Source organism: Oncorhynchus clarkii, chromosome 16 (assembly GCF_045791955.1).
Source record: "Oncorhynchus clarkii lewisi isolate Uvic-CL-2024 chromosome 16, UVic_Ocla_1.0, whole genome shotgun sequence".
In the NCBI taxonomy this organism is placed as follows: Eukaryota; Metazoa; Chordata; class Actinopteri; order Salmoniformes; family Salmonidae; genus Oncorhynchus; species Oncorhynchus clarkii.
Window position 1 is genome coordinate 35,033,551 of NC_092162.1, and position 72,089 is coordinate 35,105,639.

The following is a 72,089-nucleotide window of genomic DNA, read 5'->3' on the forward strand; positions in this document are numbered from 1 at the left end:
AGTATCCATGCGCCCCTTTCATGGATTATTTAAAGGAAACCAAATTTAATATGGAGACGGATGCAATTCCTACAGCTTCCACACGATGTCGCCAAAAACGTCATTTTCATTGACAAAAATCCATTGAGACATTACGAATAGATCCTTGATTCCATCCAGCCTACCTCAATCGATTTTGGAAGATTGAAAAATGGACACTGTTTTCTTTTGTAGCTGCTATTGAATACAGATCGCCCAGTGATCAATTTGATCGCTTATTAACGTTTACAAATACCTAAAGTTGGGTTATAAAAGTAGGTTGAAGTTTTTTGTCAAAGAATGTAGGCAACTTATATCATTTTTAAACATGACGTTGCATGTTGGAAGAGAGCTTTTTTCGTGATGCAGACAGGCCATACAAATGGATATTTTGGGCATTCATGGACATATTTAATCGGGAAAAAGACCAATTTGTGATGTTTATGGGACATATAGGAGTGCCAACAAAGAATATCATTAAAGGTAATGAATGTTTTATATTTTATTTCTGCGTTTTGGGTAGCGCCGGCTACCGCAAAATCTGTTGTTTACGTGTCGTGCTGGTATTTTGGGGGGTGCATGCTATCAGATAATAGCTTCTCATGCTTTCGCCGAAAAGCAGTTTAAAAATCTGACTTGTTGGCTAGATTCACAACGAGTGTAGCTTTAATTCAATACCCTACATGTATATTTTAATGAACGTTTGAGTTTTAACGAGTACATTTAGCATTTAGCGTAGCGCATTTGCATTTCCAGGTGCCTACTTGAGACGCAGACGTCTCAAGTAGGAGCAAGAAGTTTAAATAGTACCCGCAAAACACCAGTCTCAACATCAACAGTGGAGAGTCGACTCCAGGATGCTGACCTTCTAGTCAGAGTTCCTCTGTCCAGTGTCTGTGTTATTTTGCCCATCTTAATCTTTTCTTTTTCTTGGCCAGTCTGAGATATGTATTTTTCTAGACGTTGAGACTGGTGTTTTGTGGGTACTCTTTAATGAAGCTGCCAGTTGAGGACTTGTGAGGCGTCTGATTCTCAAACTAGACACACTAATGTACTTATCCTCTTGCTCAGTTGTGCACCGGGGCCTCCCAACCCTCTTTCTATTCTGGTTAGAGCCAGTTTGCGCTGTTCTGTGAAGGGAGTTGCGATCTTCAGTTTCTTGGCAATTTCTCCCATGGAATAGCCTTAATTTCTCAGAACAAGAATAGACTGAGTTACAGAAGAAAGGTCTTTGTTTCTGGCTATTTTGAGCCTGTAATTGAACCCACAAATGCTGATTCTCCAGATACTCAACTTGTCTAAAGAAGGCCAGTTTTATTGCTTCTTTAATCGGGACAACAGTTTTCAGCTGTGCTAACAAAATTGCAAAAGGATTTTCTAATGATAAATGAGCCTTTTAAAATTATAAACTTGGATTAGCTAACACAAAGTGCCATTGTAACACAGGAGTGATGGTTGCTGATAATGGGCCTCTGTACGCCTATGTAGATATTCCATAAAAAAATCTGCCTTTTCCAGCTACAAGTCATTTACAACATTAACAATGTCTACACTGTCTATAAGAGTGTGCAAAGCTGTTATCAAGGCAAAGGGTGGCTACTTTGAAAAATCTAAAATCTAAAATATATTTTTATTTGTTTATCCTCTTTGGGGTACCCCCCCTTCTTCTCAATATCCGCCTAAAGACATACCCTAATCTAACTGCCTGTAGCTCAGGCCCAGAGGCAAGGATATGCATATTCTTGGTATCATTTGAAAGGAAACACTCTGAATTTTGTGGAAATGTGAATTGAATGTAGGAGAATATAACACAATAGATCTGGTAGAATAAAATACAAGGAAATAAACATACGTTTTCTGTTTTTTATTGTTGCTGCATCATCTTTCAGCCGAACATACAGATAGGATGCTGTGGATGATTTGAATGAAGAACATACGATGGCAACAATAGAAGAAAAGTTTTAGACAGGTAACTTCAAAAATAAGCGAGCTACATGACATTGAGCATGAAGTCACCCAGGTGTCCCACACAAATGTACCCAAATGTACCCAAGTGGCCGAATTGGTACAGTGATACATTTTGAAGGAAAGAACTATATACAAAATACATAAATGCTATTCTAACACACCCCCAAAAATTATATATATAAATGAAAAAATAAATAATAATAATAATAAACAAACAAATAACCAGGGTAACTATTTATACATTTTCCCTCAGACCCTCAGTCCTCTACACAATATTGTGCTGCTGGTGCCATGGCCCATAGCAGTCTCTTTCGGCTGTAAAGCAGAGGCTTACTGACCAGGTGGTGCAGGTGATGGGGCATTTCCTGTGACAAAGGGCACAACGACATCTCCCTACTATGCCCTTTTTGCCCTGAGGTGCTGCAGTGGACTTGCTGTAACTAGCAAGCTCCTGGTTGAGCAGCTCCCTGAAGGCTAGCTGTGAGATGGGGGCCTGTCCACAGCTCTTGGCAATTTCCTTCTGGAGGATGAAGGCATTCACCAAAGCAATGTCAATGAAATTATAGAAAAATGGTTTGTACCATTTCATGGTCTTATGTAGAACATTGTAATAGCCTATCAGCGCATCTGACAGGTCCACACCTCCCATGCTCTTGTTGTAGTCCTTCACAGCAGCTGGAATGGGGACATTCTTTTGTGGTCCATGCCCCGGCACCGTCCTTCACACGCCTGACGACGTGATCTCCACTGAAGGACTTGTGGATACTGGAGCACATGACCACCTCTCTGGTACCCATCCACTTCACAAAGAGCAGGCCATCTTCACGGATCCATCACATGGTACCCCGCTCAACCCACTTAGGCATGTCGTTCACCTTGGTCTTAGAAATCCCACCCTGTTGGTACGAATGGTGCCACAACCCCACACCTCCCGCTTCCTGAGCTCTGTAAACAGGGTAGGGCTTGTATAGAAGTTGTCCACAAACAGTTTGTAGCCCTTCCCCAGCAGTTGAAAATCCAATACCTCCATAACGGAATCATAACTCAGTCCATTACCAGTAGCAAAACAGTTTTTCCCCTCATAAACAAAAAAATTGGAAGTGTACACACAGAATCAGCCAAAACAAAAAGATTGTAACCCCATTTGGTTGGTTTGTTACGCATGTATTGTTTGAGGCTGATTCTGGCCTTTGAGGCTACCATTGATGGACAGGTTCTGGGCGGGCTGAAAATAAGTCTTGCAGGCATCAACGATGCTGGGGTAGAGAGGTTTTATTTTACAGAGCCTATCAAACCTTGGTGTGCCTCTCTTCTTGTCATTCTCCCCATCAACTTCTGGGTCACTGATGTGAAGCGCACGTGAGATAGTCAGAAACCTTTTACAAGACATGACAGTCATGGGGAAAGGCAGTTGATAGAGAGCTGACGTTTTCCAGTAGTCCCTTAGAGTTTTCAACTTCAACAGCCCCATGTAAATGACCATTGAAAAGTAGCAGAAAAGGTCTGACATGGAAATGGTCTTCCATGCCTCTTTCTTTCCTGCCTGCTTCTTAGCCCCGTACTTATTGGTGTTCGCCACCAGGGAATCAACAACTGACGAGGTGAAAAACAGTTGAAAACGTTGAAGGGGGCTGTACTTTGCAGTCATGTCTAGTTGAGGTCCTAGCTGCCTTTTGGGTCTAAAAACTGGTGGATTTGGTTCCACATCATCTTCTAACACAGAGTGCCAACGACCCTCTGGCCTTCTGTCTGCAGGTTTCTCTCTTCCCCACCTCCACTTCTTTGTCACTGACTTCACATCTCTAGATGGCCAGGTAGGTGTGGAGCCGGAGACAGCGGGGGTCCGGCTGGATGAACCAGCTTCAGAGGGAGATGGACACCTAGACTTTGGCGGCTCATAATCAGAATCACTGCCACTGTGAAAGATGAAAAAAATCAGTAACAATACTTTCACTTATGAGCCCTGTATTAACATGTAAAATAAAGAGATACAGTGCCTTGCGAAAGTATTCGGCCCCCTTGAACTTTGCGACCTTTTGCCACATTTCAGGCTTCAAACATAAATATAGAAAACTGTATTTTTTTGTGAAGAATCAACAACAAGTGGGACACAATCATGAAGTGGAACGACATTTATTGGATATTTCAAACTTTTTTAACAAATCAAAAACTGAAAAATTGGGCGTGCAAAATTATTCAGCCCCTTTACTTTCAGTGCAGCAAACTCTCTCCAGAAGTTCAGTGAGGATCTCTGAATGATCCAATGTTGACCTAAATGACTAATGATGATAAATACAATCCACCTGTGTGTAATCAAGTCTCCGTATAAATGCACCTGCACTGTGATAGTCTCAGAGGTCCGTTAAAAGCGCAGAGAGCATCATGAAGAACAAGGAACACACCAGGCAGGTCCGAGATACTGTTGTGAAGAAGTTTAAAGCCGGATTTGGATACAAAAAGATTTCCCAAGCTTTAAACATCCCAAGGAGCACTGTGCAAGCGATAATATTGAAATGGAAGGAGTATCAGACCACTGCAAATCTACCAAGACCTGGCCGTCCCTCTAAACTTTCAGCTCATACAAGGAGAAGACTGATCAGAGATGCAGCCAAGAGGCTCATGATCCCTCTGGATGAACTGCAGAGATTTACAGCTGAGGTGGGAGACTCTGTCCATAGGACAACAATCAGTCGGATATTGCACAAATCTGGCCTTTATGGAAGAGTGGCAAGAAGAAAGCCATTTCTTAAAGATATCCATAAAAAGTGTTGTTTAAAGTTTGCCACAAGCCACCTGGGAGACACACCAAACATGTGGAAGAAGGTGCTCTGGTCAGATGAAACCAAAATTGAACTTTTGGCAACAATGCAAAACGTTATGTTTGGCGTAAAAGCAACACAGCTCATCACAATGAACACACCATCCCCACTGTCAAACATGGTGGTGGCAGCATCATGTTTTGGGCCTGCTTTTCTTCAGCAGGGACAGGGAAGATGGTTAAAATTGATGGGAAGATGGATGGAGCCAAATACAGGACCATTCTGGAAGAAAACCTGATGGAGTCTGCAAAAGACCTGAGACTGGGACGGAGATTTGTCTTCCAACAAGACAATGATCCAAAACATAAAGCAAAATCTACAATGGAATGGTTCAAAAATAAACATATCCAGGTGTTAGAATGGCCAAGTCAAAGTCCAGACCTGAATCCAATCGAGAATCTGTGGAAAGAACTGAAAACTGCTGTTCACAAATGCTCTCCATCCAACCTCACTGAGCTCGAGCTGTTTTGCAAGGAGGAATGGGAAAAAAATTCAGTCTCTCGATGTGCAAAACTGATAGAGACATACCCCAAGCGACTTACAGCTGTAATCGCAGCAAAAGGTGGCGCTACAAAGTATTAACTTAAGGGGGCTGAATAATTTTGCACGCTCAATTTTTCAGTTTTTGAATTGTTAAAAAAGTTTGAAATATCCAATAAATGTCGTTCCACTTCCTGATTGTGTACCACTTGTTGTTGATTCTTCACGAAAAAATACAGTTTTATATCTTTATGTTTGAAGCCTGAAATGTGGCAAAAGGTCGCAAAGTTCAAGGGGGGCGAATACTTTCGCAAGGCACTGTATATACTGGTCCTATAAGAGCTCTTTGTCACTTCCCACGAGCCGGATTGTGACAAACACTTGATCTTACGTTTAATAAATGTATCGTATAGTGTGTGTGTGGCAGGCTTACAATGATGGCAAAAAACAACATTTGAGAGTGCGCTGACCCTGGTGCTAGAGGTGGTATGCAGCTGGAGGTTGAATGTTTGAAGGGGTATAAAAAGTTTGGTAACCAATCTACTAGAAAATCCTTTAAATTCTTGTCATATGAAGAGAAATTACAGATAAAACGTACCGATGCTCATTGGCCGTTGGACATAAACATTGAACAACAAGCTGGAAATGTCAAATTCAATAATGAGTGGTTTGGAAGGAATCAGTGGCTAACTGCAAGCATTGCAAAGCAATCACTACCCTGCTATTCAGTGGTCGGTGTGTGGTCTGGGTTTAAGGGTGTCTTTTCCAAGCTTAAAAGGATAAACATTGACATGCCATGGGCCAGAAAAGGATGAATACATTGGCCATGCTATCAATCCAGCATGACTTCTGCCATGTTCAAAACAACTGGAAACTCGGAACTGGTCAATTTCAGACTTTGGTAAGGCCAAGACAACTGGGAACTCGGAACTGGTCAATTTCAGACTTTGGTAAGGTCAAGACAACTGGGAACTCTGGAATAAAAAGAGCTCTGACTGGGGAAAATACGTTTTGAACGGTCTTCTAACTCCGAATTCCAAGTCGGGAACTCCGGCTTCTTTCTAGAGCTCTGGCCTGAAGCTCACTGATGTCATGATTTTACTTTTTCCGAGTTCCCAGTTGTCCTGAATGAACCATAAATCCAGAGAATGGCAGAATTTGATGACAACATTTTCCCACAAAAAGGATAGCTGCGCCACCTTCCTGTTGTGAGCACAGCACAACAAGGTGACTCCAAAAATGTCTTGTATGCTGCTGCATAAATTATGTAATATGCCAGGGAGATACAGTTGAAGTCGGAAGTTTACATACACCTTAGCCAAATACATTTAAACTCAGTTTTCACAATTCCTGACATTTAATGCTAGTAGAAATTTCCTGTCTTAGGTCAGTTAGGATCACCACTTTATTTTAAGAATGTGAAATGTCAGAATAATAGTAGAGAGAATTATTTATTTCAGGTTTTATTTCTTTCATCACATTCCCAGTGGGTCAGAAGTTTACATACACTCAATTAGTTTTTGGCAGCATTGCCTTTAAATTGTTTAACTTGGGTCAAACGTTTCAGGTAGCCTTCCACAAGCTTCCCACTGTAACGTGGGTGAATTTTGGCCCATTCCTCCTGACAAAGCTGGTGTAACTGAGTCAGATTTGTTTGCCTCCTTGCTCACACACACTTTTTAAGTTCTGCCAACAAATGTTTTATGGGATTGAGGTCAGGGCCACTCCAATACCTTGACTTTGGTGTCCTTAAGCCATTTTGCCACAACTTTGGAAGTATGCTTGGGGTCATTGTCCATTTGGAAGACCCATTTGCGACTAAGCTTAAACTTCCTGACTGATGTCTTGAGATGTTGCGTCAATATATCCACATAATTGTCCATCCTCATGATGCCATCTATTTTGTGAAGTGCACCAGTCCCTCATGCAGCAAAGCACACACACAACATGATGCTGCCACCCCCATGCCTCACGTTTGGGATGGTGTTCTTCGGCTTGCAAGCCTCCCCCTTTTCTTCCAAACATAACAATGGGCATTATGGCCAATCAGTACCTTCAGGTGTTTGGAAATTGTTCCCAAGGATGAACCAGACTTGTGGAGGTCTACAATGTTTTTTCTGATGTCTTGATTTCTTTAGATTTTCCCATGATGTCAAGCAAAGAGGCACTGAGTTTGAAGGTAGGCCTTGAAATACATCCACAGGTACACCTCCAATTGACTCAAATGATGTCAATTAGCCTCTCAGAGCATCTAAAGTCATGACATAATTTTCTAGAATTTTCCAAGCTGTTTAAAGGCACAGTCAACTTATTGTATATAAACTTCTGACCCACTGGATTTGTGATAGAGTGAATTATAAGGGAAATCTGTCTGTAAACAATTGTTGGAAAAATTACTTATGTCATGCACAAAGTAGATGTCCTAACTGACTTACCAAAACTATAGTTTAACAAGAAGTGTGTGAGTGGTTGAAAAGCGAGTTTTAATGACTCCAACCTAAGTGTATGTAAACCTCCCACTTCAACTGTATCTACACAACCTACTCCAAAGATTCAAAGTGCAATAAATAAAACATTTAAAAATCCATTTAAAAAAAGGAAGATGTCTTGATTGCATGTCTTCACACCCCAGAGGTTATTATTGGTGGAAACTATTACATCTGTGAATCATGAATAATATTCTGCCAACTTTGCACAACTCTTCGGGCAACATGTGGCCATTGTTTTTGCCAGAATTGCTCAAGCTTAGTAATTTTGGTCTGGAATCATTGATGTACAGTAACATTCTAATTGAAAGCTGAAATAAATAATTCTCTCTATTATTCTGACATTTCACATTCTTAAAATAAAGTGGTGATCCTAACTGACCTAAGACAGGGAATTTTTACTAGAATTAAATGTCAGGAATTGTGAAAAACTGAGTTTAAATGTATTTGGCTAAAGTGTATGTAAACCTCCGAATTCAAATGTATGTAGGATGAGATTACATGTTAAGGCATTGCACAGTCTTCACCTTTTAAGGGGCATGCAGTCTTTCACTAGCCACTCTACAAACACACCTCATAATTCTATTGAGGCAACAAGCGAACATGACACCAGGAAAGGAATGTTTCATACCTGCCATTGCACTTCCTGACAGGGATTCTCATTGTCTGTGGAATGTTGTTTCGGGAAAACACCTGTGTAACTTGGTTAGCACGATTTTCTTCCAGACGTGCTGACACACTTTCCCGAAAACAGGTTGGCACTGTGGAAAGGTGCACACCTGGTCCGTGCACACACACTCCATCTCCCCAAAATAATGTGTTGTAATTTTAGAGCTATTTATTTGAAAACTGGACACGTTACAAGGCAATTACCATGATAAGACCTGCAACCTTGGAATCTTCTGAGTTCTCGTGGTAACACAGAAGCACTACTGGCACTAGTTTTTCTGTGTTTTTCTTAAGGAGAAGAGGTTTGTCAGAGACAAACTGAACCGGTAGTGTATTTTCACATGGAAAAGTACTCAGCAGGATTAGGTAATGCTGATGGATAATTTATTAGAAGTTCTCTCTGGAAATAGTGCTCCACACAGTTAGGAGCTGAGTGGTGGATCGCTGTGCAGCACTCGCCAGTTCCTGGTGCGAAGTGTTATAAACCAATCACACGCTTGGCAATGTTAAAAAGAGAAAGAAGATTGATGTCGCGCAAAGACATTTATCAAACTTAGGCATCATTACCAAAAGCAGCGGCACATTACTTTAGCTACAGAAAGGTCTTAGAATCACTTGTGATTTTTAATTACAACTCTTCCCGTCGTTCTTCTTCATTGTAATTAATGGACTACACTTGTACTGTGATGGACATCCATTGCCAACTCCCCCAGACAACTTGTGGTGACAGTGAGCACAGTGTATAAATGATAACTTTACCAACATATTTAAGAAGTTGTAACAACCGAACAGACTTTTCTCATAGTCAAGTAAAAAGCGGATTCAGTGAATTCAATTTTACTCCCGAGTTTACCGCAGATCTGGGCCTAAGGCCATGTCAGTGGACAAACAAGGCAATAAGGGGTAGAGAGGGGTGTGTGGACGTGCCTCCTCTGTGGCATCTTCTCTGTAGATTGGCTGCCAGGAAACACCACGTGGAAAGCATTCATCATGCTAGCAAACAAGTTTAAATGGCCTGACTTACTGTAAGAGCTTCATATCACATACCAGCCCTTAGCTGTTGACACAAGCTTGCCAAGGCTCTTCAGATTAATCGGACCTTGATGCAACCCTCGACCCGTATTCATGAAATGTATCACAGTATGAGTGTTGATCTAGAATTATTTGGCTTCTAAATAATTATCAATAAGATGGGGACTTGATCCTAGATCAGCACTCCTAATCTGAGAGACTTTGTGAAAACAAGCCCTAGAGCGTAGGCCGTATTCGGCTGACGATCCATCTTGTGACCAAGACTGTCTGTCTCCCTCCATCCCTCCTTCCCTCTCTAAGTGCTTCCTGGAGCTAGGTGAGTGGCAGCTCAGTCTGAAGGGCTTCAACGATAGCACCACCCCCAAAGAGCTACAGTACTACAGCCACTTCACGAAGCACGACCGCAACTGATACAAGGTCAGTCACCTCCCTCATCTTTCACCTCTAACCCCTGTCACTCCCATCAGGCATTCATGTTGAGTCCTCCATTTACAGTGGTTCCAACTTAAACAGTTGTGCCACACCTTGCGGGCTGCATTCTTTGGCACGTCATTTAATTGGCCATTTTTTTTGCAATTTTTTCTGTTAATGCTAGTTATTGCTAGTTTGACCACCAGAGGGCATCTTTGAGAAGCATTTGATAGTCTTTCATATTGCAGGCAAGCAGGAGACCAAAGTTCAATCCCCCGACCGGGAGGAAGGGGTAGGCTGTCCTTGTAATAAGAATGGGTTTTTAACTGATTCCATATGTGTTATTTATTCTACAATGTAGAAAATAGTAAAAATATAGAAAATCCTGGAATAATTAGGTGTGTCCAAACTTTTGACTCATACTTGCTTATTTATTCTACTTGCTACTTGCTTAATTCATTTGATTAATATTATGGTGTTTCTATTCCATGAAAAATGAAAACCCCTCTGGGTAAATTCAGAAAGTTTCACTCTCAGAGCGCACACCAAACATAGGGTGGATTTGAGTGTTCTGGCCTTACAAGGGCAGTCATACACACAAGCTAACGTTGGCTAGCTTGCTAGCTACTTCCAGACACAAATGAGACCTCTCTGACCATTTTACTCTCCATAAATTCATTATTCTGCGCTCCGGTAGTGCTCTGAAATCGGAGTAGATAACCAGGTCTGTGAGAGCCAGAAATCTTGCTTGTTTGTAGGTGACCAATACTTATTTTCCACCATAATTTGCAAATAAATTCATTAAAAATCCTACAATGTGATTTTCTGGATTTTTTTTCTCATTTTGTCTGTCATAGTTGAAGTGTACCCATGATGAAAAGTACAGGCCTCTCTCATCTTCTTAAGTGGGAGAATGCACAATTGGTGGTTGACTAAATACTTTTTTGCCCCACTGTACATACCGCAGAATGATAAATCATGCAATTATTATTCTCAAGCTAACTAAAAATATTTAGCTACAAATTCCTGTTCTCGCCATTTTCAGTTGAATTCATCTAACTTTCTTTCTTGGCAACTCATAAGCAGGCCATGTAGTATTTGTTTCATAGTCGATATATAATCATATTTCCTGACAGTGTAACGGTTAGCTTTTTTTACAGAGTGATGAAAGAACACAATATGTCTGTCAGGGAATGTTATTCTGATATGTCAGATGAAGAGTTAGACCAGAAAGTAAGGGACATTAAGGCAAGGATTCCCCATGCGGGCTTTAGAATGGTCAAGGGAAGTCTGAGCAATGGGCAATCGTGTACAATGGCGAATAGTTAGGGAGTCTTTGCAGCGTGTAGATGGTGCAGGTATCATTGCCAGAATGATCCAGCTTTGTTGCATTGCTCGGCAAAAATACTCAGTTCCTGCACCCCTGTCTCTTGTCCACATTGATACAAATCATAAATTGATAAGGTACTAAGATGTATAATGTCTCCATCAAATCTAAGAAGTTATTGTATCTTTTTTAATCTTACTTATTCCTAGACACATTTTCAAATTGGAGATGTTCAACTGGTAATAGATAAATAATGAATCAGGTTAATAGGTTAAACATTTCACTTTTAATTCCAATGTGTTATTTTTCAAGATACAACATTGTCTCATTTGGTGGTATAGATGGATTTTCAAGGAAGGTGAGTATATTATTTTGTATACATATTGCATATGTCCCATCACCTGATGAACAACCACAGTACCAGTCTGGTGTTAATCTTTCTGTGCTCTATTGTCGCATCCTAAAAATGACATCTGCTGCTTTAGATTGAACGGTCATATCTCAGTTATTATTTTCATATCTACAAAAAATAAGCGATTTTCTTTCATTTCAGATGTATGTTCACTGTCCCAGGAACAGGCCGTGGAAGCTTTATTGCTGGCAAAAGTGTCCATAACCAGAGGTAATTAAACTGTTCTGTGTTCTTTTTATCTCTTCCTCTCTGCCTGTCTTGTACATGGAACCTGTCTCACATGCATTAATTAAACAACCCTTAAGATGTCAGCTGCTAATATTCAGATTTACACCACATAAACACTCAACCAATTTCACTGGACTGTCAAGCCCCTGTTGCTGCCAAATGTATTGTCACTGATACAGATGCGTTTCTTATAAGCGTTCCAGATTCAGCAGGTGGAGGACCTGCTTTCTCAGGGGGATAATCTGGTATCTGGAAACACTGACAATGGGGTCATTGTTGCTGACATCCCATGCTCCCTGTCTACTGGGAATCTTGCTGTGCTGCAACGTCAAGTGAACCCTACCACTGACTCCTCATCTTTTGGTCAGGACATATACATGCATGCTATTCGATTAGTTATGAGTATCCAGGCTTTTTAGGTGCAGTCCTGCCACACTATGTAGGATATTGTTTTAACCCCAGTGCCACTCATGATAATTGCCAACAGTTGTATTTTTTGGAGGAGGGTGAAGGATAGCAGATCCAGCTGTCAAAGTGAGAGAGTAGGCTAATCTGGATAGAGCAGGTACTTTTGCGTAGTCTACTTCTTGTGAGGTTTTCTGTCCTCAGATAAAGAGAGTTGTGACAGCCTGTCTGCAGATTAAGAGGTCCCAATGAAGAGCAGTGGTTCTCAGTCCTGGGGACTCAGAGGTGCACATTTTTGTTTTTGACTCAGCACTGCACAGCTGATTCAAATGATCAACTCATCATCAAGCTTCAAGTGGTATTCATGTATTCATTTGTGACGCTATCTTTGATATTATCCTGCTCTTGTCACATGCTACACGTATCTATCTATCCAATGTTAGCATTATGGGTTATAAGGGATATTATACAGGAAGTATTATTAAAGAGATGCTTTACATTGAAATACAGATAGAGATGTAATAGTCCCAGAGTTAATGATCCAAGGTCAGTTTACATTATACAGGAAATATTATTAAAGACATCCTTTACATTGAAATACAGATAGAGTTGTAATAGTCCCAGAGTTAATGATCCAAGGTCAGTTTATATTATACAGGAAGTATTACTAAAGAGATGCTTTACATTGAAATACAGATAGAGTTGTAATAGTCCCAGAGTTAATGATCCAAGGTCAGTTTATATTATACAGGAAGTATTACTAAAGAGATGCTTTACATTGAAATACAGATAGAGTTGTAATAGTCCCAGAGTTGATGATCCAAGGTCAGTTTATATTATACAGGAAGTATTATTAAAGACGTGCTTTACATTGAAATACAGATAGAGATGTAGTAGTCCCAGAGTTAATGATCCAAGGTCAGTTTATATTATACAGGAAGTATTATTAAAGAGATACTTTACATTGAAATACAGATAGAGATGTAGTAGTCTCAGAGTTGATGATCCAAGGTCAGTTTATATTATACAGGAAGTATTATTAAAGAGATACTTTACATTGAAATACAGATAGAGATGTAGTAGTATCAGAGTTAATGATCCAAGGTCAGTTTATATTATACAGGAAGTATTATTAAACAGTGAGGCCAGCAACAGCGAGCTGGACTGCACAGAGCACAGCCCAGCGCCCTTGTTGCGCCAGAAGAAGGCCAACAAGGCAAGGGCGGCAGCCATCTTGAACCCTTCTTCCTCCTCCATCCACAAACGCTAACCTGCCCTTTCAATCTTCACTATTGGGACCAATCCGAACTAATTTGACAGACCTGTGTGTAACTTGAAACGTTGCCTAAATCAGATGTTGATGTCAATGAGAGACAAGGAGAGAATTTGAGTTGAAGGACAAGTGAGGCTGGTGTGACAACTTCATATCACACCAAAAAAGAGGTGGCGAAAGAGTGACAGAAAAAACCTATTGTGCAAGCAGTAGATTAAGTTTTCCCTCTGCTTGTTGACAACAAATTGGTTGTTTGTTTGTGGTAAGATAATTCAGACAAATCTATTAATTTCAAATGGACCAACTTAGGTCTTCTGTCTATGAATTAATGCCTTACTGAATTCAAAGTACAATCAATCACAATTATTTCTCTCCTTCATTCTCCTTGTTGTTTGGCAAGCACAGGACCTCTCCAAGACGTTACTTCTCTATGTGGTTCCTGCTGTCCAGGGTTTCTTCCACTCCATCTCCCTCTCCAGGGGGAACACCTTCCAGGACACCCTCAGGTAAGTCTCCACAAGGGGCCAGGGCCAGTAGTCACAAAAAGTCTTAGAGTGGGAGTGCTGATCTAGGATCATTCTTCTCTTTTAGATCAAAATGAATAATATTATATGGATGGGGAAGACCTGAACCTAGATCAGCACTCCTACTCTTACTCTCCTACATTGATAGACCCTGAATTGAAATATGTTGAGAGGGAGCCCTCTGGTGGCAGAGAGAATAATTTGTGTTGCTTCATGGACTTGATGCCTTAGTGTCGATTTGCTTTGGTTTGAAATTCAGCTTTTCAGGGAAACTTTTTTGTTGTTGTGTGTGAACCTGTCAATAAATATGCAATGGACACAAGACTTCTTGATGCTTCTGTTTACTTTCTCCTGGGTGCTGACCCTCTGGTTTGACTATGGGTACTGGCCTGAAGTCAACAAGGCACTGGTGGAGGGCATCAAAACCATTCAGATGGACACCTGGATCTCACATGCTCATTTTCGATTTGCTTTTATTGTTATGTCCGTTGTGATAAAAGTACTTGAAACTGAATTCTTCCCATGGGCAAGGTTGGTCTTGGGCCATGAATCATCCATAACAGTTATTCAACAAAGTCTTATAGGACAGTAACAGAATAGGAAAGCCACATTGCATTTCCACGGGGGGATAACTATGTTATGTCTCCCTCTTGCCCCCTCGCCCATAGGTGATCCCCCAGCTGATTGCCCACATTGACAGTCCCCTCGCTCTTGTGGGCCGCCTCATCCACAAGCTGCTCACTGACATTATTCGGTAAGACCCCCAGGTAACGATTGACATACTGCTGCTGGAGCTAGGTTGCCTTGGTTGGATGCCTATTTCTGCTCTCTTTTCAACTTCATTAAATGATTGTGCCATGTTCTATCTCTCCCTCTTTTCTTCTGGTCTTTGAGCTATCCTTTGACCGTGGCCTCCAAGTCTACCACCAATGCCCCCCACAACGCTGCTAACAGGATCCTCGAGAACATGTGTGAGAACTGCAACACCCTGGTCCAGCAACCCACCATGGTATGTGATGCTAGTCAGTGCACAATACTCCACCTCACAGTACAGCTATATACAGTACCAGTCAAAAGTTTGGACACAGCTACTCATTCCAGGGTTTTTCATTATTTTTTACTATTTTCTACATTGTAAAATAATAGTGAAGACATCAAAACTATTAAATAACACATATGGAATCATGTAGTAACCAACGAAGTGTTAAACAAATCAAAATATATTTTAGATTTTATATTCTTCAAAGTAGCCACCCTTTGCCTTGATGACAGCTTTGCACACTCTTGGCTTTCTCTCAAACAGCTTCATGAGGAATGCTTTTCCAACAGTCCCACATATGCTGAGCATTTGTTGGCTGTTTTTCCTTCACTCTGCAGTCCAACTCATCCCAAACCATGTCAATTGGGTTGAGGTCGGTTAATTGTAGAGGCCAGGTCATCTGATGCAGCACTACATCACTCTCCTTCTTGGTCAAATAGACCTTACACAGCCTGGAGGTGTGTTTTGGGTCATTGTCCTGTTGAAAAACAAATGATAGTCCCACTAAGCGCAAACCCACATGTAGCTAACGCCCCACACTTTTCTGGTCTGGTATGTTCATTCTCAACTCATCCCTTATACACTCGGGTAAAAAGGCGCTGTTTCCGTCATGCTGATACACCCTCTGAGCTCCCTCAGGCATGGCTACTTACTGGTGCAAAGCATCATCAAAAACGATGATCTCGTTAGAAAACTAAAATTACATTCCTACCTTAACAAAAATAGTTTCATCTAATTTCATATCACATAGACGTATTGGATGGGAACTTGACAGATGACAGGAGGAACCTTCCTAAGTTATAGTATCTGATTTATACAGTTTTTAATCACAAAATGAAAAGCAATACGACATTAGTTTTATACCTCATTGAGCATTTCCCACATTCGGATGTTAGAAATATTGTTCCAAAGTTCGCTTTTTGGACGTTAAAGTTGTGGGCTGGCAAAAGTCTTCTGGGGATATTGACATTCCGATTTCAATACTAGAGAGCCAGAGAGTCCTCTGCTGCATAAAATATTCCACCAGTGTGTGGAGGAGTCAAAGAGAGGCACCCACCTCCCCTCTTCAGTGGGTAAGAGAGGGACTGGTAATTTGTCAACCAGTGCCAAGCTGATCTGAGCCACTGGATTCTCAAGTGTAGTCATGACACTCCCATACATCTACATTTCAGCCAAAAAACATTCAAACAAAAATGACCCAGCTACCATTTGAATCCGCTCTCTTTTGTGATCCACAGCTAACACTAACTGAAACAAACGATCCAGGACCTGAACGGACTCTGCTGGACAATCAGGCGGTGAAACAAGATGGCCATTTTGTGCCACGAACAACCTTTTGACTGTATCCGACTAAATGTATCTTTCTGTTCCGCATTTGATGTCCACTGCAAAATCACTGGATGGACATTGGCCACACAATACAAACCAGGAACCACATGCCTGAATCCATGAGTCTTTGGCTAACATTCTTAGTAGTTTCTATGGTACTTTTGTTTGTTTAGAGAAGTTAAGAAGCTAAGTGGCATGCCTTTGTAAGTTGGAGCTTCTACTGTATAGCTTTCTCTTTCCTCAACCAAGGGTTGTGGAGGATATTAGTATGTGGAAGTACTATCTTTCCTTGTTGTTGGCTCAAATGTTGCCTCAATGTTGACATTAAGTCATCACTCTGTGTTCCTTTCCCATCTGTTGGAGATGACACTGTGTAGCCTGAGGCCCTGAACAAAAAGGCTATCCGGATTGTCAACAGAGTACAAGACAAACTGACTGGTAAGTCTTTCACTACACATGTAGTTATAAATGCTATCATATGCTATCATACACTAGGACACGCTAGTACAGGGGAATTCAACTCTTACCCTACAAGGTTCGGAGCCTGCTGGTTTTCTGTTCTACCTGGTCATTAATTGCATAAACTTGGTGTCCCAGATCTAAATGGGCTACTGATTAGAGGGGTACAATAAAAAAGTTACACAAGCTTCCCCCATCAAGTTGGGTGAATTTTGGCCCATTTCTCCTGACAGAGCTGGTGTAACTGAGGCAGGTTTGTAGGCCTCCTTGCTCGTACACACTTTTTCAGTTCTGCCCACACATTTTCTATGGGATTGAGGGGCTTTGTGATGGCCACTCCAATACCTTGACAATGTTGTCCTTAAGCCATTTTGCCACAACTTTGGGAGTATGCTTGGGGTCATTGTCCATTTAGGAGACTCATTTGCAACCAAGCTTTAACTTTTAACTTTAACTGATGTCTTGGGATGTTATATCCACATAATTGTCGAGCCCCATGATGCCATCTATTTTGTGAAGTGCAACAGTCCCTCCTGCAGCAAAGCACCCACACAACATAATGCTACCACCCCCGTGCTTCACGGTTGGGATGGTGTTCTTCGGCTTGCAAGCCTCCCCCTTTTTCCTCCTAACATTATGGCCAAACCATTCTATTTTTGTTTCATCAGACCAGAGTACATTTCTCCAAAATATTACGATCTTTGTCCCCATGTGCAGTTGCAAACCAGTCTGGCTTTTTTATGGCGGTTTTGGAGCAGTGGCTTTTTCCTTGCTGAGCGGCCTTTCTTCACAAGGTCCTTTGCTGTTTTTCTCGGATTGATATGCACTTTTCACACCAAAGTACGTTCCTCTCTAGGTGACAGAAAGCGTCTCCTTCCTGAGCGGTATGACGGCTGCGTGGTCCCATGGTGTTTATACTTGCATACTATTGTTTGTACAGATGAACGTGGTACCTTCAGGCGTTTGGAAATTGTTCTTAAGGATGAACCAAACTTGTGGAGGTCTACAATTTCTTTTCTGAGGTCTTGGCTAATTTCTTTTGATTTTCCCATGATGTCAAGCAAACAGACACTGAGTTGGAAGGTAGGCCTTGAAATACATCCACAGATACACCTCCAATTGTGTCAAATGATGTCAATTAGCAGAAGCTTCTAAAGCCATGATATCATTTTCTGTAATTTTCCAAGCTGTTTAAAGGCACAGTCAACTTAGTGTATGTAAACTTCTGACCCACTGGAATTGTGACACAGTGCATTATATAATTATAATTGAAATAATCTGTCTGTAAACAATTGTTGGAAAAATTGTCCTAACCGACTTGCCAAAACTATAGTTCGTTAACAAGTAATTTGTGGAGTGGTTTAAAACTGTTTTTACTGACTCCAACCTAAGTGTATGTAAACTTCTGACTTCAACTGTATATCCCAACCAAAAGCCATGGATTTCAGGCAACATCTGCACTAAGCTAAAGGCTAGAGCTGCTGCTTTCAAGGAGCAGGACACTAATTCAGACGCTAATAAGAAATCGCACTACGACCAATTCCACTACGGTCAATAAAGGACTAAGATCGAGTCCTATTACACAGGCTCTGACACACGTTAGATGTGGACTTGTGGGCTTGCAAACTATTACAGTGGGAAACTCACCTGACTGCTTCCCAGTCAGGTGAGCCTACCAGACGAGCTAAATGCCGTCTAAGCTCGCTTCGAGGCAAGCAACACTGAACTATGCATGGGAGCACCAGCAGTTCTGGACGACTGTGTGATCTCGCTCTCCATAGCCAATGTGAGCAAGACCTTTAAACAGGTAAACATTCACAATGCTGCGGGGCCAAATGGATTACCAGGACGCAACCTCTCCCTGACCCAGTCTGTAGTACCCAAGAATTCCAAGGTAACCTGTCTAATTGACTCACATCATCTTTAAAAGAATGGTCATGTCAACACCATCATCCCAGACGACCCGGACCCATTCCTATTGGCATATTCCCCCCAACAGATCCATAGATGACGCAATTTCTATTTTACTCCACACTGCCCTCTCCCATCTGGACAAGAGGAACACCTATGTGAGAATTCTGTTCACTGGCTACAGCTCACCGTTCAACACCATAGTGCCCTCCAAGCAATTCACTAAGCTCAGGACCCTGGGACTGAAAACCTCCCTTTGCAACTGGATCATGGACTTCCTGACGGGCCACCCCCAGGTGGTAAGGGTAGGCAACAATACATCCCCCATGCTGACCCTCAACACGTGCTTAGTCCCCTCTCACACTTCCTGTCTCCCTAAACACTGACACTGCCAATACCACTGCAATGGCAGTGTGTGTGTTCTGTGTTTTGGATTTTTATTATTTTAAAAACATTTTAGCACTTTGGGTGTGAGAAAAGTGCTTAACAAATTCAATGAATTATTATTTATCATCATAAGACTGCTAAAAGGTTTACCAAAAAGCTACCCTGCTTATTTGCATTGAGCCCCTTTTGCACTAACTATTTTGATTCATCACATACGCTGCTGCTACTGCTTATTATGTATCCTGTTGCCTAATCACTTTAACGCTATACAGTGGGGCAAAAAAGTATTTAGTCAGCCACCAATTGTGCAAGTTCTCCTTCTTAAAAAGATGAGGGAGGCCTGTCATTTTCATAATAGGTACACTTCAACTATGACAGACAAAATGAGAATAAAAATTCCAGAAATCACATTGTAGGATTTTTTATGAATTTATTTGCAAATTATGGTGGAAAATAAGTATTCAGTGACTCAGCTCAGTGACTTTCAATGTGAAACTGTCATTGGATAGCACCTTTCCAACAAGTCAGTTCATCAAATTTCTGCTGTTGTTGTGAAGTGGAAACGTCTAGGAGCAACAACAGCTCAGGCGCGAAGTGGCAGGCCACACAAGCTCACAGAACATGACCACTGAGTGCTGAAGCCCGTAGCACTTAACAATCGTCTGTCCTCGGTTGCAACACTCACTACCAAGTTCAAAACTTCCCAGAAGAGTGGAGGCTGTTATAGCAGCAATGTTCCAACATCTAGTGGAAAGCCTTCCCAGAAGAGTGGAGGCTGTTATAGCAGCAATGTTCCAACATCTAGTGGAAAGCCTGCCTAGAAGAGTGGAGGCTGTTATAACGGCAATGTTCCAACATCTAGTGGAAAGCCTTCCCAGAAGAGTGGAGGCTGTAATAGCAGCAATGTTCCAACATCTAGTGGAAAGCCTTCCCAGAAGAGTGGAGGCTGTTATGCAGCAATGTTCCAACATCTAGTGGAAAGCCTTCCTAGAAGAGTGGAGGCTGTTATAACGGCAATGTTCCAACATCTAGTGGAAAGCCTTCCCAGAAGAGTGGAGGCTGTTATGCAGCAATGTTCCAACATCTAGTGGAAAGCCTTCCTAGAAGAGAGGAGGCTGTTGAAGCAGCAAAGCGGAGACTAACTCCATATTAATGCCCATGATTTTGGAATGAGATGTTCAATGAGCAGATGTCCACATACTTTTGGTCATGTCGTGTGCGCACGCATCTACCTCAATTACCTCATACGCCTGCACATCAACTCGGTACTGGTACCCTGTGTATATAGCCAAGTTATCGTTACTCATTGTGTATTTATTCCTTATTATTTTTGTTGGGAAGGGCCCATAAGTAAACATTTCACTGTTAGTTTACACCTGTTGTTTACAAAGCAAGTGACAAATACAATTTGGTTTAATTTAAGTCATCTCCTTATCATTTAGAAGTGAGCTTTGATTCATTGCCAGTCCAATATGTCTGCCTGAATCCAACATGACCTTCTGCTGGCTCACTGCATTTGTCATGCACATTGGGATGTTCTGGTGCACTCATATCCTATTTGGGTTGAGCCGGCACATTGCTTCTTCCAGACAATCATGTCCACCATGCTGGCTATCTTCCCTGGAGTTGTCGTACATGGTTGACAGTTATGGTGCATGGGAAGGATGCAACCACAAATGACAAGTGCATAAGGCAGGTGTTCACTATAATGAACCAACATAACTTGACAGTCATTGACAAGAAATATCATCAACTTAGTGGGCCTTCACATGTCATAGGACCACCTCTCTAATGTCAATGCCATCCTGAATCTCCCAGAACTGTCCTTGATAAGCTCCACCATCAGCCCTCCCCTCAGGCAGAGACACTGTGGAACTGGACTGCCACATGTCAGGCCATTCAACAGCCACAATGCCGTCTGGAAATAAATGGTGTGTATTGCCGTCATATGTACCTATTTTGCTACAACCCATGGCTGGCCAGCCCATGTGATACCTGAACTGGACTCGGCATGTACAGGATGAGCTTTCATATTGGGGAGACTCATGCATTGTTCTGGAAAACTGTGCAGTAATCCCAACATCCCTATAAGGACATGTGCTTTCTATGGCAAACAAGATGCACCTTAGGACGGTAAAACACACTGTATATGATTGTTTATGGTGGCTATGGATTGACTGTGAGATAGTGGTCTTTGTACACCATGCTTGATCTGATCAACCTCCTCTGCAACCCTTTTACTGTCCATCTTCAAATGTATAGAAGACTTGCAGTTGCGTCACAAATAAATCAACCAATCAAATGTATTTATAACGCCATTTTTACATCAGCTGATGTCACAAAGTGCTGTACAGAAACCCAGCCTAAAACCCCAAACAGCAAGCAATGCAGGTGTAGAAACACGGTGCCTAGGAAAAACTCCCTAGAAAGGCCAGAACCTAGGAAGAAACCTAGAGATGAACCAGGCTATGAGTGGTGGCCAGTCCTCTTCTGGCTGTACCGGGTGGAGATTATAACAGAACATGGCCAAGATGTTCAAATGTTCATAGATGACCAGCAGGGTCGAATAATAATAATCACAGTGGTTGTAGAGGGTGCAACAGATCAGCACCTCAAGAGTAAATGTCAGTTGGCTTTTCATAGCCAATTATTCAGAATTAGAGACAGCAATCTCTCCAAAAGAATGTGGTGATCGATGGTATCAAAAGCAGCACTAAGGTCTAGGAGCATGAGCACCGATGCAGAGCCTTGGTCTGATGCCATTGAAAGTTAATTTACCACCTTCACGAGTGCAGTCTCAGTGCTATGTTGGGGTCTAAAACCAGACTGAAGTGTTTCGTATACATTGTTTGTCTTCAGGAACGCAGTGAGTTGCCACGCAACAGCTTCTAAAAAGTGTTTTTTTGAGAGGAATGGGAGATTCGATAAAGGCCCATAGTTATTAATATTTTCTGGGTCAGCGTTTGGCTTTTTCAAGAGAGGCCTTATTACTGCCACTTTTAGAGAGTTTGGTACACATCCGGTGGATAGGGAGCTGTTTATTATGATCAACATAGGAGGGCCAAGCACAGGAAGCAGCTCTTTCAGTAATTTAGTTGGAATAGGGTCCAATATAGTACTAAAGAAACGTGAGTGTCTCCCTTGATCCTAGGTCCTGGTAGTGTTGTGCAGACTCAGGACAACTGAGCGTTGGAGAAATATGCAGATTTAAAGCACAGTCCGTAATTGTCCATCTTAAATTTAGTTCCTCAGTTAGGTGGTTAACCGATTTTTGTACTCTGACGTCCTTGGGTAGGTGGAGGGAGTCTGGAAGGGCATCTAGGAATCTTTGGGTTGTCCGAGAATTTATAGCACAACTTTTGATGATCCTTGGTTGGAGTCTGAGCAGATTATTTGTTGCAACTGCAAACATAATAAAATGGTGGTCCGATAGTCCAGGATTATGAGGAAAAACATTAAGATCCACAATATTTATTCCACGGGACAAAACTAGGTCCAGAGTATGACTGTGCCAGTGAGTAGGTCCGGAGACATGTTGGACAAAACCCACTGAGTCGATGATGGCCCCAAAAGTCTTTTGGAGTGGGTCTGTGGACTTTTCCATGTGAATATTAAAGTCACCAAAAATTAGAATATTATCTGCTATGACTACAAGATCCGATTGGAATTCAGGGAACTCAGTGAGGAACGCTGTATGCGGCCCAGGAGGCCTGTAAAGAGTAGCTATAAAAAGTGATTGAGTAGGCTGCATAGGTTTCATGAATAGAAGTTCAAAAGACGAAAATTCAGTCTTTTTTTTGTCAATTGAAATTTGCTATCGTATGTTATCAACACCTCTGCCTTTGTGGGATGTGCAGGGGATATGGTCACTAGTGTAACCAGGAGGAGAGGCCTCATATAACACAGTAAATTCATCAGGCTTAAGCCATGTTTCAGTCAGGTCAATCACATCAAGATTAACGTCAGTGATTAGTTCATTGGCTATAACTGCCTCGGAAGTGAGGGATCTAAAATTAAATAGCCATATTTTGAGATGTGAGATATCACAATCTCTTTCAATAATGACAGGAATGTAGGTCTTAATTCCAGTGAGATTGCTACGGCGAACACCGCCATGTTTAGTTTTGTCCAACCTAGATCGAGGCACAGACACGGCCTCAATGGGGATAGCTGAGCTGACTGAGCTGACTGTGCTAGTGGCAGACTCCACTAAGCTGGCAGGGTGGCAAACAGTCTGCTGCCTGGCCTGCACCCTATCTCATTGTGGAGCTAGAGGAGTTAGAGCCCTGTCTATGTTCATAGATAAGATGAGAGCACCCCTCCAGCTAGGATGGAGTCCGTCACTCCTCAACAGGCCAGGCTTGGTCTTGTTTGTGGGTGAGTCCCAGAAACATGGCCAATAATCTACACATTCTATCTTTTGGGAGGGGCTGAAAACTGTTTTCAACCAGCAATTGAGTTGTGAGACTTTGCTGTATTGCTCATCACTCCCCCTAACTGGGAGGGGGCCAGAGACAATTACTCGATGTTGACCAATTTTTCTAGCTGATTTACACGCTGAAGCTATGCTACGCTAGGTGAACTCTGACTGTTTCATCCTAACATCATTGGTGCCGACGTGGATAACAATATCCATATACTCTTATACTTGCCAGTTTTAGCCTTAGCCAGCACTATCTTCAGATTAGCCTTAATGTCGGTAGCCTTTCCCCCTGGTAAAGAGTGTAAGATCGCTGGATTATTCTTTTTAATACTGCGGGTAATGGAGTCACCAACGACTAGGGTTTTCAATTTGTCAGAGCTAATGGTGGGAGGCTTCGGCGTCTCAGACACCGTAATGGGTGGAGAAGAGAACAGAGAACACTCAGACTCTGACTTCAACTCGTTGCTTAATGGGGAGAACCGGTTGAAAGTTTCTGTCGGGCTGAATGAGTGACACCGGTTCAGCATTCCTACAGCATTTCCTTCTAGAAGCCATTAGAAAATTATCCGGCTGCAGGGACCATGCGAGGGGATTTATACTACTATTTGTACTTACTGGTGGCACAGACGCTGTTTCATGCTTTCCTACACTTAAATTACCCTTGCCTAATGATTGCGTCTGAAGCTGGGTATGCAGAATGGCTATCCTCGCCATAAGGCAATCGTTCTCCTGTATATTATGAGCACAGCGACTGCAATTAGAAGGCATAATGTTACTACTTAGCTTCGGCTGGTGGAGGTCCTGTAGAACCATGTCCAGATAAAGTGAAAAAGTTGACTGAAAAAAGATGAGCGAGGGAAGAAGAAAGAAAGAAAAAATATATATAAAACGGTATTTAAAAAGTAAAGACTGTAAAATTGGCAGATAGGAAAGAAACATTAGCAACAAACAGCACAGCAGCACGTAAACAAGTCCACAAGTTGTGACCAGATATGATGTCAATTCACCTAGCAACCGCACCAAGCGCCATGTTGGGAGACCAAACACAGTCGGTTGAAAGTCCCCTGATTGTCCACATGGCTGGCTGCTGTTTGCTACCATTGGAAACTTCCGGAAGATTGCCCATTATTTAGTATTTCTAAGGACCCAGAAAACAGAGGCAGTGGGAGAATCTATTCAAATAAGTAAATATATGTTGAAAGAAAAACAATGTATTATTAGATAGCTTACTACATAAACTTAGTGTGCATGATAACTCAAATGAGCTTCTAACATAAAGTTCGCTAGTTAGCTAACTTGACATACTGTAAACTGAATTAAATATCACTATAACTTCATATTAGCTAGCTACCTACAACTAGCTAACTAGCTAACAGCCATGGAAGAGGGTGAAAGGATTAGCTAGCACTTCCAGCTGTCAGATAAGGGATAGTAGTCTACTCTGGATAGGAGAGGTAACTTTGTGGGACATTATGAAAACATTCTCCAGTTCCAGTCCCAAGCAAGAAAAACTGAGGACAGAGAGATTTTATTTTTTTATTTAACCTTTATTTAACGAGGAAGGGCTCATTGAGATTTAAAATCTATTTTTCAAGAGCAAAGATAGGCAGCCAAGTCGTTACAAAAATTACAGACAAACAACTTGAAAACTACAAGTAATCTAGTAAAAATCATAGAATTCCCAAGACTATAACAAAATCAAAAACAGCAAATTAAAAACATTGACATGTCAGGGAATCAGTCTCAAGATCATTCATCAGTGATTTAAAAACACCAATCGGGACAAGTTCTTCCAGTTTAAAAGTATTTTGTAAGGTGTTCCAAGACGATGACGCAGCGTACATAAAAGCCCTTTTACCAAATTTAGCTCGGACATTTGGAACAGTTAGCAGGATAAAGTCCAGCGAACGAAGAGAGTACCCACCACATTTCTGAACAATAAAAAAGCCCAAAGTAAAAGGTAGTAAACCAAAATGGCTTTGTAAATAAAAGTATAACTGTGCCTGAGCCTACGAGTGACTAGAGAAGGCCAGCGAACCCTGGTATACAAAGTGCAGTGGTGCGTAAAGGTTTTGCAGTTTAAATTAAATCTCAAAGTGCCATGGTAAAGGCCGTCAATTGATCTCAAACACTGAGCGGAAGCATTCATATATAAAATATCCCCATAGTCTAGTAAAGGCATAAATGTAGCTGATACTAGCCTCCTTCTGGCTTCAAAAGAAAAACAGGCCTTATTCCTAAAATAAAATCCAAATTTCAGGATTGTTGAATATGCAATTTAAAAGAGAGGCCAACATCAATTCAAATTCCAAGATATTTATATGAGGTTACAACCTCAATCTCCTTGCCCTGACAGGTAGTAATAGGGAAAGGTTCAGAGGTCTATTTCTTGCTTTAGAAAACACCATTAGTTTAGTTTTGTCAGTATTGAGGATAAGCTTCAATTGACACAAGGTATGTTGAACAGTATTAAAAGCAGTTTGCAAGTTCTGGAAAGCTTTTGTAAGAGACGAGGCACAACAGTAAATAACAGTATCATCAGCATAAAAATGAAGTTGCGCATTTTGGACATTTTTGTCTAAATCATTGAATGAGAGAGGACCAAGTACAGAGCCTTGGGGCACTTCATTAAAGACAGACAATTGAACAGACATAATCCCATCAAATTGTCCTATCAGAAAATTGTTCTATCAGCAGCAGTTCTATCAGACAGATAGTTAGCAAACCATACCATACAACAATATGCTCTGAAAGACCTACATGAAGCCATTGACAAAAAACAGCACTGTGTCTCACTTTTTATTGATCTCTCTAAGGCTTTTGATACAGTTGTCAAACTGTATCAAAAGTGCTGTTTTTTGTCAATGGCTTCAGTGATATCATTTAAAACATTCATGGCTGCTGTAATTGTGCTATGCTTCTTTCTGAAGCCCGATTGGTACATTGATAAAATAGAGTTTGTAAATAAGAACTCTTTTAGCTGTTCACTCACAAGGGTTTCAAATATTTTCACCAGGGGTGACAGCTTTGAGATTGGCCTATAATTATTTAAAAGATTTGGAGCTCCCCCTTTTAAAAAAGTGGTAGGACAAATGCTGATTTCCAGATTTTCGAGAATTTCATTACATTCCAGGGTTAGATTGAACAGATATGTAAGTGGTTCAGCCATGAAATCAGCTGCCAGATTTAGAAAGCAGGGATTCAAAACATCAGGACCTGCAGGCTTTCTCTGATCTAAGGATTTCAGGGCTTTATGTACCACCGGCACTGGAAAAGGCAAAAAGCTAAAAGTTTGACCAGATCTCACTGGTTCTTCCACACAGGGTTGTACAGAGACAGAGGACACTGAATCAAACAGCCTACCAGATGATACAAAGTGCTCATTGAAACAATTCAGCATTTTAGTTTAGTATTTTCTAGCAACAGAGTCCTTCAAAAAACATGACCGTAATTCATTAACATTACTTTTACCAGACATAGACTTAATAGCCTTCCAAAACTTTCTAGGGTCAATTTGGTTATCAGTGGTAACAGACATAAAATATTCAGACCTTCCTGAGAAGAAAAGAACACTTGTTTTGTCACTGCCTAAAAATAAGCCAATCAGCATCAGAACATGATTTCCTTGCTTTAGCCCAGGCTAGATTACGGTTGTGAATAATACAAGACAGCTCAGAAGAAAACCATGGATTAACCCGACCTTTAAGCCTGAACCTGCGGAATGGGGCATGTTTGTTTACTATTTGGAAGAAAACATAATGAAAGAATTTCCAGGCAGTTTCCACATCAGGGTCAATCTGCTCCAGTCAAAATAAAACAACACCCACACACCCACCTTTCTTGACTCGATCAGTGCAATAAACATTGTAACCACTTATAAAAATATCCTTATCAAAAAGGATGCTTATCAAAAAAGGACTTGCTGAGCCAGGTTTCAGAAAACACAATTACATCAGCATCAGTTGATTTAGCCCAAATCCTAACCACATCAATTTCTGACAACAGGCTTAAATGAAAAATACCAAAACCAGATCTTGATTTAAAATCAGAGGGGGTTTGGAGACATTTCATATCAGGGCCAGGGTTAGGTTGCACGTTACCTGATATCAACAAAAGAAGAATAACAAGGCACCTCGATTTAATAACCTTGCATGGCTTTCCTTTTTTAAAACTTCTTGCTCCTACTTGAGACGCAGATGTCTCAAGTAGACACCTGGAAATGCATATGCGCTACGCTAAATGCTAAATGTACTCGTTAAAACTCAAACGTTCATCAAAATTCACATGCAGGGTATTGAATTAAAGCTACACTCGTTGTGAACCTAGCCAACAAGTCAGATTTTTAAAATGCTTTTCGGCAAAAGCATGAGAAGCTATTATCTGATAGCATGCAACACCCCAAAATGCCTGAATGCGATGTAAACAAAGATATAGCTTAGCCGGCGATACACAAAACGCAGAAATAAAATATAAAACATTCATTACCTTTGACGAGCTTCTTTCTTGGCACTCCTATATGCCCCATAAACATCACTATTGGGTCTTTTTTTCGTTTAAATCGGTCCATATATACCCAAAATAGCTTTCTATGGAAGCTGTGTCATTCAGAAAAAAACATAGTTTTTAAACGCTGCGTCATTTTTTAAAATTAAAAAAAATAAAAACTTTCACAAAACACTTCGAAATACTTTTGTAATCCAACTTTAGGTATTAGTAAACGTTTATAATCTATCAAAATGATTACAGGGCGATGTATATTCAATAACTCCTCGTTTTCAAATCAATGGCTGCCAATGTGCACATTCAAAACATCCTGGTGGAGACCGGAAGAAATTGAATCCAGTTAGTTGGATTTACCAAGAAAAAAGTCCCTGGAAAATGACGACAATGGCGACATCGTGTGGAATCTGTAGAAATTGCATGCAGGTCGATAATTAATTGTGTGCCCTTTTAACAACCCATGAAACTGACGCATGGAAATAATTTTTAGCTTTCAGAGAGCAGTTTTTCTTGCGCTTTTCGATGAAACACACAATCTGTTATAGTCACAGCCGTGATTTAACCAGTTTTAGAAACTTCAGAGTGTTTTCTATCTACACATACTAATCATATGCATATACTATATTCCTGGCATGAGTAGCAGGACGCTGAAAAGTTGCGCGATTTTTAACAGAATGTTCGAAAAAGGAAGGGGTAGACTTAAGAGGTTTTAAGAGACCTACTGCAAGCGAATTCTACAAGTGAGTATCCAGACAATACAAAACAGTAATTTAAAACCATTAGGCTTTGGTAGTGACACAAATGGATACTGTTCACAGATATAACAATGTAATATTCAGGGCTGTCTAACTTGAGAATAATGCAGCCTGTTTCTTAAATTTCATCTGTCCTCGGACACTGTCGGCAGATACTGAGGTCCCAATGAATGTCCCAAGAGAATAAGGGTACATCCTTGTATACCATGTATTATACAGTTGACGTCTGAAGTTTACATACACTTAGGTTGGAGTCATTAAAACTAGTTTTTCAACCACTCCACAAATTACTTGTTAACGAACGATAGTTTTGGTAAGTCGGTTAGGACATCTACTTTGTGCATGACACAAGTTTTCCAACAATTGTTTACAGACAGATTATTTCAATTATAATTCACTGTGTCACAATTCCAGTGGGTCAGAAGTTTACATACACTAAGTTGACTGTGCCTTTAAACAGCTTGGAAAATTCCAGAAAATGATATCATGGCTTTAGAAGCTTCTGCTAATTGACATCATTTGACACAATTGGAGGTGTATCTGTGGATGTATTTCAAGGCCTACCTTCCAACTCAGTGTCTGTTTGCTTGACATCATGGGAAAATCAAAAGAAATTAGCCAAGACCTCAGAAAAGAAATTGTAGACCTCCACAAGTTTGGTTCATCCTTAAGAACAATTTCCAAACGCCTGAAGGTACCACGTTCATCTGTACAAACAATAGTAGGCAAGTATAAACACCATGGGACCACGCAGCTGTCATACCGCTCAGGAAGGAGACGCTTTTTCACCTAGAGAGGAACTTACTTTGGTGTGAAAAGTGCAAATCAATCCCAGAACAACAGCAAAGGACCTTGTGAAGATGCTGGAGGAAACAGGTAGAAAAGTATCTATATCCACAGTAAAACGAGTCCAAAATCAACATAACCTGAAAGGCCGCTCAGCAAGGAAGAAGCCACTGCTCCAAAACCGCCAATAAAAAGCCAGACTACGTTTTGCAACTCCACATGGGGACAAAGATTTTGTGAGAAATGTACTCTGGGCTGATGAAACAAAAATAGAACTGTTTGGCCATAATGACCATCGTTATGTTAGGAAAAAGGGGGATGCTTGCGAGCTGAAGTACACCATCCCAACAGTGAAGCACGGGGGTGATAGCATCATGTTGTGGGGTGGATTGATGCAGGAGGGACTGTTGCACTTCACAAAATAGATGGCATCTTAAGGAAAGAATATTATGTGGATGTATTGAAGCAACATCTCAAGACATCAGTCAGGAAGTTAAAGCTTAATGGGTCTTCCAAATGGACAATGACCCCAAGCATACTTCCAAAGTTGTGGCAAAATTGCTTAAGGACAACAAAGTCAAGGTATTGGAGTGGCCATCACAAAGCCTTGACCTCAATTCTATAGAAAATTTGTGGGCAGAACTGAAAAACCATGTGCGAGCAAGGAAGCCTACAAACCTGACTCAGTTAAACCAGCTCTGTCAGGAGGAATGGGCCGAAATTCACCCAACTTCTTGTGGGAAGCTTGTGGAAGGCTACCCGAAACGTTTGACCCAAGTTAAACAGTTTAAAGACAATGCTACCAAATACTAATTGAGTGTATGTAAACGTCTGACCCACTGGGAATGTGATGAAATAAATAAAATATGAAAGTTAACATTCTCTCTACTATTATTCTGACATTCAACATTCTTAAAATATAGTGGTGATCCTAACTGATGTAAAACATGGAATTTTTACTAGGATTAAGTGTCAGGAATTGTGAAAAACTGAGTTTAAATGTATTTGGCTAAGGTGTATGTAAACTTCCGAATTCAACTGTATGTCTCCTCCTCTGTGTTGTTCCCTGTAGTAGCATTGTTTGTCATGTTTATGTCCAGACGCTGTTCCTCATCCGTTGTTGGGACAGTTTTATGTAGGCTCTAACATTTTGTGGGCACCGTTTGTCACCGTTATAGTGAAAGTAATGTGTTGTGTAATGGCTTTTCTGGTACGAAACAAAAAAAAGATTGGGTGAGTTTGCACCACCAAGATTGATATGCTAATATCGCCACAGTAATTGAGGGATGTCTCCTTTCGTGGAAAAGGACAAAGTAGTAGAAGAAGTAGATACTGATGCTGCTTAAGCATTGCTCATCTTCACAGTGGGAATCCAGTCAACAAGGGTGTCTTGATAGATGTCAGCTGGTGAACCTACAGTACTGCATAAAGAAATAAATAGCACACCTGATGTTAGAATATCAGTTCTTCAGCTCACCTATACCATCAGTGCTCTTAATTGTTTGGTTGTGTTTCATTCATAACATCGAATGTTGTAATGGCAGCCACATTGGATTTGAGGCCCCGTTACTTAATTGCAAGACTCGGGGCTAAAGATACAAAATCCTTTAAGGAACCATGGACCCCCAACATTTTTAATTTTGATGTCTGAGTCCACTTCTACTCCTTACAAACGATTACAATAGCCACAAAATCAAAAAATGCATGCATTTTTGTCAGGCAGGATCATACACCACTGCATGAGAGCAGCGCTCCATTTCGGCCTATTGTATCGGTTTATTTACAGGTCTATGCTATGCTTAAGATATCCTAATGTTGCTTGTTTCTCTAGGTAGGGCAGACAATTGACTACTTGTATTTCACATTTTTGCAATATCAGAGCTTTCATTATTGGGTTACACAAGCTTATGTTGCCCACCCCCCTTCGAGCCAGGCATTCTTCTGCACTGTTTGAGTTAAGGGGGTGTGTCACAATATCTATACATTTAACCACTTTTTCAGTAATATATTTTTACACAACCATGCATTTCATATATGGGAGACAGAGATATGGAAAAACATGGTTGTGTTTGTTATAGGGGTATCTCAACATTTTGGGGGCCTTGCCACTAGCCTATATTATGATAATTTACCGTTAGCATCAATTAGATTAGCCTGGCTAATTCTGCATTCAACAATGCTTAGGCACTGCCTTTCTGTTTGGCAAGACAACTACAAGTTGCCTAAAGCAGGATCAGACCCAGGCTACAAACCAGTCTTTTAGTTGGGAAAACTTTAGGGGGGTTATGTTGCGAAAGTTTTAAGCAATGGCCACTGAGCTTGTATTGTTTTTCTATCCCCAGGTGTCCATTTTGGTGGAGGAGCTACAATGGCGATCCAACTTGTGGCCACACTTCCTTTTACACAGCCTGTTTTTATCGAGTAACCATGAACTTACTAAGTAACGACTCCATTTTGTTGCTCCCTGGCTACAGACAGAAGCTAAAACAAGAAGCTCCCGTGCTGAGGTCTGTTCAATGCTGGTCCGACCAATCTGATTCCACGCTCCAAGACTGCTTCCATCACGTGGACTGGGATGTGTTTCGTATTGCGTCAAACAACAACATTGACGAATACGCTGGTTCGGTGAGCGAGTTCATTAGAACATGAGTTGAAGATGTCGTTCCCATAGCAATGATTAAAACATTCCCAAACCAGAAACCGTGGATTGATGGCAGCATTCGTGTGAAACTGAAAGCGCAAACCACTGCTTTTAATCAGGGCAAGGTGACCGGAAACATGACCGAATACAAACAGTGTAGCTATTCCCTCCGCAAGGCAATCAAACAAGCTAAGTGTCAGTATAAGACAAAGTAGAATCGTAGAATCGCAAAGGTATGTGGCAGGGTCTACAGTCAATCACGGATTACAAAAAGAAAACCAGCCCAGTCACGGACCAGGATGTCTTGCTCCCAGGCAGACTAAATACTACATTATTCATCATATGTATACGTATATACTGTACTCTATATCATCTACTGCATCTTTATGTAATACATGTATCACTAGCCACTTTAAACTATGCCACTTTGTTTAAATACTCATCTCATATGTTTATACTGTACTCAATACCATCTACTGCATCTTGCCTATGACGCTCTGTACCATCACTCATTCATATACAGTGCCTTGCGAAAGTATTCGGCCCCCTTGAACTTTGCGACCTTTTGCCACATTTCAGGCTTCAAACATAAAGATAGAAAACTGTATTTTTTTGTGAAGAATCAACAACAAGTGGGACACTATCATGAAGTGGAACGACATTTATTGGATATTTCAAACTTTTTTAACAAATCAAAAACTGAAAAATTGGGCGTGTATCTTTATGTACATGTTCTTTATCCCTTACACTTGTAAGGTAGTAGTTTTGGAATTGTTAGTTAGATTACTCGTTGGTTATTACTGCATTGTCGGAACTTGAAGCACAAGCATTTCGCTACACTCACATAAACATCTGCTAACCATGTGTATGTGACAAATAACATTTGATTTGATTTTTAACTCCTGCATGTCTTTAAATGGTGAAGTCATGAGAGATTGTCCATGACTGATAAGTGGCGGAGGAGTTTAATGTCCAAAGCGCTTTATTAAATGATGCCATGCTGACGTTTAATGTCAAGCATTTTACATTGACTTAGCTAAGTGCTTCTATTTTGGTTCACTGATATGTATATATTCAAAGATTGAGCAACTGAACTCAGAAGCATTGATTTAAAACAAAAAAGGTAAAGAAGAAGCCTCTGATAAGGTTTTTGATTAGCGCCAAATCTTTAGTTCTCAGTAATGACTCATTAAGCATTAAATCCCAGAACGTATTACCATGTATTACCATGTAAAGTTAACAGCTAAGGTAACATTTGCTTGTGCTTTTTGCTCAAGGCACTGGCTGTAAAGAGGAAGTGCTGCCCATTATTTTGTTATGTCATTGCCACAATGCTAATGCATTCTAAGTTAAAACTGGAGAATGTGCTTCATAGAGCTCACTAGTCCATTGTATTATGGTGTGTTAATGTGACTGTATGAATATTATATGAATAACATACTCCATGCCTTTTACTGACTTAAACATTATTGACGGGTGTCCTGTGATATAATAGGAATGGGGGTATTTGATTTAAGATCGTGATGATAATGTAAGCATTTTTCTGTGCCAATATATTGTGAAAAGATCTATTGGTAAGTGTCTTGTGCTCTGTAACATTGTCTGAATATATATTGCTATTCATGTTTGTAGACTTATGTTCTACTATGCATGTGCAGGATCATCAGGAGAACAGTGAAGCAATCCTACCTACAGAGGGCCCTCCAGCTCTGTCCATGTGAGGAGCACCTCTGCAGAAACTGTTCTAACAGTATAGCATTTTTAGAGCTGATGTGAGGAGGGATTCTAAAATGAATAGGTATGCAAGTTACACTAAAACCAGACGTGTTGGCCCATAGCTGATTGATAATTTCAACTCCATTCCTAATGATAGAGATCTAGGAACCCACAACAACATTTTGCCCTATGTAGACTAGCTTATCCCAACTAGCACATTTGGTTCCTTAGAAGTTGTGGTAATGTACCTTTTTGATTTCCCATTGGATCTGGAAACGAAGTCATATGTTTCCTGACCGTTTAAAAAAAGTGACATTTTACTGTTCTGAGAACAGAAGTGAAAATCCTACCTGTTCTGGGAGGGTACATTTTTAGGTTGCAGGAGTTGAGAACGTTTTACTATGGTTTCCTGAAAGCTTTCCTGGGAGGTTTAATTCACTTTCTGAGAATAGTTTTAATAACACTGCTAGCTTAGTTTGGGTGAACTGTTTTGAACTCCAAACACAGATAGGACACTTGGAAATTTCATTTCCTCAGGCATTAACCATGCAAACACTTTTTTTGTGGCACAGCGTCAGTGAGATCCAAAACTATGATCTTCTGTTCTCTATCCTTAGAATTAGTCCACTGTGTCACCAGGGTAGAGCTAGCATGCCATGTGTTTTTAACTCATACAAAGCTGTTTGTTTTAGTCTAGTCAAACAGACCCCATTTCAAAGGAAACAAGCACTCATGAAGATCAGGTGTGGCGTTTCTCTCTTTCTGTTTTATTCATTCATTCCCTGGTTCTCCCCTGAAGGTTGACTACTTATATATATAGTTATGCATTACAGAACAACAACAAGCAGCCGATTGATCTCTTCCCTGGTGTACCCACCCTTGTAATGTCACCCATTTACACATTGGGGCAGAGCCCTAGATTATCTGCTTGCGTTGTTCGATTCCTCTTCTGTGTTCTCTCTCTCCTTCTCATTGGGCACACCATGTAATTTCAACGTGGAATTTTGGGTAAAACTTGTTTGAGAGGTTGATCAATGCCTAGTTAAATATGAGATGTCAACCCTTATTCACCGACTCAAAAAAACAGCCAAAAGTTTGTTGAATTCCCAATGTATAATCACTGCTTTCAACCATCTAAAAGCACAACTAAATTCCAATGGAAAAACAATGTCGGATGTTTGCTTTACTTGTCCTCTAAATGTGTTATCAATGCACTTTCAACCATTTAAAAACAAAGTTCAAATGGGAATACAATGTCAGGTATTTTGTATTTATACAACAACTTAATGTGTTACCACTGTGCTTCATCTAATAGCACAACCAAATGACCTGGATTTCAGTTGAGATTACATTAAAAGTACTTAGTGCAAGTGATCAATGCGTTTCAATATTCTGAACAGATTATTATTGAAATTGTGAAGATCTTGACAATGCAACCAAATATCAACATTTAAAGTATATCTAATGCTTGGATATTTTCTTCTGAGTCACTGGCTTAATATTTAAATTGTATTTTTGGTTGAGTTGGATCCAACATATAATGTAACTTGTTAATAAGCTGTTTACTGTGTTGGAAAAGTTATATTGAATTGTGTTTGGTTGTCAACGCAACCAAATATCAACATTTGAAGGAGATGTAACTTTTGTGCTACTGACTTAGTCTGGTGGTAATTACAGTTTGACTACAAATTAATAATTGATATGTTGGATTCACGTCTCCATCTCCACCAATAATCAAAGTTAAAGCTGAGGACTAAATCAAATCTAACTTTAAATTCACTTAGCGGGGCTATGTCATAAACCCTCGTTTGATTTGATCCTATTCTTTAAATTTTCTTGGTTGCGTTGACAACCAAACATAATTCAATATCCAGTTTGTCTACAAATTAATAATTGATATGGTGGAGTCACGTCTCCATTGCAAACAAAAATCAAGGTTAAAGAATAGGACTCAAACACAATAGGACTCAAATCAAATCAAGCTTTAAAGTCACTTAGAGGGGCTATGTCATAAACCCTAAAAGTTCCAGAATGGGGTGAAAATGGCAGCCAATCCAAACCAGTCTAATTGGAATTAATTGCAGTAGTCATAATCCTCATTTTACTTATGAAGGAAAATAAAAGTAAGGCATGTGATATATCCGAAATGTTAAGATTGTCATCCTAAAATATTATATAATTATAAATACGGTTTATATGGGTTGTATACCAATTTTCTGTAATAATAGCCTGGAAACAGACCAAATCATGTCTCAATTTTAGTTTTCTTGGAAAACTGTGTGAGTGCTATTATAAGATACAACATCAGTACTTGTTGCATTTACAACTTGTCTAAGTCTTATCATCAACTGATTTCAGCCAGTGTATGGTTGTGGATTGACTGCATTGTTTCAATGGAATGTTGGCATATTGGCAGATAATTTGAACAATTTATGGAATCAATCCTCTAAAACTGTCTGGCTAGCTAGCTAACAAACCTACAGTGCAGATAATTTATTTTAATTCATTATTTTACACAAAATCTTATTACAGCACTGGCAATAATGGTTGACCAACTCCCTGACCAAAATGGCTGACCTTTATCCCATCATAACAGATTCATGTCCATTCTAATATTCTAATTCCTAATTTTACGGAATATTGATTTAATTCAGAGCTCTCTCAATAATCATTATCCCGATAACACATTGGTAGTAGTCAGAGACGAATACCAAAGCTGAGCGGGCATGTTTAAAACCCTGGAAGTTGAGACCAAAGAAATAGCTGTAGAAAGAGCAACTCTCCAGTAGGAGGTGCTGCCCAGCCTATAGTTTTTTCTGATAGTGGATATAATGTTGAAGATCTGTCGTTGTGTCAAAGGTACAAATCAACATGTTTAATAAAAGGTTTGTCTATGTTGACAATTGATTACAATGATGACATACTCATGTTATTGAAATTCCACCCTCAAGACAACAGTAAATGACTTTTTTCAAATCCAACGTGTTTTTCACTTTGATTCCATGCCACAATATGTTGTTGACAAATGACGTTGAAACAATGTTGATTCAACCAGTTTGTACCCAGTGCGTTTTCTCTCTGCAAAGATTGTTAGTGAGAAGCAGAGTTTTCAGGCCGCATCTCCATTTAAGTGTTTTGTATTTTTTCAGCATCTCTGTCTGTTGAGCGGCCGTGAGTCAATAGCTAAAATTAAATGGGCTCCATCGATCGGGGAGATTTGGCTGTTTACTGTGTGTGAAGATGGCCAAGCATCTAGTCAGTCAATGATGACGAATGATAGTCATTGGGAGACAATGCCTCCTAAACGATGGAAGGTGAAGTGCCTGACCATGGAAGCCAGAGGACAAGCGTAATCAAGGAAATACAATTTTGATTCATCCCTGCACTTGTATGCTGGTTAAATCAAAAAGTGGGCTGGCTAATATGGTCATCGTCCAACGATCTGTTCTCTTAACAACTCTCACTTCACAGTTGCTGTCTTTCGGGCTCCTATCCCTTCTACTTGCCACTTTCAAGTGGTTAACTGTGAAGACAGAGGGTTCGTATTGGCACATTGGAGAGTTCAGTATCTGGCCATGGAATGGAGTGTTTAAAGCAGGGCCAGCAGACAGTAGCAGCCTGTCTTTGTGCACTGGTGTAGAAGCCTGTATCGGTTAACTTGACAGCAGTTTAGCCATGTGGAGAGCTGCTCCCTAAGGAGGTTAGTCTGGTGTTGCTCCCTTTACCCTGGTTGCTAATGGGAGTTGGAGGGAAGTTAGACGTGAGGGGAGTTCTCATTTCCTTTGTCCTAGCTACTTCTATATTTCTGGCATTTGCCTTGGTCTTTGAATATTTTGGTTTGTTATAAGTTGGTACTAAGTGATCTAGAGTGAGATGAGGGCAGATTTCAGGTTTGTTTTCTTTCTACATCCAGTAAATGGCTGTGAACCTTAGGTGGACCTAACCCATTGACTCTCAGCCGTCCTCAATTTGTCTCCATTGACCAGACCACCGCTGTCTCCGCCATTACATCTCCTGTTAATATTTGCCATTAAAATCAGCTGAACGGCGATTAACCGTGGGGCCTATAAAAGACATCGGGGTGTGAGATGGTGTCTGCATGTCATCAGTCAGATACAGTGGTGAAATCAGCAGCTTCTCCCCTGGGAATACATTTTTCTACATCTCAAAAATGAGGTTTTGTGAGGCAGAGGATGGAAGGAGTGGGGGAATTGGGCGAAGGAGAGTGGTCTGATGGTGGATGCTGTGAGAGAAGGGTGGGAAAAAAGATTGTGAGAGAATGATGTTGAAATAATTCAATAATCTTTAAAGTTTTCGAGAGTGGCACTACAGCTACAATAGTGATTTTGTGTCTTTGTATTCCTCAAAAGTATTGTTTTGAGAATAAGTGGTTACTACAATATAACAAAATAGGTATTGCCATGCAATGCAACACTCTGCAATCAAATGATTGGATGGCCTTTACAGTGCTTGATATAACTATGTTAGCTACAAGACTACTTGTTTTAATCATTTTAACTCCCTCTCTCTCCCGTTTGCCAACTAACTGCAACACCTAGCTACTATAGCTCCATGGCCACTAAGGACAGGAGGCAAGGAGACAAGGAAGGAAGCCAATGTTGAATTAGTGTGACTCCTCCAATGGCAGTGACTCAATAATTCAACTGTGAAGAGTCTGAATCATGCTTTGATGGTTTTCTGTTGCTCTAGCTACTCATCTATGAAATGCCCTATCCATTCAAACAACAAGCAGAGCTCTTCAACTCCAGTCCTGGAGGGCTAGAACATTTCAGTTTTTTAATAATCTCCTTCTAATTAGAGACAGATTCAGACCTGGGACACCAGGTGAGTGCAGTTACCTAGCAGGTTTTAGAGACAGATAGCAGGTAGAAAGAAAAAGCTGTGTTTCGGCCCCCTAGGACTGGAGTTGAAGGGCTCAGTATAGTACAGTCAGATCTGAGCCAGAGCTCTATTCTTATCATAGTCCTGGTGTAGTGATATATTCTAATACCCCCGCTGGTGCACTGACCCCTGCCTGCGTCTCATAGCATAACCGTGTTCTGCAATGACAGAGGTGTTGGGAGACAAGACACTCGCTCTATCCTCTGCTATCATTGTTTTTTGTTACATGGTTACACCACATACAGTACCGGTCAACAGTTTGGACACGTCTACTCATTCAACAGTTTGGACACATCTACTCATTCAACAGTTTTTATAAATGTTTTACTATTTTCGACATTGCAGAATAATAGAGAAGACATCAAAACTATGGAATAACACATATGAAATCATAGACTGTTGGAAAAGCATTCCAGGTGAAGCTGGTTGAGATAATGCCAAGAGTGTGCAAAGCTGTCAAGGCAACGAGTGGCTACTTTTAAGTGTCTCAAATATAAAATATATTTTGATTTGTTTAACACTTTTTTTGGTTACTGCATTGTTCTGTATGTGTTAGTTCATCGTTTTCATGTCTTCACTATTATTCTACAATGTATAAAATAGTCAAATTAAAGAAAAAACCTTGAATGAGTAGGTGTGTCCAAACTTTTGACTGGTACTGTATATTAACTGTATATTTGTAGGCTCTCATCCTTCTCTCTTATTCAAAGCTTCTCTCCATTTTTCAGCTGTGTACGGAAGTCTTTTCTCTTGTCGTTCTCCTCTCTTTTTGTCCTCAGGGTCAATTGTGAACGTTGTCAGGAAAAAGGCAGCCAGATGAATTCATGCTGCTGTAGAGGAGATGCCAGTCACTAGAGTATAGATGTTATCTGTGACGTTTGAGGTTCATTGATGGGTTACTACCTCAGCTGTATGCCCTCAGTTTAGTACGAGTGGATATGGACAAGAGTATGTCTAGGCCTTGATATAACGCCAGGCGCGCAAGCAAAGCTAAATTCTAAAAGTGGACTTTTGTCCAGGACAATAGGGTTGTGAAACCATTATAGCCCTGCTGCCATACAGTTACCACATTATCCAGGCTCACAGACATTCTAATTTCTAGTCTTTTTCTATCTGTTCCTTTGCCTCATTGTTCATCTATCCAGGCAGGGACACAAAAGGAACAATTGGTCAGTGAGTTACGAACCGTAGAGAGGTGAGAGAAGGAGCAGGGCAGACAAAGACAGGCCACTGAGTGGGATGACACTACCATGCAGGTCAGCCACTCTCACACGAGCAGCAGTCCCTTCGATTCACCTCACCTCCATTCTCCGACCCTCTCCATCTTTTTGCCATTCTTCTCCTCCTCGTCTTCTGTAGTCTCTCTTTCTCAACTTGCTTTCCTCCGTTTCTTGGCGTGCTCTTATAGAGTGTGACACTCCACCAAAGCAAAACAGTGGGTTGGCACAGTAAGTCACAGCAGGACACAGACAAACACAAAACAGCACAGAGGGGTAAACAAGGTTATTTATAGAGGCTCGTGTTCCGTGAGGATCTGAAAACACACTGCACTGCATAGAGGGGGAAAGAGACAGCAAAAAAAGTGGCATGATGGTAGCTGTCTGTTGTGGTACAAGTAGTGAGAGACAGAGAAGTGTGTCTGGTAAGGTGGCTTTCACAGTGTGACACCAAAGACTCTTAATGGTTTGTTAATACAGAATGAAGTTGCAGAATGCTGTCACATTATGTCGGTGTTTCTGGTGGGATGTGAACTCTGGTCTCCCTCTTGGAAATCCAATGTCTTAACCATTACACCAAATGTCCTCTTTGGTTGAGGACTTCATGCAGGGTTACCTCATCAGAACAGCATGATTCCAAATCACCTACACTACACATGCATACTGGAGCTGTGCCTGTGTGATCTGCATCAGTCCTTCAGCAATGATGTTCACGATTAATTTTCTTCTGTACGTGTTGTGTTTGTGACAATCAGCACTTCTGTTCAAAGAAATGTGGTTATGGGTGTTAATGTGTTTGTTTCTCCATTACCTAAGTTTGGTCGTGTGCCTCAGCTCCTATCTACATTTGGCTGCACTGCACTTGCCCCAAAGCAGAGATTCTCTTGCTGTTTAGGTACTGCCTTTCAAAGCTGTGTATATGCAAGTGTGTGTGTCTGGGTGTAGACTACGTGTGTGTGTGTGTGTGTGTGTGTGTGTGTGTGTGTGTGTGTGTGTGTGTGTGTGTGTGTGTGTGTGTGTGTGTGTGTGTGTGTGTGTGTGTGTGTGTGTGTGTGTGTGTGTGTGTGTGTGTGTGTGTGTGTGTGAAACGTGTGAAGTGTGTGTGTCTATGTGTGATTGAGAGTGTGAAGCGTGTGTTTGCATGGCCATCATTTGAATGGCCTGTCAGACACTTTCACAATTGAAATAATTGGTTGATCATTGACTAGATTTCACAGTGTGACTGATTGTGTATAGCTCCGTGATTAAACATGAGAATTCTGTATCTTTCCGATACCGTACCCTTTAGATATCATTGTCACAGAAGCTCTAAAGCCACGTTTTAACTCAACAATTGTCTCAACCATTTTGCACTCCCCACCCCAAGAAATACACTATATTTCAAAACACAATGTATTAAGTGCTTTCTGTGAAAGGCATTACACAATGATAGTGTATACAGTAGACTTCACAGTTCATTCAGCTTTAGTATTCTGATCATAGAGCTCTGATCACGGAATTGCGAACGAGTCATGCGTTTAAATGTCCACAGTGTGTCCGGATTCCCTTTTGCATGCTACATTCAAATGCCAGTATGCATTCTACAAACGGTGGAATAGGCTAAATATGATAACATCTGATGGCAGTAGCTAACTAGCCAGCTAACCTCTGTAGCTCACCAGCAAGTTAGCAAGCAATGCTAAAGGGATTGCAAATGGGTTAGCATAACTCTAGCCAAACTAAAAATAATTTTCCTAAATATTATCTAGCTGACTAGCATTTATGAGTCCAGAAAACACATTCCTGAATTCCTGAACATATTTCCTCCAATGTTATAATAAAAGGTGCCTCTCGACCCAAAACACAAGTTTTCTGGAGACTTGTGGGAGTAGTGCTGATGATGTCGCCCACTGTATGCGGTTTTGGTAGCCTGATTTTCGTCCAAACTGAGGGGAAATCCACACACAATGCATCGCTGACCACCTCCTCAATTGCTCAGCCAGATCTGAACACAATCAGACCACAAAGCAACTTTGTGCGTCTAAGAGTGTCTTTTCTATCACATTTTTTTGTCATTTTACCCCCTTTTCATGATATCCAATTGGTAGTTATGATCTTGTCTCATCTCTGCAACTCCCCAACGGGCTCGGGAGAGGCGAAGGTTGAGTCACCCGGAAGCCAGCCGCACCAATGTGTCAGAGGAAACACCTCAACTGACAACCAAAGTCTGCTTGGTTGATGAATTCATTGTCAGCACTGCAGCCAAAACATGTGATGTCACGACTTCGGCCGAAGTCGGTTCCTCCCCTTGTTTGGGCGGCGCTCGGCGTTGCCGGTTTACTAGCCATCGCCGATCCACTTTTCATTTTCCATTTGTTTTGTCTTTGAGTGTTTGTGTCTGGGCAAGTGTAGTGTTTTACCTTGCACAATTCATTATTCTGAGTAAAGTTACGTTGCTCCCAGTTGCTCTGACTGCATACACCAGCTACACCCACCATTATGACAAGTGATTTGATTTCCCTGACCACAAATTAAAATAAATAAAATGTTCAAATTGGGCTTCTCTCACAGCCATACATCACAGCCAACATATTTCATTACACAGCCACAGGCACCCAGCAGTGACACCCCTCTATTGGAAGACATCATGGGAGCATGACGAGAATGACTCAATAATGCTGTTGCTGCTGGCCCCACAATAACCTGCTTGCCCCAGTGATCAATGTACAGCACAACAGCACACCCCTGCACAACTATTTACAGCCACAGAGGAAACACTGATACACTGCTGCCTCCTGGTCGGCTCACCGATATTCTGGCTGTAAGATACACACAGACACACCAATACACGAAAATGTAAATAATGTTTAATAGTAGCTCATTCCATTCTTTCACATTAATAGATATTACGGCTTTAAGATAAACACATATACATACATACATACATACAAGCGTAACATGCTGATTCCATTCTATCTCAGTCAAAACTGAACACACACTAACCTGTCGTATGACTTATTTCTGTAGATTTCAAAGCAAATGGCAGTCTGTCTCTGTTAGAGAGCATCATGGAGCCATGTTTGATTGTTGTCTGGTAAAGACTGAGTGCTCAATCACCCAGAATTCCCCTCAGCACCACCCTCCCCACAATAGAGCCAGAAGCTTTCTGGAGTAGAGAACCTAGACACAGTTGTCTGGTATCAAAATCCTTTGACACAGTAACAATGGGAGGTCAACTGATCTGCTGGTTCATCCTTGTGGGTATTTGGTTGTCACCAAGTTTACAATTGACACAATGCGTCTCAGAGTAAATGTGCTGAGTTAGGACCAGGTGTCCCCTGTCCATTCATGATAATCTAAAGCATAACTGATCCTAGATCAGCATTCCTAATCTGAGAAACTTTACTAATACAGGCCCTGACTAGTTTGAGAGCTCACCACCTGCTTGCAGAGTGAGGTCACAAGGTATGAACTAGACATAACTGATCCTAGATCAGCATTCCTAATCGGAGACACTATTAATACAGGCCCTGACTAGTTTGAGAGCTCACCACCTGCTTGCAGAGTGAGGTTACAGGGTATGAACTAGACACAGTTATCTGTGCCGGTTAAATCTTTTCAAAGCATTTAAACACACAAAAAAATACACTATAAATAGTCTGATTAGAAGTACTCCCGGCCCCACTGAAATATCGACCTATCAGGAACATTGAAAATAGCAAGGCTGTTAATTCTCAACAAATATTTATTGTAAGAGACAAGACCCGGTGAATTGTAAGAAACCAGAGTACAGTAAACTTGAGTATAGTACATACAGGAATGTAGAGTAGTTTAGTATAGTATAGTTCAGTACTGTACTGAACTTTAAAAATATATATATATTTCACCTTTATTTAACCAGGTAGAACACGTTCCACTGCAAAGCAGTGTGATAGAAACAACAACACAGGGATAAACAAACATAAAGTCAACAACACAATGGAAAAATCTGTACACGGGGTGTGCAAATGAAGTAAATAGGTCATAGTGGCGAATTGATTACAATTTAGCAATTTACACTGGAGTGATAGATGTGCATATGAGGATGTGCAAGTAGAGATACTGGTGTGCAAAAGAGCAGAAAAACAAAAACAAATATGGGGATGAGGTAGGTAGTTGGATGGGCTATTTACAGATGGGCTGTGTACAGCTGCAGTGATCCGTAGGCTGCTCTGACAGCTGATGCTTAAAGTTAGTGAGGGAGACATAGGTCTCCAACTTCAGTGATTTTTGCAGATTGTTCCAGTCACTGGCAGAGAACTGGAAGGAAAGGCGGCCAAATGAGGTGTTGGCTTTGGGGATGACCAGTGAAATATACCTGCTGGAGCGCGTGCTGTGGGCTAGTGTTGCTAAGGTGACCAGTGAGCTGAGATAAGGTGGAGCTTTATCTAGCAATGACCTGGAGCCAGTGGGTTTGGCGACAAATATGTAGTGAGGACCAGCCAACAAGAGCATACAGGTCGCAGTGCTGGGTAGTATATGGGGCTTCGGTGACAAAACGGATGGCACTGTGGAAGACTACATCCAATTTGCTGAGTAGAGTGTTGGAGGCTATTTTGTAAATTACATCGCTGAAGTCAAGGATAGGTAGGAAAGTCAGTTTTACGAGGGTATGTTTTCAGTGTAAGAGGCTTTGCTGCGAAATAGAGTTTACAGAGAGTTTACAGTCTAGCCAGACACCTAGGTATGTATAGTTGTCCACATGTTCTAAGTCAGAACCGTCCAGAGCAATGATTCTATTTGGGCAGGCGGGTGCGGGCAGCGATCAGTTGAAGAGCATGCATTTGGTTTTACTAGCATTTAAGAGCAGTTGGAGGCCACGGAAGGAGTGTTGTATGGCATTGAAGCTCGTTTTGAGGTTTGTTAACACAGTGTCCAAAGAAGGGCCAGATGTGTACAGAATGGTGTCGTCTGCGTAGAGGTGTATCAAAGAATCACCAACAGCAAAGTGAAGACGACTGCACAGTACTGTCTCTTATCGATGGCGGTTATGATATTGTTTAGGACCTTGAGTGTGGCTGAGGTGCACACGTAACCAGCTGAGAAACCGGATTGTATAGCGGAGAAGTTACGGTGGGATTCGAAATGGTCTGTAATCTGTTTGTTCACTTGTTTTTTGAAGACTTTAGAGAGAGATGCAGCGTAAGATAGATATAGGTCTGTAGCAGTTTGGGTCCAGAGTGTCTCCCCCTTTGAATAGGGGGACGACCGCGACCGCTTTTCAATCTGTGGGAATCTCTGACGATACGAAAGAGAGGTTGAACAGACTTGTAATAGGGGTTGCAACAATGGCGGAGGATCATTTTGTGGACGAGAGGGTCCAGATTGTCTAGCCCAGCTGATTTGTAGGGATCCAAATTTTGCAGCTCTATCAGAAAATCAGCTGTCTGGATTTGGGTGAAGGAGAAGCGGGGGGGGGGGCTTGGGCCAGTTGCTGCGGGGGGCACAGAGCTGTTGGTTGGGCTGGGGTAGCCAGGTGGAAAGCATGGCCAGTCGTAGAGAAATACTTATTGAAATTCTAGTTCCTTGCCTCAGTGCAGTGGGCAGCTGGGAGGAGGTGCTGTTATTCTCCATGGACTTTACAGTGTCCCAAAACTTTTTGGAATTAGTGCTGCAGGATGCAAATTTCTGTTTGAAAAAGCTAGCCTTTGCTTTCCTAACTGACTGTGTATATTGGTCCCTGACTTGCCTGAAAAGTTACATATCGCGAGAACTATTCGAAGCTAGTGCAGCACGCCACAGGATGTTTTTGTGCTGGTCAAGGGCAGTCAAGTCTGGAGGGAACCAAGGGCTATATCTGTTCTTAGATCAACATATTTTGAAAGGTACATGCTTATTTAAGATGGTGAGGAAAGCACATTTAAAGAACAACCAGGCATCCTCTACTGACGGGATGAGGTCAATATCCTTCCAGGATACCAGGGCCAGGTCGATTAGAAAGGCCTGCTTGCAGAAGTGTTTTAGGGAGCGTTTGACAGTGATGAGGGGTGGTCGTTCGACCACGGATGCAGGCAATGAGGCAGTGATCACTGAGATCCTGTTTGAAAACAGTAGAGGTGTATTTAGAGAGCAAGTTGGTCAGGATGATATCTATGAGGGTGCCCATGTTTATGGATTTGGGGTTGTACCTGGTAGGTTCCTTGATAATTTGTGTGAGATTGAGGGCATCTAGCTTAGATTGTAGGACGGCCGGGGTGTTAAGCATATCCCAGTTTAGGTCACCTAACAGTACGAACCCTGACGATAGATGGGGGGCAATCAATTCACATAAGGTGTCCAGGGCACAGCTGGGCGCTGGGGGGGTCTATAACAAGCGGCAACAGTGAGGACTGGCCACCCCTCATAGCCTGGTTCCTCTCTAGGTTTCATCCTAGGTTTTGGCCTTTCTAGAGAGTTTTTCCTAGCCACTGTGCTTCTACACCTGCATTGCTTGCTGTTTGGGTTTTTTGGCTGGGTTTCTGTACAGCACTTTGAGATATCAGCTGATGTAAGAAGGGCTATATAAATTAATTTGATTTGATTTTTGGGTAATAGGTATGCTTTGTTAGTCTTGAATCCAGACAAAATCCAGAAACGTGATTGTTTCACCCTCTACGCTCTATAACCAATCAATTGTATTCTAAATAACTTTTAAAGTTTAGAAATTGTGTGTTTGTGTGATGGTAAAACATGGCATGTTTTCAATTTCCTGAAAATGTTCTGTTTTGAGACAATAAAAAACATCACTATTTCTATACCTACACTCAAAGCCTAAAGAGAGGTTACAGTTTTATATCAGCAGGCGATATCATAGCCTAAAGAGAGGTTACAGTTTTATATCAGCAGGCGATATCATAGCCTAAAGAGAGGTTACAGTTTCATATCAACAGGCGATATCATAGCCTAAAGAGAGGTTACAGTTTTATATCAACAGGCGATATCATAGCCTAAAGAGAGGTTACAGTTTTATATCAACAGGCGATATCATAGCCTAAAGAGAGCTTACAGTTTTATATCAACAGGCGATATCATAGCCTAAAGAGAGGTTACAGTTTTATATCAACAGGCGATATCATAGCCTAAAGAGAGCTTACAGTTTTATATCAACAGGCGATATCATAGCCTAAAGAGAGGTTACAGTTTTATATCAACAGGTGATATCATAGCCTAAAGAGAGGTTACAGTTTTATATCAACAGGTGACATCAAATATGTTTTTGGAGAGGCATGGAAAATAGGGTCTCTAAATATCTCCCCATGAAATGTTAATGTTGTGTTGTTTGCTACCTGTGGTTTGGGAAGGATACGGATGAGTTGTTATCTGACAGGGAGGCAGCAGTGGTTGAAGTTGCAGAGACAAGCAAGCTGCTACCAGGCTTCACAGTCACTTTACCTACTGATAGTTTGACAACTGAGCACCATCTTCTTCCTGCAGCTTTGACAAATAGTACTTTGGTTCCCTTCTCTGAAATGAGATGGCAATAGATTGGTACCGTTCACACAAGGCTGCAGTGTTGCAAAAACATTTTCAAGGGAAGTTGCTAGAGGCAGGTCGATTTGTTGCTAAAAGTTGCTAAATGACATTGTGATATCATTGCGTAATAATGTAAAACTGCGTCATTACGTAGAATACACAATAACATTACTCAAATTGACTGGCCATCTCTGCAAAAAATATGATTTGACATTTGTTAGTTTAGATTTGTTTGTTTATCACATTTTTATTTGTAAAAGTAATATAAACAACACATTTTATATGCGTGTATTGTGACTGAGTGTGTGCCAGAAAAAAATTGTTTTTGTGTCATTTAGAGGGAAAATGCATGTATTTTAGTGTTTTAATCACCTTTCAAAAGTTGATAAAAGTTCCAAATACATTTTTAAAAGTAGCCACATTTGTTGCTAGGTGCTGTCTGAAAAGAAAGTTGCCAGGGTAGTCTGAAAAGTTGCTAAATCTAGCAACAAAATTGCTAAATTGGCATCACTGGTTCCTGGCCAGAGCTGCAAGATTAATTGGAAAGCGCTAATAGCATTGAGAGACTCCCTAGTTCTTTCAAACGGATCTCAGCCTGCATTCCAATGTATTTGGACCTTAGCCCCTATGCGGTTTGCTCCTTTTTTATCTGTGCGTGCGTGCGTGCGCAAGTGCTTTTGTGTGTGTGCATGTGAGCACCTGTGTGTGTAAAATCTGTCAGCAGTTTCAATCTATCAAGTCATAACTTTGTATACCATAGAGTATACCATATGCGTACGGATGGAAACCTACAATCTAGAAATTCAGTATGATTTGTTACTATAGATACAGTTGATGTAGATAAACTCAATATACAAAAGTATGTGGACACCCACATGAGTGGATTCGGCTATTTCAGCCACACCTGTTGCTGACAGGTGTATAAAATCGATGACACACAGCCATGCAATCTCCATAGACAAACATTGGCAGTAGAATGGCCCTAATGAAGAGCGCAGTCACTTTCAACGTGGCACTGTCATAGGATGACAGTCAGTTTGTCAAATGTCTGCCCTGCTAGAGATACCCCGGTCAACTGTAAGTGCTGTTATTGTGAAGTGGAAACATTCAGGAGCAACATCGGCTCAGCCGCAACATGGTAGGCCAAACAAGCTCACAGAATGGGACCTCCGAGTGCTGAAGCGCGTAGCAAGTAAAAATTGTCTGTCCTTGTTTGCAACACTCACTACCGAGTTCCAAACTGCCTTTGGAAGCAACGTCAGCATAATAACTGTTCATCGGGAACGTCAAGAAATGGGTTTCCATGGCCGAGCAGCCACACACAAACCTAAGATCACCATGCACAATGCCAAGCTTCGGCTGGAGTGGTGTAAAGCCGCCATTGGACTCTGGAGTAGTGGAAACACGTTCTCTGGAATGATGAATCACGCTTTACCATCTGCAGTCCGACAGACTAATTTGGCTTTGGCAGATGCCAGGAGAACGCTACCTGCCCCAATGCATAGTGCCAACTGTAAAGTTTGGTGGAGAAGTAATAATGGTCTGTGGCTGTTTTTCATGGTTCTGGAAGGGAAATCTGAACGCTATAGCATACAATGACATTCTAGACGATTCTGTGCTTCCAACTTTGTGCCAACCGTTTGGGAAAGGCCCTTTCCTGTTTCAGCATGACAATGCCCCTGTGCACAAAACTAAGTCCATACAGAAATGTGACCGACCACCTTGATTCGGTCTTACGTTGTAAAATTTGAAATTGTGTTTTTTACGAAAAAGCAGACACAGAGCTACAAAATGGTATATCATACACTGCATTTGAGGAACAATGCTTTCTGCTTTGAAATTTGATCAACTTGTAAACTCACTTTAGAGAAAATCCCCTTTGAATGTTTTGATATGTAGTGAAGAGCTCCTCTTTGTCTATACCCATTCAGCATTGTTCACACCCTCTTAAGCTTTAGCCCCACCCATCTCGTTTCGCTCTCAGAGCGCACACTTGACGCTCTGGACGATTTATTTACCTCTGGATAACATGAAAACAGCCTAACCAGCTCTGCTGGCAACAATTTCATTATGCTTTTTTGCAGACGTTTACTGACACTGGCCATATTCAACGGGTGTTGTACACGTAACGTTAGCTAACGAGCCAGCCAGGTAACGTTAGCTAGTTTAACAACAATGAACCAAGTGTCAACAATGCCACAGTGCTGGGAGCTAACTAACCAGGTTCAATGTTTGCTAGCTAACATTAGGCTCTAACTAGAAAAGCAAACAGCTCTGGGAAACAAATAATAACGTCAGCTAGGGAGCCAGCCAACTGTTAGCTAGCTAAACAACAATGAACAAAGTGCCTACACTCCCTAACATTAGACTCAAACTAATGTTAGCTAGCTAGCTAATAGTACACTTTAGATTGAAATGAAACCACTTTCTGTCAAAATTGGAAGCGTGTATCTGACAATGTAGCTAGCTATCTTACCTGTATACATCATCATGCATGATGGACGCGTCTCCCTTTCAGGAATGCCATACCACGGTTGCCCTTAATTTGAAGATGTAACCTGGAAACAGGTTTTTTTTTTCTCTTTAGCTTTCATACTCTAATTCCACTGATTTCAAAACTTGATCCTTAAAAAAGTGGAGCAACACTTAAGCAGCGCCACTACCAACACAGACTAACGAGCTCAAATAGACAGAAGCCTTCAATATGGCAGACCCATCTGAACTCCTCTCTCGGCATGTCTAGCCCACTCATTATCTCAGCCAATCGTGGATAGTGGGGAGGTTGCCAACTTTTTCTGTGGCTTAACCAACAAGGCCCATAAGTTAACAATTCTATTCGTATTTACAGATGACATACATGTTTGTTATTAAGACACATAAAAGTTCACATGTTCAAGAAGCCATTTCTGCCAAAAAAACACATTTTGTTTACGTTCAAACGGATTTCCTGTGAAGTCGTGTCTTGCGACATACCCCTAGTTTCCTGAATTGGGTCACATATTAGATGACCCTTACCCAGACACACTTGTGTAAATTAAATTGATGGGTCATGTGAAATAAATAACCCCCAGCCACATCCAGTGGTGGAAAAGTACACAATTGTCATACTTGAGTTAAAGTATAAATAATTTAAAATGCCTTATATGAAACCAGACGGCACAATTTGTTATTTTAAATTTGACGGATAGCAAGGGGCACACTCCAACATGTCACGTCTGCTCCCCCCCCCCCCCCCCCCCCCCCCCCCCCCCCCGCGCTTGAGGGCGCTAGGCTAGGCGCTAGGCTAGGCGCTAGGCTGCCCTGCAACACGCACTCCTATCATCCGTTATGCACACCTGCTTTCCCTCATCACGCACGTCCGCGATATTGGACTCACTCATCACCTGTTATTACCCCCCCTATATTTGTCAGTTCCCCAGCTCTGTTACTACTACTAGTTTGCTGACGCTATTCTTGTCTCATGCATGTGCCATATATTTATGTGGTGGACACTTGATACGGTCAAATTATATTGTTGTGGTATGTCACAAAATCATGTTACAATCACACATATCAATATTAATTTTATATATCAAATTCTGCTAAGTCTTGCTAAGTGGATGGGTCTCGACAAAAGGTGTAAACAGTACAGCCAAATGGCTACTCCCATATTAGCAATATCAGAAATAGATAGCGTCAATATAAATAAAATAATATACAGTATGTACAAGAACGATATCAGTGATAGACGAGGTAGTTATATACATACAATCAGGGGTAAAGTGGCTGAGCAGCAGGATAAAAAGAATTGTAGCAGCAGCGTATGACGTGTGTGTTAGGAGAGAGCCTGTTTCTGTCCTTCACTTTGGTGCAGGGCATGTGATGTCCATAGCCTCTTCGTCGCAAAACTCCCTGATCTTCTCAAAAAGATAAGTTTGTCTAGCTGTGTCCAGACCAGGTGGTGCTTGTACAGGCAGACCATCTATGGGAGGAAGGATGTCAGCGTTGGGCAGCAGCTGAGACCTGGTCTCGACTGAGTTTGAACGCTCCTTGGCGACAACAACACCAGGCTCCAGAGCACCGAAGCTATAAAACAGGGAATAACAACAACAACAAAAAATCAGAAGACATTTAGCCTGCAAAACTTCAATTCACCTCCTAGGTTTAGATAAGAAGAATAATAATTTTCAGCTGAAGTGCTTGTACTGCTAGATCTGTGGCAGCGGCCTAAAGTACGGAGTCAGGTGTTGTTGCCAGCCGTAGCTTTCCACCAGCACCGTCCCATCCTCCAGTCCCACCAGCTGTGGGATGTTGACCTCCCCCCATTCGGAGGCAAACTTAGTATGGCATATGATCAGGAAGTGAAGGTCCAGACTGTGGTGGAGCTTGTGCATGGTCCACCAGGCACAATACCAGAGCATAAACTTGTTCTTGTTTTGGCCACTGAAGTTATCACAATTCAAGTCCACGCGTGTTTCACAAACTCCGTAGTTGGTGAAGAAATAGTGCTGCCTTTGCTTGCTTGGGCCAGCTCTCTTTTTGATGGGAGGCATTAGACCATTCTCCTTGTATGACTGGTGGAGGAGAGTCAGGCTTGTTCTACTGATGCTGAAAGACAAATTACAGGTACAAATATTTTAGCATTATTATACAATAGATGCCAAATGGCATTCTGAGATAAGATCACTACACACAGTTCATACACAATGTTAGCTAGCAATACAAACCGATTGTCATAGCTAGCTAAATTTGAGAAAACATCACTAACGTTACAAACACACTTCATACACATAAGTTAATGTTAGCTAGCCATCTAACCTCAGCTGACGTTAGCTAGCTAACAGCAAGCTTGAACTTGTGGTCTTTTGTTTAGACATTTGATGTTAGGTAGCTAAAAAACGAACTAAAATCCTTATCCATAAAGTAACGTTACTAGCAATACAAACCGATTGTCATAGCTAACTAAAGTTAACCAAATAGTTTCAATGTTAGCTAGCTAGCAAGCCAGCCATCGAACTCCAGCTGGCTAGCTAACAGCAAGCTTTAACTTGCAATGAAAACAATTTTGTGACAAAATTAGAAATGTATAATATCTGAAACTGGAGCTAGATTCTTACCCGTATACATGGATGAAAGCTTCATGGCAGATGGCAACCCCTTTTATAAGACGTCCTGTGTCATTTCTGTTTAGTTTGCACAACTTGTTTGGCCCGTTGGGTTCCACTGATTTCAAAACTCGGGTCAACTTCTTTCGTGACAACAACACTGTTGATCACCAAGTCTGAGAGAGTCAACATCATCCTCCAGAAAGTAGTCCATCAGAACTTTTCCCCACAGACCTTTGTCGATTGCGCCTGATAAATTCAGGGCAGCAATGTTATTTAGAGCAATAGCAACACATTTGCAGTTATCCATGGCTAACATTATATCTTTATAAAAAACTGCACTAGAAAGGTTTATCTACACATCGCGAGCAGCTCATTTTATCAACACAAGATGCTACACCACAGACCAATCTGAAACTCATCTCTCGGAATGTCCAGCCCACTCATTATCTCAGCCAATCATGGCTAGCGGTAAGGTTCCCTACTTTTTCTTTGGCTAAACCAACTAGCCTCGTAATTTAACAACTTTATTAATATTTACAGATGGCATAAAAGTCTGTTATTAAGGCACATGAAAGTTCGAGAAGGCATTTCTGCCCAAAAAAATGCATTTTACGTTCAAACGGCTCTCATGCGACGTACAACTAGTTTCCTGAATCGGGTCACAAACGCCCCTGGAGGCAGCAGTTCGACACCTATTCTGCCACTGGCTCTCTGCTGTTGTTCTGCTAAGCACAACTTTACATTCTAGTGTAGGTGAACACAGGCAGGGTGTGGTAGGTGCGACCATGGCTGTTGTGGAACGGGTAGGGGTTGTAACTTCCATCTGGGCAGGTGTCTGGGAGCCTTGCACTGGGTGCACACCGAGCAGGAGGAAACATAAACCCTCACGTCCTTGGCCAAGGTGAACCACCAGTACTTCCCACTAAGGCAACGCACCATCCAACCGGTGCCAGGGTGACCAGAGGAGGGTGACGTGTGGGCCCAATATATCAACCGGTCACGGACAGCAGAAAGTACAGGCGCCCAGCCCAGCTGGACACTGGGGGGAGTAGCCTCTGTGCACAATGACCGCTCGATGTCCGTGTCCAGCTCCCACAACACCGGTGCCACCAGGCAAGAGGCTGGAAGTATGGGAGTATGATCCATGGACCGCTCCTCTGTGTCATACATCCGGGACAATGCATCTGCCTTAGCGTTCTGGGAAGCTGGTCTGTAGGATAGAGTGAAAACAAAACGTGTAAAAAACATGGCCCACCTTGCCTGGCGAGGGTTCAGTCTCCTCGCTGCCCGGATATACTCCAGATTGCGGTGGTCAGTCCAGATGAGAAAAGGGTGTTTAGCCCCCTCTAGCCAATGTCTCCACACCTTTAGAGCCTTGACAACAGCCAAAAGCTCTCGGTCCCCCACATCATAGTTTCGCTCCGCCGGACTGAGCTTCTTCGAAAAGAAAGCACAGGGGCAGAGCTTTGGTGATGTGCCCGAGCGCTGAGAGAGCATGGCTCCTATCCCAGCCTCGGATGAGTCCACCTCCACTATGAACGCCAAAGAGGGATCCGGATGGGCCAGCATGGGAGCCGAGGTAAACAGAGTCTTCAGGTTACCAAAAGCCCTGTCCGCCTCAGCCGACTACTGCAGCCGCACCGGTCCCCTTTCAGCAGTGAGGTAATGGGAGCTGCTATCTGACCAAAACCCCAGATAAATCTCCGGTAGTAGTTGGCAAACTCTAGAAACCGCTGCACTTCCTTTACCGTGGTGGGAGTCGGCCAATTACGCACAGCTGAAATATGGTCACTCTCCAGCTCCACCCCTGAAGTGGAAATGCGGTACCCTAGGAAGGAGATGGACTGTTGGAAGAACATTTCTCAGCCTTGACGTACGTGCAGGTCATGCTCCAACAGTCGACCAAGCACCCTGCGCACCAGGGACACATGCTCGGCGCATGACTCGATAGCATTGGCGATGAGAGACAGTGGGTAGCTAGCTATACCTCACTGTGATCTGATTGATCCCTCGATAGTCAATACACGGGCGCAGACACCCCATCCTTCTGCTTCACAAAAAATAATATTGAGGAGGCAGGTGAAGTGGAGGGCCGAATGTATCCCTGCCCCAAGGATTCGGAGACGTATGTTTCCATAGCCGCCGTGACTTCTGGGAAGTGCTGCGTCTACCAGGAGATTTATCGCACAATCCCCCCGTCGATGGGGTGGTAATTTAGTCGCCCTCTTCTTACAGAAGGCGAGAGCCAAATCAACATATTCTGAGGGGATGCGCACGGTGGAGACCTGGTCTGGACTTTCCACCGTAGTCGCACCGATGGAAACCCCTACACACCTCCCTGAGCACTCTCGTGACCACCCCTTGAGAGCCCTCTGTTGCCATGAAATAGTGGGGTTATGACAGGCCAACCAGGGTAGAACCAGCACCAGGGGAAACAGAGGAGAATCAATAAGACAGAGACTGATTCTCTCCTTGTGACCCTCCTGCGTAACCATGTCAAGTGGAGTGGTGGCCTTCCTAATCAGCCCTGACCCTAATGGTTGACTATCTATGGTGTGCACAGGGAAGGGCATATCCACAGGAACAAGGGGGATCCCTAAACTATGAGCAAATGAACGGTCAATAAAACCCTGTGCCTGAATCTACTAGCGCCTTATACTGGGAATGCGGGGAAAACTCAGGAAATGAAATAAACACATACATGTGAGCAACAGGGGTCTCTGGATGAGCCTGGTGCCGACTCACCTGGGGTGACACGATAGTGCCCTGCCTGCTGCCTCAACTCCCTCAGGAACCTCCCCAGCACCGACCAGCAGTGTGCCCTCTGCTGCCACAGGTGGTGCAGGGAATGGCCCCTCCTCAGGTCGCCCTAAGTGCAGCACCCCCCAACTCCATGGGCATCGGAGCAGAGGTGCTGGGGGATGGAACTGACAGGTCCCGATTTGGATGTCCGCGGGCAGTCAGCAGGTTGTCCAGCCGGATGGACATGTCACCCAGCTGGTCCAATGTGAGGGTGGTGTCCCGACAGGCGTCCTCACGCAGACTGCACCTGTAGTGATCGATCAGGGCCCTGTCGTTCCATCCCATGCTGGCGGCCAGGGTCCGGGAGTCCAAGGTGAAATCCTGCGCCCTCCTCGTCCCCTTCCTCAGGTGGAACAGACGTTCACCCAACTCTGAATAATGAACCTACGACGCGTGTCCCTCACTCCATACGGCGTTGACCCACTCCAGGGCTTTGCCTGTGAGGCAGGAGACGAAGGCGGACACACTCTCACGTCCCGAAGGAGCCGGGTGGACGGTCGCCAGGTAGAGCTCCAGCTGGAGTAGGAACCCCTGGCATCCGGCAGCCGTCCCATCATACTCCCTCGGGAGCGCAAGTCAAATCCCGCTGGGACCGGGTGAAGGAGGGGTGGACAGTGGGGCCTGTTGTAGTGGGGCTGGTGGAGGCGCTGAAAAACCTCCTCCTCTCTCCCAACGATCCATAGTCTGCAGCACGCGATCCATGGCGGTGCCCAGACGTTGCAACATGGTTGCGTGTTGCTGAACGCGCTCCTCCACTGCAACTGGGAGGGCGTCTGCTCCTTCGGGTGAGTGATTCTGTAATGTGGTCCTGTGTGTAGCTGGTGTAGAGAGTCAGGCGCAGGACAGCAGAAATGAGTAATCACCGTACTTTACTCAAAATACAAGGCAAATATACGAGCCCACAAAATAATGAGCCCAAAAAATAACAAACAAACATGGGGAACAGAGGGTTAAATAATAAACAGGTAATTAGGTGAGTGAAACCAGGTGTGTAAGACTAAGACAAAACTAATGGAAAATGAAAAGTGGATCGGCGGTGGCTAGAAGGCCGGTGACGTCGACCGCCGAACGCCACCTGAACAAGGAGAGGGACAGACTTCGGGGGAAGTAGTGACAGGATGCAATGATTGCAATATAAATGTATACATACATGTTAGTCAATGATTGCATCCGCACTGCTCGCGAGTGTCTGCGTAGCCAGGCGCTAAAACAGAACTTGGTTCTATTCGTGACGCTTAACTCGCTGCAAGTCCTGACTCTCCCATCTTCTCATTGGTTTTTAGGAGCATATACCCACGGTTATACCCACGGGTGATTGAAATATGAACTGAAGTCCACACGGTAGTGGTAATGCACCTTAAATTTTATTGCCAACCGCCATATAAAGTCCAAAAAAGAAGAAGCCTGAAGGAAGAGAGATTAATAGAAACAAATTTGTACCCTTTGTTCTGTGGATTAATTGTCGGAGTAGATTTCAGGTGAAATAACAATCCAATGTTTATATCCCAGGCCAAATTAGCTAGCAACAGCAAGCTAGCTTGCTAAATTGCCATACATGTTTAATGCATTTCGACCTGTCCCCAAATGAATATAGTTGGTTCAGAGTTGGTTTTGATATTTCAACCTGCGTGCCCTGATAGCATCTGGTGTGGGGAGACAAAATCAACATGCATGCGATGGTGCACGTGCGGTCTGTTCAGCATGTTAGTGTAACAGGGTTATATTGGTGATTGCCCTTGCCACTTCATTGTTAAGCCAATGGGTTTTTGGTTTTTAGTTTTGTCTTGCCTTCACCTACTCAACATGGCATCTTATTGGCTGGTTTGTGTGGCTTGCTTACAAGGGAGGATGTTTCAGTTAGAATCGTCCCAGTGAACAATCACCAAACCAGCGGTAAGTTGTTGGTTGTTAAGCACTGTACATCAAAAGTGATTTTTATACTCCCAAGTGATGATTTGAATATACAATTTATATAAATTTGTTTGTAAATGTTATTAGAACATCACACATAAGATGCAGCACTTTTTGTTTATATTTGTTGCAGAGAATTCCAGCAAATTCTAGCTAGCAACTTACTGTGTCTGGTGGGGGGGGGGGGGGGGTGGTTCATATATTTTGTACAGTGCGTGAGTGCAGAGTTGGATGGTGAGCCGTGCATTGCATGACGTGCAATTTTGTGCTGTTTCTATCAGGTCATTGTTAAAAATATTATATTTTATATTGTAATTGCTGTATTATTTTGGTAAATACGTTGCCCAGTGAACAAGCACCAAACCAGCTTGAGTGAGTGCAGAGTTGGATGGTGAGCCGTGCATTGCATGACGTGCAATTTTGTGCTATTTCCATCAGAGAAATCTCCATGACTGGTGCTACAAGCTGGAGATCGTGTCGATGATTGATTGAACACAACACAAGAGGAGCACTGTTATATTAGCCTACATTGAGTGAAATTAAACAAACGCGCTTCTCAAAAGTGTGGGTGGTACAGGGAAGAATTTTCCCCAGGATCGTTGTATTGCTTTTCTTAGTTGATGTTGCTGATGTGGAGTGACAGCAAGCTGTGCTCTAGTGAAGCAGTATTTCAGCATACACTGAGCAAAACATTACGAACACCTGCTCTTTCCATAAGGAACACCGTTTGGGTCTTTGCATGTCGAAAACGATACACGTCAAATAACACTATTTGACACGTTAATTAAGCTTTTAATTTGACACGTTAAATAACACAGTTCTATTATAGAATGTTGTGTGTTCTGAATATGCATGTGCAAGCCAAGCGCCACCACTGCTATCAGTAGCACTGTCAAAGCTGTACAAACAAGCAAACACCGACCACGAACGATGTGTTTACAATACAGCATTCATTGTTCGACCACAACTTCTGGGGTAGCTAGCTAGCTTTAGCTTGGCACCTAGCTAGCACCAAAACAACCAGCCTGAAAACAATGACCAGTAGAAACTGCAGTCATTTTCATTATTCTTAGCAATGATTTAGGAATCCTTGTGAGTAAGTATTAGCTAGGTAGCCACTTGTTGTTCGCCTGTTGAAATTTAACTTCAGTTCATGAAAATAGATAGTTAGCCAGCTACTTAACCCTGTTGCCCAAAGCTAATGTTATAAGAAACCAGTCTGGACCGGGGTATATGTTGTGAAGCTAGCCACAATAAGAATTAGGCATAATAGTGGAATTTGTGGTTTGCCTTCAAAATAAAAGTACTTATTTGAAAGTGATGCAGTAGGTTACAATTGGTGGAATCATGCCATATTTAGACTAAATAATGTTAAACAAGGTTGGAATGTGAAGCAATGAACTAGGGTATCAGTCTACTCGGTGACACCCACAGAACACAACTGTGAAGTGTTTACGGAAAAACTGGCGTTGTAGCTCTTATCGCGGGACTGTGACTGTGTGAAATCACCTCCCCAGTCAGCCTATTGTGTGTATTGACATTCATATTGCACTGTAAAGCTTTACCTACAGATTGGGGATCAATGAAATGGTGTATCAGACTACTCAATACCCAATATATTTTTTCTCATTGTCCTCAGAGTTATCAGACTCCAAAACATCCACACAGTATTGTTTTTCCTCTGGAATAGTATTCAATACACATAGGTTGACAATAAATGTGGCTCAATTCACAGTTGTTTCAGAGTCTCGCAATAAGAGCAACGATGGTAATGTTCTCTGGGTGTCACTGTGTAGACTGATCCACATTCCAATGCAATTCTAAAGTATAATACATCAAGTGTGATTTCAACAGCAGACCAAACAAATTAATGTATTTTGTTGATTTTATATAACAACATTCCAACCTCATTTAGCATGATCTATTCAATTATGGCATAATTCTACTATTTGTATTCATTTGCATCATTGTCAATTATATACTTTTATTTTGAAGGCTAAACGCAAAGTCCACTCGTGTGGATAATCCTTATGGTGGCTAGCTTCACATAGATGGGTCCGACCACCATTAATCAAATAAGAACTGTCTTATAAACCAGGGTTATTTTAGATGACACCTAGCTATATAGTTAACTATAGCTACTGAAACAGATTGTCGTTTTGCTATGTTTTTGGGGAAGAACATTGTTTGCATCCATGAGCTAGCTAGCTTTTTTTATGACCAGCACTGTAGGTGTGCGAGACAACTTTACCAGCATCATAGCAGACATATCAATGAATCGTTGTGACATATGTAATACGAAAGATAGTGTAATCAATGTGTAATAAGTACGTACAAAATGTATGAACGTGTTAATTATTATGTGACGTGCAGTCGTATTCAGGTCCTAATTGGTCAACAAGCTTATTTGACATGTATCTTTTTTGATATGCAAAGACCCAAACGGTGTTCCATAAATACGAGTGATAGTGTAATCAATGTGTAATAACTATGTTAAAAACGTATGAACGCATTAAATTATTGTGATGTGCAGTCATATTCACGTCCTGATTGGTCAACGTCCTGATTGTATTTGACACGTCAATTAGTGTTATTTGACATGTATATTTTTTGACACGCAAAGACCCAAACAGCGTTCCATGTCTGACTGGTTACATTACTGCCTGGTACGGCCTCTGACCGCAAGGCACTACAGAGGGTAGTGCGTACGGCCCAGTACATCACTGGGGCTAAGCTGCCTGCCATCCAGGACCTCTACACCAGGCGGTGTCAGAGGAAGGCCCTAAAAATTGTAAAAGACTCCAGCCACTCCAGTCATAGGCTGTTCTCTCTACTACCGCATGGCAAGCGTTACCGGAGTGCCAAGTCTAGGACAAAAAGGCTTCTCAACAGTTTTTACCCCCAGGCCATAAGACTCCTGAACAGGTAATCAAATATCTACCCGGACTATTTGCATTGTGTGCCTCCTCCCAACCACTCTTTTACGCTGCTGCTACTCTCTGTTTATCATATATGCATAATCACTATAACTATACATTCATGTACATACTACCTCAATTGGCCAGACCAACCAGTGCTCCCGCACATTGGCTAACCGGGCTATCTGCATTGTGTCCCACCACCCGCCAACCCCTCTTGTTACGCTACTGATACTCTCTGTTTATCATATATGCATAGTCACTTTAACCATATCTACATGTACATACTACCTCAATCATTCTGACTAACCGGTGTCTGTATGTAGTCTCGCTACTTTTATAGCCTCGCTACTGTATATAGCCTGTCTTTTTACTGTTGTTTTATTTCTTTACTTACCTATTGTTCACCTAATACCTTTTTTGCACTTTTGGTTAGAGCCTGTAAGTAAGCATTTCACTGTAGGGTCTACACCTGTTGTATTCGGCGCTCTTGACAAAACTTTGATTTTATTTGATATTTCCATGACAGACTGAGCAGGTGAATCAAATCAAATCCAATTGTATTTGTCACATGTGCCGAATACAACAGGTGTAGACCTTAGCGTGAAATATTACTTACAAGCCCTTAACCAACAATGCAGTTTTAAGAAAATACCCCCCAAAAAAGTAAGAGATAATAATAACAAATAATTAAGAGCAGCAGTAAATAACAAGAGCATGGCTTTATACAGAGGGTACCGGTTCAGAGTCAATGTGTCAATGTGCGGGGGCACCGGTGTCGAGGTAATTGAGATAATTATGTACATGCAGGTAGGGTTATTAAAGTGGCTATGCATAGATAATAACAGAGTAGCAGCAAATAGTTTGGGTAGCCAATTGATTAGCTGTTCAGGAGTCTTATGGCTTGGGGGTAGAAGCTGTTTAGAAGCCTCTTGGACCTAGACTTGGCGCTCAGGTACCGCTTGCAGTGCGGTAGCAAAGAGAACAGTCTATGACTAGGATGGCTGGAGTCTTTGACAATTTTTATGGCCTTCCTCTGACAATCCAGGTGAAAGTTATGATCCCTTATTGATGTCACTTGTTAAATCCACTTCCATCAGCGGAGATGACGGGAAGGAGACGGGTTAAAGAAGGATTTTTAAGCCTTGAGACAATTGAGACATGGATTGTGTATGTGTGTCATTCAGAGGGTCAATGGGCAAGAGAAAAGATTGAAGTGCCTTTGAACGGGATATGGTAGTAGTTGCCAGGTGCACCGGTTTCTGTCAAGAACTGCAACGCTGCTGGGTTTTTCACGGTCAACAGTTTTCCGTGAGTATCAAGAATGGTCTACCACCCAAAGCATTGGAGTTAACATGAGCCAGCATGCCCAGACAAATTGAGGCTGTTCTGAGGGTAAAATGGGGGGTGGGGGTGCAACTCAATATTAGGAAGTTGTTGCTAATATTTGGTATAGTCCGTAAATATCTGACTAAATGTAAAATAAACAAATAACAGTTTTGCTACTTCTGCAGATCTATGCCTATATACTTTTTAACCACAGCCACTTGTAAAGTACAGATCATCTTGAATTGAGTCAGAACCAGAATCCCCTTTACCCGCCAAGTTAATTTATATTTACATATAATCTGACTTGGTGAAATGGTGCAGCCAGGAATAGATTAAATATACAGACAGAATATAGACAGAGGAATTTCACATAGTCTACATAAAGTATACAATATATAGATTAGATACCATAAACAAAGAACAATTACACATTATAGGAGAATATTAGCAAATTAACAGTTGAGGGTTGTACTCTTAATTTAGCCTTGTAACCAGCCTGAGAGTTTTAAGCAAATTAATCAGGCTGGCATGCAAGTTAGTATTTCTGTACTACGAACCAAACATTCAGTGGTACTCTTATCTAAACTATATTAAATACAGGTAATCACATTTAGGTAAATATCCCTTTAACAATAGAGACCTGTCCCAAGAAGGCAGCCATGCTTACACAAACCCATTTTTGATTACAAAAACTTGCTCAGAATTTAAATGCTCCCCTTCCTTTATAAGTGGATTTAATTAATTTGTGGTTTTAAATAAATCAAGTCACTCCTTCTCTCCTTGGTAATCAGTTCTGTGCCATTAATAAGCGGAGGACTATCGACTGCCAAAGAAGCTGATCATTGAATGTGTAGAGACCATTAAACACAAACACTTTGAGGCTACTCAACAACAGTGAATTCATGTTCGGTATTGGCAAAATCAAGGGAAAACGTGGTGGTCTATTCCCAGCTAGCACATTTGGTTCCTTGGAAGTTGTTGGAATGAACATTTTTGGTTTTCCAATGGTTCTAGGAAAGAAGCCATAAGTTTCCTGACCGTTTTTGAAAATGTTCTGAGAACAGAAGTGAAAATCCTACCTGTTCTGGGAACGTTCATTTTTAGGTTGCAGGGATTGAGAATATTTTACTATGGTTTCCTGAAAGTTTTCCTGGGAGGTTTAATTCACTTTCTGAGAATAGTTTTAATAACACTGCTAGCTTAGTTTGGGTTAACTGTTTTGAACTCCAAGCACAGCTAAATTGTAATTATTTCGCCACAATGGCTATTTATTGCCTTACCTCCCTAATCTTACCTGATGTGCACACACTGTATATTGACTTTTCTCTCTATTGTGTTATTGACTATATGTTTGTTTATTCCATGTGTAACTCTGTTGTTTGTGTCATACTGCTTTGCTTTATCTTGGCCAGGTCGCAATTGTAAATGAAAACTTGTTCTCAACTAGCCTACCTGGTTAAATAAAGGTGAAATATATATATATATATATATATATATATATATATGTTTTTTTAACAGATAGCACACTTGGGAATTTCCTTTCCTTAGGCATTAACCATGCAAACACATTTTTTTTTTGTGGCACAGCATCAGTGAGATCCAAAACTATGATCTTCTGTTCTCTATCCATATAATTAGTCCACTGTGTCACCAGGGTAGAGCTAGCATGCCATGTGTTTTTAACTCATACAAAGCTGTTCATTTTAGTCTAGTCAAACAGACCACATTTGAAAGGAAACAAGCACTCATGAAGATCAGGTGTGGCCATTTAGTGGGCACCGCCAACTCCTGAATACACCAAACAAGATAGAGAATAGAGTTTTGTTGACGCTGAGAACACCTACCTGTGTCCTGCATAACTTCATGAGGATGGACACGAGGACCAGGACAGGATCTGCAGCTCGCCGCCTTGCGCCAGAGGAGAAGTATGCTGCTCTGCAGGATGTTTCAAAGATGGGGTCCAACAACACAGCAAGAGAGGCAATCCTTGTGCAGGAGATCTTCACCTCCTACTTCTTCGGAGGGTGCTGTTCCCTGGCAACACCATAGACTACACTATGCACAACCAACAGCTCTTTTGAGAGCCATCCACATTGCAATAAGAGTATTCTTACATTTACTTAACTATGTCAACTAGAGTTATTAAATTCCTAGATTCTCTCCCTTTGATTTCTACTTCTTAGGTGAGGGTGCTGTTTAGGTAAGGGTGTGATGTCTGTAAAAAAATATATGATATTTTAAGTCACCCATATTGAATACATTTTGAACAATTAGACACCCTATAACCCAGACCTACACACTCATGTATCAAACTGATTGATGGATTGTGTTGTGCAGTATGCAGGCTCAGGTATATACAGTGGGGAGAACAAGCATTTGATACACTGCCGATTTTGCAGGTTTCCTACTTACAAAGCATGTAGAGGTCTGTAATTTTTTATCATAGGTATACTTCAACTGTGAGAGGCAAAAATCCAGAAAATCACATTGTATGATTTTTAAGTAATTCATTTGCATTTTATTACATGACATAAGTATTTGATCACCTACCAACCTGTAAGAATTCCGGCTCTCACAAACCTGTTAGTTTTTCTTTAAGAAGCCCTCCTGTTCTCCACTCATTACCTGTATTAACTGCACCTGTTTGAACCTGTTACCTGTATAAAAGACACCTGTCCACACATTCAATCAAACATACTCCAACCTCTCCACAATGGCCAAGACCAGAGAGCTTTGTAATGACATCAGGGATAAAATTGTAGACCTGCACAAAGCTGGGATGGGCTACAGGACAATAGGCAAGCAGCTTGGTGAGAAGGCAACAACTGTTGGCGCAATTATTAGAAAATGGAAGAAGTTCAAGATGACGGGTCAATCACCCTCGGTCTGGGGCTCCATGCAAGATCTCACCTCGTGGGGCATCAATGATCATGAGGAAGGTGAGGGATCAGCCCAGAACTACACAGCAGGACCTGGTCAATGACCTGAAGAGAGCTGGGACCACAGTCTCAAAGAAAACCATTAGTAACACACTACGCCGTCATGGATTAAAATCCTGCAGTGCACGCAAGGTCCCCCTGCTCAAGCCAGCGCATGTCCAGGTCTGTCTGAAGTTTGCCAATGACCATCTGAATGACCAGAGGAGGAATGGGAGAAGGTCATGTGGTCTGATTAGACAAAAATAGAGCTTTTTGGTCTAAACTCCACTCGCCGTGTTTGGAGAAAGAAGAAGGATGAGTACAACCCCAAGAACACCATCCCAACCATGAAGCATGGTGGTGGAAACATCATTCTTTGGGGATGCTTTTCTGCAAAGGGGACACCGTATTGAGGGGAGGATGGATGGGGCCATGTATTGCGAGATCTTGGCCAACAACCTCCTTCCCTCAGTAAGAGCAATTGAAGATGGGTCGTGGCTGGGTCTTCCAGCATGACAACGACCCAAAACACACAGCCAGGGCAACTAAGGAGTGGTTCCGTAAGAAGCATCTCAACGTCCTGGAGTGGCCTAGCCAGTCTCCAGACCTGAACCCAATAGAAAATCTTTGGAGGGAGCTGAAAGTCCGTATTGCCCAGCGACAGCCCTGAAACCTGAAGGATCTGGAGAAGATCTGTATAGAGGAGTGGGCCAAAATCCCTGCTGCAGTGTGCAAACCTGTTTAAGAACTACAGGAAACGTATGATCTCTGTAATTTGAATGTATTATCTAGGTACCAAATATTAAGTTCTGCTTTTCTGATGTATCAAGTACTTATGCCATGCAATAAAATGCTAATGAATTACTTAAAAATCAATGAATGATGAATCCCAAATGACAGGCTGGCTGATGACCCGATAAGTGTGCAGAACACCTTCCAGAATTGGGACGAGAACTGAGGACCCCGGTCCGAGACAATGTCAACCGGGAGTCCATGGATTTGGAAATCGTCTTGTACTGGGCCGTCTCCTTGGCTGAAGGCCGTCTCCTTGGCTGTAGGTAACTTCGGAAGAAGGATGAAATGGGCTGCCTTGGAGAATCTGTCAACCACCGTCACGATGGTGGTGTTGCCATCTGACGGAGGAAGCCCAGTGACAAAATCCAGGGAAATATGGGACCAGGGGCGATGAGGGACAGGGAGTGGCTGTAGGAGGCCAGATGGAGCTTGCCGCGGAGTCTTGCTTTGCGCACACACCCTGCATGCGGCGATGGTGGGCCACCAGAAGAGTTGATGAAGGAAAGCCAGAGTTCGGCGAATACCAGGATCACAGGTAAGCCTGGAAGAGTGAGCCCATTCAAGTAACTGAGGCCGGATCAAACCCCCCAACAGAATCTGCTAAACAGGAGGCAGGGAGGGTGGTCTCAGATTCAGAGGGAGTGGCTGGCTGTGGAACTGTACAGATGGGATAGAGCGTCCGGCTTCACATTTTTGACCCTGGGGGGTAGGAGATGGTGAAATTGAACCTAGTAAATAACAGAGCCCAACGAGCTTGCCTTGGGTTGAGGCGCTTGGCAGTGTGGAAGTATTCTACATTCTTATGATCTGTCCATACCAGAAATGGACGTTCTGCCCCTTCCAGCCAATGTCTCCACTCCTCCAGGGCCATCTTAACTGCTAGGAGTTCCCGGTTCCCAACATCATAATTCCTCTCCGCAGAGTTGAGACGATGGGACATGAAGGCACAGGGATGAAGCTTTTGGTCCTGGATGGATCGCTGGGAAAGAACGGCCCCTACTCCCACATCAGAAGCATCAACCTCCACCACAAACTGACGAGTTGGGTCCGGAAGGATGAGGATGGGAAAATTGCTACTTTAGGTCCCCAAAAGTCTTGTCAAATGTTGGAGACCATGTGAACGGTACCTTGGGAGAGGTGAGTGCAGAGAGGGGAGCCACCAGGTTGCTTTAGCCCCGAATGAAACAGCGGTAGAAATGTACAAAACCCAGAAACAGTTGGAGCTGCACCCTGGACGTGAGCTGGGGCCAATCCACCACCACTTTCACCTTCTCCGGATCCATCTGTACATTCCCCTCAGCAATAATGTATCCCAGAAAGGAGATAGTGGAGTGGGACTCGCACTTCTCAGCCTTTACAAACAACTGATTCTCCAGGAGGCGCTGAAGGCCCTGTCAAACATGGAGAATGTGTTCCTGGGCAGAATGAGAGAACCAGGATGTCGTTGAGGTAGACAAAAACAAAGCGATTTAACATGTCCCGGGGGCACATTGTTGACCAGAGCCTGGAAGACAGCAGGCGCGTTGGTGAGTCCAAACGGCATAACCAGGTACTCATAGTGTCCACTGGCAGTGTTGAAAGCTGTCATCCACTCATCTCCTTCGCGTATCTGCACAAGGTGGTAGGCATTCCGAAGGTCCAGTTTAGAAAAGATAGTAGCCCCCTGGAGAGGTTCGAAAGCTGAGGAGGGAAGTGGTAGAGGGTACCGATTTTTAATCATAATATCATTGTGGCCCCGATAATCAATACATGGACGCAGGTTCTTGTCTATCTTTCCCACAAAGAAGAATCCTGCGCCGGCAGGAGAGGCAGAAAGGCAAATGCTCCCAACAGCCAGTGAGTCCTCTATGTACTCCTCCATGGCCTTGGTCTCAGGACCGGACAGGGAATATAGCCGGCCTCAAGGCGGTGTGGTGCCCGAAGGAGGAAAATGGCACAATCGTAAGGACAATGTGGAGGAAGGGAGGTAGCACGAGCCTTGCTGAAATGCTCCAGGAGGTCCTTATACTCTGCGGGCACGGCAGAGAGATCCAAGGCCATACTCAATACTGGAGACAGATGTTTCGGAGATGGCTGTGCCGCCTTTAGACCGTGTGAATGGCAAAATGAGCTCCAACCCAGAATGGAACCCGTAGTCCTGTCAATATCTGGGTTGTGTTTTTGGAGCCAAGAAAACCCCAAATCCACAGGTATGTGAGGGGACTCAATGAGGAGAAGCGGAATTAACTCACTGTAGTTTCCAGATACCTGCAAACCAATGGGAACTGTGCTGTGTGTGACTCTACCAATGGAGCGGCCGTCCAGGGCCCTGGCATCCATGGGAACAGACAGGAGTTGAGTAGGGATACTTAGTTCTGATACCAGGGTAGCGTCCATGAAACTCTCATCTGCCCCAGAGTCAACAAGTACCCGGAGAGACTTAGACTGGTCTCCCCACAGCAAGCACACATAAAAAGGAGTTTGGGTAATGGGACTTAGAGGGTTCCCAGTCAGACTCACCAGAGTGCTTGACCTACTAAGGCTTCAGGTCCCTTAACTGGGCAGGTAATGTCATGTAATGTAATGTAATGCCCTACATCTCCACATTACAGACAACAATTGGAGCTTAGCCTGCAGGAACTGATAACCTAGCCCTTCTCCGGTACATGGGTTCTGGCTCACCCGTCATCGATGATTCTCAAGGAAGCTCGGGTGGCTTCGGATCCTCTCTGAAAAATAACATTCGGGGACTTCCGGATTCCTTCGAAGATGAGCGAGCCACTGCGGTTGAACGAGTGTGACCTAGGCCAAACCTCCTCTCACTCCTGCGTTCCCTTAGACATCCATCAATTCTAATGCTGAGGGCGATGAGGGAATCGAGGTCCATCGGTAATTCCCAAGCAGCTAGCTCATCATTTATCACCTCAGATAGTCCATGAAGGAAGGTATCGAAAAGGAACTCCGGATTCCAGGCACTCTCTGCGGCCAACATGCGAAAGTCAACAGCATAGTCTGCCACACTACGGGAGTCTTGACGTAATTCAATACGTTTTTGTACTGCCTCTCTCCCAGATACCAGAGAATCGAACACCTTCCTCACCTCCAATACTTCAGATCGCGACAAATGGCGGATTGTTGCTCCCAAACTTCCGTAGCCCAGGAGAGAGCCCTTCCCGACATTAGCGTAATAATATACGCCATCTTTAATTAGTCCGAAGGAAACAAAGATGGCTGTAGCTCAAAAATAAGGGAGCATTGAGAATGAAAACCCCGGCAGGTACCAGGATGCCCAGAGTATCACTCCGAAGGAGGTAAGCGGGGTTCTCTGGGAGCCGGGGTAGGCTGTACAAACTCACCACTGATAGTAGACAGGTTACTGGGTGGTTGGGAGGTCTCAGAGGTGGCAGGCTGCCTATGAGCTAACTCACTGATTTGCTCCATAATCTCCTTGAACCCTTGGTTGTGGCGTTCTTTCAGAGAACGAAGCCCATCCAAAAGATCCAGCAGTAGCTCCTCATGCCTCCCAATGGAGACTCCCTGCAGGGAGACAGCGTGGCAGAGCTGGTCCAGGTCTACTGGGTCTGTCATGGCCAATTCGTACTATAAGGTTACGAGGCCAGAACCAGATGCAGACACGGGAGGCAGATGGTTTGCCACCTCTTGTTCCTCTATTTGTATAATGCACACCAGATGTGCATTGAAGTACAGATTGAACTCGTATTTGTAACATAATATTTCAATTATAATAATTATAATTCATGTATTATGTATTGATAACACTTGAATAATGAACTTCTTTCAATAAAGCATTTCACATTCTCTACTGGTTGAAATTAAGTCTCTCGTTTGATGAAATGCTACACCTATCCTGTGTTTATCAAATCAATGCAGATGAAGGATATTGGGATGAACCGGGTTTAGAGTATTTACATGATGCATAGGAAGTGTAGTGTACTGTTTTTTAAAATTCTATTTCTGTATATATGAATTACAGATCTTCTAGTTAAATCATGTTTCTAGTCTATTGCATAGTTACAACGTGTAACCATTGATGTCTCAGGAGCAGGAGTGGTAAACACTGTTGAAGTGTAGAACTGTAATACATGCTTGCAGACACAGCATCATTCAAAGACTGGAGTTTGATTCTCCTGGTATTGGATATGAGTGAAAAATAATCTAATTCATACCTGAACTGCACCTTTATTTATCAAGGTAGAGTACATGATCAGTGAATATATTACATGTACAGGCTACAGTGTTATATTATATTCTACTCAATCCATAGGCTTCATTAATGTCATTCAGACTCTTTTGAAGTTGATACAACTGGCTATGATAGCTGAGGTTCATAGCTAGGTGCTGAACTAATACAGTTGAAGTCGGAAGGTTACATACACCTTAGCCAAATATACTTAACTTGTTATGGCTGCCATCCCAATACCGGGATCGATATGACAACTACCAGTGAAAATAGAGGGCGCCAAATTCAAACCACAGACATATCATAATTACAATTCCTAAAACATACATGTGTTTTATATAATTTTAAAGGTAATCTTGTTGTTAATCCCACCAAAGTGTCCGATTTCAAATAGGCTTTTCAACGAAAGCACTACAAACGATTATGTTAGATCTCCACCAAACCACAATAAGCACAGCCATTTTCCAGTGAAATATAGCATTCACAAAAACCAGAAATAAAGATACAATTAATCACTAACCTTGAATTATCTTCATCAGATGACACTCATAGGACTTCATTTACAAAATACATGCATGTTTACATTGGCTTATTAGATTCACTAGTTGCAAAAACATCAAGTGATTTTGCATAGCCACATCGTTTCAACAGAAATACTCATCATAAATGGAGATGATAATACAAGTTATACACATGGAATTATAGATATACTTCTCCTTAATGCAACCGCTGTGTCAGATTTCAAAAAAAGTTCACGGAAAAAGCAACACATTGTAACAGCATTCCTCCTCCTCGTCTGAAGAGGAGATGCGAGAAGGATGGGAGGACCAATGCGCAGCGTGGTAAGTGTCCATAACTTGTATTTAAAGACATAAACTGAACACTACAAAACAATAAACGTGAAACGAACAAAACCGAAACAGTACCGTGTGGCAACAAACACTCACAAGGAAACAAACACCCACAACTCAGAAGTGAAACCCAGGCTTCCTAAGTATGATTCTCAATCAGACAATTAACGACACCTGCCTCTGATTGAGAACCATACTAGGCTGAACTCAAAACCCCAACATAGAAAAACACACATAGACTGCCCACCCCAACTCATGCCCTGACCATACTAAATAAAGACAACACGAAGGAAATAAAGGTCAGAACGTGACACACATGCAATAATCTGAGACGGTGCTCAGAACAGTAGCCAAATTAGCCTCTATGTTAGAGTCAACAGAAACCAGAAAATACATGATAAATGTTTCCTTACCGTACCTCATCAGAATGCAGTCCTAGAAATCCCAGGTCCAAAATAAGTGCTTGATTTGTTCGAAAATGTCCATTATTTATGTCCAATTAGCTACTTTGGTTAACACGTTTGGTAAACAATTCCAAAGTCACAAAGCGCGTCCACTATAACGTGACGAAATGTCCAAAAGTTCCATAACAGTCAGTAGAAACATGTCAAACGATGTACTGAATCAATCTTTAGAATGTTGTTTACACATATCTTGAATAACGTTCCAACCGGAGAATTAGAATTACTTCCCCTGCGAACGCGCCTGGTGAAAGCATGGTCCACTCATGGCAGTGGTGACTATTTCCTGTGTCATTCGACCCCCTTTCACATTAGAGTCATCAGACAAAGTTCTATTGACATCTAGTGGAAGGCGTGGGAAGTGAAAACTCATCCATATCTCGCTGTACTTTCAATGAGAGCTTGTTTGAAAATCTGCCACCTCCAGAAAAAAAACAGGAAGTGGAATTTCTCAGGTGTTTGTCTGCTATATGAGTTCTGTTATACTCACAGACATAATTCAAACAGTTTTAGAAACTTCAGAGTGTTTTCCATCCAATAATAATAATAATATGCATATATTAGCAACTGAGACTAAGGAGCTGGCCGTTTACAATGGGCACCTTTTCATCCAAGCTACTCAATAATGGGGCTGCAGGGTAGCCAAGTGGTTAGAGTGTTGGACTAATAACCGAAAGGTTGCAAGTTCAAATCCCCGAGCTGACAAGGTACAAGGTCGTTCTGCCCCTGAACAGGCAGTTAACCCACTGCTCCTAGGCTGTCATTGAAAATAAGAAATTGTTATTAACTGACTTGCCTAGTTAAATAAAGGTAAAATAAAAAAATACTGCCCCTGCAGCCATAAAAAGTTAAACTCAGTTTTTCAAAATTCCTGACATTTAATCTTAGTAAAAATTCCCTGTTTTAGGTCATTTAGGATCACCACTTTATACTAAGAATGTGAAATGTCAGAATAATGGTAGAGAGAATTATTTATTTCAGCTTTTATTTCTTTCATCACATTCCCAGTGGGTAAGAAGTTTACATACACTCAGTTAGTATTTGGTATCATTGACTTTAAATTGTTTAACTTGGGTCAAACGTTTCGGGTAGCCTTCCACAAGCTTCCCAGAATAAATTGGGTGAATTTTGGCCCATTCCTCCTGACAGAGCTGGTGTAACTGAGTTAGGTTTGTAAGGCCTCTTTGCTCGCACACATTTTTTTCAGTTCTGTCCACAAATTTTCTATAGGATTGAGGTCAGGGCTTTGT

The 72,089-nt window shown here is 42.0% G+C and overlaps 1 pseudogene; it reads left to right on the top strand.

Annotated features, from left to right (window-relative positions):
* Window positions 1-3,148: 3,148 nt before the first annotated feature.
* LOC139367303 (serine/threonine-protein kinase mTOR-like) lies at window positions 3,149-39,691 on the top strand (annotated as a pseudogene).
* The last annotated feature ends 32,398 nt before the right edge of the window (window positions 39,692-72,089 follow it).